Source organism: Osmia lignaria, unplaced genomic scaffold (assembly GCF_051020975.1).
Source record: "Osmia lignaria lignaria isolate PbOS001 unplaced genomic scaffold, iyOsmLign1 scaffold0002, whole genome shotgun sequence".
NCBI lineage: Eukaryota > Metazoa > Arthropoda > Insecta > Hymenoptera > Megachilidae > Osmia > Osmia lignaria.
The window spans coordinates 21,828,309-21,900,397 of NW_027478159.1; positions in this window are offsets into that span (position 1 = coordinate 21,828,309).

Below are 72,089 nucleotides of genomic sequence, written 5' to 3' on the forward strand. Positions count from 1 at the left end.
TGACGGACATATTTCGAGATATTTCTTCTTCTTGTTGTTCTTCTTCTGCACAGCTAAGCTGGAAGTGGCATTTACAGCTCGGAATAGTGCAGAGTTATCTCAAAGAAAGGGGCCGCGGTGTTTCTGTATCTCTATTATGTTGGTGCGGCTTCGGAACTTTTAAATATCTTGATATATCTCGAGAACTACGCATCTGATCAAAAAATATCATAGAACATAAAAAGTAGGAAACTTAATTCTCTACAAAAAACGTCTCTTAACATTTTGCCATAGCTCGCTTCGTTTCCGAGATATTTGCAGATATATCACAAGGGAAGGGGCCTGACGGACATATTTCGAGATATTTCTTCTTCTTGTTGTTCTTCTTCTGCACAGCTAAGCTGGAAGTGGCATTTGCAGCTCGCAATAGTGCAGAGTTATCTCAAAGAAAGGGGCCACGGTGTTTCTGTATCTCTATTATATTGGTGCGGCTTCGGAACTTTTAAATATCTTGATATATCTCGAGAACTACGCGTCCGATCAAAAAATATCGTAGAACATAAAAAGTAGGAAACTTAATTCTCTACAAAAACGGTCCCTTAACATTTTGCCATAGCTCGCTTCGTTTCCGAGATATTTGCAGATATATCTCAAGGGAAGGGGCCTGACGGACATATTTCGAGATATTTCTTCTTCTTGTTGTTCTTCTTCTGCACAGCTAAGCTGGAAGTGGCATTTACAGCTCGCACTAGTGCAGAGTTATCTCAAAGAAAGGGGCCACGGTGTTTCTGTATCCCTATTATGTTGGTGCGGCTTCGGAACTTTTAAATATCTCGATATATCTCGAGAACTACGCTTCTGATCAAAAAATATCATAGAACATAAATTGTAGGAAACATAATTCTCTACAAAAAACGTCTCTTAACATTCTGCCATAGCTCGCTTCGTTTGCGAGATATTTGCAGATTTATCTCAAGGGAAGGGGCCTGACGGACATATTTCGAGATATTTCTTCTTCTTGTTGTTCTTCTTCTGCACAGCTAAGCTGGAAGTGGCATTTGCGGCTCGCACTAGTGCAGAGTTATCTCAAAGAAAGGGGCCACGGTGTTTCTGTATCCCTATTATGTTGGTGCGGCTTCGGAACTTTTAAATATCTCGATATATCTCGAGAACTACGCTTCTGATCAAAAAATATCATAGAACATAAATTGTAGGAAACATAATTCTCTACAAAAAAGGTCTCTTAACATTTTGCCATAGCTCGCTTCGTTTCCGAGATATTTGCAGATATATCTCAAGGGAAGGGGCCTGACGGACATATTTCGAGATATTTCTTCTTCTTGTTGTTCTTCTTCTGCACAGCTAAGCTGGAAGTGGCATTTGCGGCTCGCACTAGTGCACAGTTATCTCAAAGAAAGGGGCCACGGTGTTTCTGTATCTCTATTATGTTGGTGCGGCTTCGGAACTTTTAAATATCTCGATATATCTCGAAAACTACGCTTCTGATCAAAAAATATCATAGAACATAAATTGTAGGAAACATAATTCTCTACAAAAAAGGTCTCTTAACATTTTGCCATAGCTCGCTTCGTTTCCGAGATATTTGCAGATATATCTCAAGGGAAGGGGCCTGACGGACATATTTCGAGATATTTCTTCTTCTTGTTGTTCTTCTTCTGCACAGCTAAGCTGGAAGTGGCATTTACAGCTCGGAATAGTGCAGAGTTATCTCAAAGAAAGGGGCCACGGTGTTTCTGTATCTCTATTATGTTGGTGCGGCTTCGGAACTTTTAAATATCTTGATATATCTCGAGAACTACGCATCTGATCAAAAAATATCATAGAACATAAAAAGTAGGAAACTTAATTCTCTACAAAAAAGGTCTCTTAACATTTTGCCATGGCTCGCTTGGTTTCCGAGATATTTGCAGATTTATCTCAAGGGAAGGGGCCTAACGGACATATTTCGAGATATTTCTTCTTCTTGTTGTTCTTCTTCTGCACAGCTAAATTGGAAGTGGCATTTCCAGCTCGCAATAGTGCAGAGTTATCTTAAAGAAAGGGGCCACGGTGTTTCTGTATCTCTATTATGTTGGTGCGGCTTCGGAACTTTTAAATATCTTGATATATCTCGAGAACTACGCGTCTGATCAAAAAATATCATAGAACATAAAAAGTAGGAAACTTAATTTTCTACAAAAACGGTCTCTTAACATTTTGCCATAGCTCGCTTCGTTTCCGAGATATTTGCAGATATATCTCAAGGGAAGGGGCCTGACGGACATATTTCGAGATATTTCTTCTTCTTGTTGTTCTTCTTCTGCACAGCTAAGCTGGAAGTGGCATTTGCGGCTCGCACTAGTGCACAGTTATCTCAAAGAAAGGGGCCACGGTGTTTCTGTATCTCTATTATGTTGGTGCGGCTTCGGAACTTTTAAATATCTCGATATATCTCGAAAACTACGCTTCTGATCAAAAAATATCATAGAACATAAATTGTAGGAAACATAATTCTCTACAAAAAAGGTCTCTTAACATTTTGCCATAGCTCGCTTCGTTTCCGAGATATTTGCAGATATATCTCAAGGGAAGGGGCCTGACGGACATATTTCGAGATATTTCTTCTTCTTGTTGTTCTTCTTCTGCACAGCTAAGCTGGAAGTGGCATTTACAGCTCGGAATAGTGCAGAGTTATCTCAAAGAAAGGGGCCACGGTGTTTCTGTATCTCTATTATGTTGGTGCGGCTTCGGAACTTTTAAATATCTTGATATATCTCGAGAACTACGCATCTGATTAAAAAATATCATGGAACATAAAAAGTAGGAAACTTAATTCTCTACAAAAAACGTCTCTTAACATTTTGCCATAGCTCGCTTCGTTTCCGAGATATTTGCAGATTTATCTCAAGGGAAGGGGCCTGACGGACATATTTCGAGATATTTCTTCTTCTTGTTGTTCTTCTTCTGCACAGCTAAGCTGGAAGTGGCATTTGCGGCTCGCACTAGTGCAGAGTTATCTCAAAGAAAGGGGCCACGGTGTTTCTGTATCCCTATTATGTTGGTGCGGCTTCGGAACTTTTAAATATCTCGATATATCTCGAGAACTACGCTTCTGATCAAAAAATATCATAGAACATAAATTGTAGGAAACATAATTCTCTACAAAAAAGGTCTCTTAACATTTTGCCATAGCTCGCTTCGTTTCCGAGATATTTGCAGATATATCTCAAGGGAAGGGGCCTGACGGACATATTTCGAGATATTTCTTCTTCTTGTTGTTCTTCTTCTGCACAGCTAAGCTGGAAGTGGCATTTACAGCTCGGAATAGTGCAGAGTTATCTCAAAGAAAGGGGCCACGGTGTTTCTGTATCTCTATTATGTTGGTGCGGCTTCGGAACTTTTAAATATCTTGATATATCTCGAGAACTACGCATCTGATCAAAAAATATCATAGCACATAAAAAGTAGGAAACTTAATTCTCTACAAAAAACGTCTCTTAACATTTTGCCATAGCTCGCTTCGTTTCCGAGATATTTGCAGATTTATCTCAAGGGAAGGGGCCTGACGGACATATTTCGAGATATTTCTTCTTCTTGTTGTTCTTCTTCTGCACAGCTAAGCTGGAAGTGGCATTTGCGGCTCGCACTAGTGCAGAGTTATCTCAAAGAAAGGGGCCACGGTGTTTCTGTATCCCTATTATGTTGGTGCGGCTTCGGAACTTTTAAATATCTCGATATATCTCGAGAACTACGCTTCTGATCAAAAAATATCATAGAACATAAATTGTAGGAAACATAATTCTCTACAAAAAACGTCTCTTAACATTCTGCCATAGCTCGCTTCGTTTCCGAGATATTTGCAGATTTATCTCAAGGGAAGGGGCCTGACGGACATATTTCGAGATATTTCTTCTTCTTGTTGTTCTTCTTCTGCACAGCTAAGCTGGAAGTGGCATTTGCAGCTCGCAATAGTGCAGAGTTATCTCAAAGAAAGAGGCCACGGTGTTTCTGTATCTCTATTATGTTGGTGCGGCTTCGGAACTTTTAAATATCTCGATATATCTCGAAAACTACGCTTCTGATCAAAAAATATCATAGAACATAAATTGTAGGAAACATAATTCTCTACAAAAAAGGTCTCTTAACATTTTGCCATAGCTCGCTTCGTTTCCGAGATATTTGCAGATATATCTCAAGGGAAGGGGCCTGACGGACATATTTCGAGATATTTCTTCTTCTTGTTGTTCTTCTTCTGCACAGCTAAGCTGGAAGTGGCATTTACAGCTCGGAATAGTGCAGAGTTATCTCAAAGAAAGGGGCCACGGTGTTTCTGTATCTCTATTATGTTGGTGCGGCTTCGGAACTTTTAAATATCTTGATATATCACGAGAACTACGCATCTGATCAAAAAATATCATAGAACATAAAAAGTAGGAAACTTAATTCTCTACAAAAAACGTCTCTTAACATTTTGCCATAGCTCGCTTCGTTTCCGAGATATTTGCAGATTTATCTCAAGGGAAGGGGCCTGACGGACATATTTCGAGATATTTCTTCTTCTTGTTGTTCTTCTTCTGCACAGCTAAGCTGGAAGTGGCATTTGCGGCTCGCACTAGTGCAGAGTTATCTCAAAGAAAGGGGCCACGGTGTTTCTGTATCCCTATTATGTTGGTGCGGCTTCGGAACTTTTAAATATCTTGATATATCTCGAGAACTACGCATCTGATCAAAAAATATCATAGAACATAAAAAGTAGGAAACTTAATTCTCTACAAAAAAGGTCTCTTAACATTTTGCCATAGCTCGCTTCGTTTCCGAGATATTTGCAGATTTATCTCAAGGGAAGGGGCCTAACGGACATATTTCGAGATATTTCTTCTTCTTGTTGTTCTTCTTCTGCACAGCTAAACTGGAAGTGGCATTTCCAGCTCGCAATAGTGCAGAGTTATCTCAAAGAAAGGGGCCACGGTGTTTCTGTATCTCTATTATGTTGGTGCGGCTTCGGAACTTTTAAATATCTTGATATATCTCGAGAACTACGCATCTGATCAAAAAATATCATAGAACATAAAAAGTAGGAAACTTAATTCTCTACAAAAAAGGTCTCTTAACATTTTGCCATAGCTCGCTTCGTTTCCGAGATATTTGCAGATATATCTCAAGGGAAGGGGCCTGACGGACATATTTCGAGATATTTCTTCTTCTTGTTGTTCTTCTTCTGCACAGCTAAGCTGGAAGTGGCATTTGCGGCTCGCACTAGTGCACAGTTATCTCAAAGAAAGGGGCCACGGTGTTTCTGTATCTCTATTATGTTGGTGCGGCTTCGGAACTTTTAAATATCTCGATATATCTCGAAAACTACGCTTCTGATCAAAAAATATCATAGAACATAAATTGTAGGAAACATAATTCTCTACAAAAAAGGTCTCTTAACATTTTGCCATAGCTCGCTTCGTTTCCGAGATATTTGCAGATATATCTCAAGGGAAGGGGCCTGACGGACATATTTCGAGATATTTCTTCTTCTTGTTGTTCTTCTTCTGCACAGCTAAGCTGGAAGTGGCATTTACAGCTCGGAATAGTGCAGAGTTATCTCAAAGAAAGGGGCCACGGTGTTTCTGTATCTCTATTATGTTGGTGCGGCTTCGGAACTTTTAAATATCTTGATATATCTCGAGAACTACGCATCTGATTAAAAAATATCATGGAACATAAAAAGTAGGAAACTTAATTCTCTACAAAAAACGTCTCTTAACATTTTGCCATAGCTCGCTTCGTTTCCGAGATATTTGCAGATTTATCTCAAGGGAAGGGGCCTGACGGACATATTTCGAGATATTTCTTCTTCTTGTTGTTCTTCTTCTGCACAGCTAAGCTGGAAGTGGCATTTGCGGCTCGCACTAGTGCAGAGTTATCTCAAAGAAAGGGGCCACGGTGTTTCTGTATCCCTATTATGTTGGTGCGGCTTCGGAACTTTTAAATATCTCGATATATCTCGAGAACTACGCTTCTGATCAAAAAATATCATAGAACATAAATTGTAGGAAACATAATTCTCTACAAAAAAGGTCTCTTAACATTTTGCCATAGCTCGCTTCGTTTCCGAGATATTTGCAGATATATCTCAAGGGAAGGGGCCTGACGGACATATTTCGAGATATTTCTTCTTCTTGTTGTTCTTCTTCTGCACAGCTAAGCTGGAAGTGGCATTTACAGCTCGGAATAGTGCAGAGTTATCTCAAAGAAAGGGGCCACGGTGTTTCTGTATCTCTATTATGTTGGTGCGGCTTCGGAACTTTTAAATATCTTGATATATCTCGAGAACTACGCATCTGATCAAAAAATATCATAGCACATAAAAAGTAGGAAACTTAATTCTCTACAAAAAACGTCTCTTAACATTTTGCCATAGCTCGCTTCGTTTCCGAGATATTTGCAGATTTATCTCAAGGGAAGGGGCCTGACGGACATATTTCGAGATATTTCTTCTTCTTGTTGTTCTTCTTCTGCACAGCTAAGCTGGAAGTGGCATTTGCGGCTCGCACTAGTGCAGAGTTATCTCAAAGAAAGGGGCCACGGTGTTTCTGTATCCCTATTATGTTGGTGCGGCTTCGGAACTTTTAAATATCTCGATATATCTCGAGAACTACGCTTCTGATCAAAAAATATCATAGAACATAAATTGTAGGAAACATAATTCTCTACAAAAAACGTCTCTTAACATTCTGCCATAGCTCGCTTCGTTTCCGCGATATTTGCAGATTTATCTCAAGGGAAGGGGCCTGACGGACATATTTCGAGATATTTCTTCTTCTTGTTGTTCTTCTTCTGCACAGCTAAGCTGGAAGTGGCATTTGCAGCTCGCAATAGTGCAGAGTTATCTCAAAGAAAGAGGCCACGGTGTTTCTGTATCTCTATTATGTTGGTGCGGCTTCGGAACTTTTAAATATCTCGATATATCTCGAAAACTACGCTTCTGATCAAAAAATATCATAGAACATAAATTGTAGGAAACATAATTCTCTACAAAAAAGGTCTCTTAACATTTTGCCATAGCTCGCTTCGTTTCCGAGATATTTGCAGATATATCTCAAGGGAAGGGGCCTGACGGACATATTTCGAGATATTTCTTCTTCTTGTTGTTCTTCTTCTGCACAGCTAAGCTGGAAGTGGCATTTACAGCTCGGAATAGTGCAGAGTTATCTCAAAGAAAGGGGCCACGGTGTTTCTGTATCTCTATTATGTTGGTGCGGCTTCGGAACTTTTAAATATCTTGATATATCACGAGAACTACGCATCTGATCAAAAAATATCATAGAACATAAAAAGTAGGAAACTTAATTCTCTACAAAAAACGTCTCTTAACATTTTGCCATAGCTCGCTTCGTTTCCGAGATATTTGCAGATTTATCTCAAGGGAAGGGGCCTGACGGACATATTTCGAGATATTTCTTCTTCTTGTTGTTCTTCTTCTGCACAGCTAAGCTGGAAGTGGCATTTGCGGCTCGCACTAGTGCAGAGTTATCTCAAAGAAAGGGGCCACGGTGTTTCTGTATCCCTATTATGTTGGTGCGGCTTCGGAACTTTTAAATATCTTGATATATCTCGAGAACTACGCATCTGATCAAAAAATATCATAGAACATAAAAAGTAGGAAACTTAATTCTCTACAAAAAAGGTCTCTTAACATTTTGCCATAGCTCGCTTCGTTTCCGAGATATTTGCAGATTTATCTCAAGGGAAGGGGCCTAACGGACATATTTCGAGATATTTCTTCTTCTTGTTGTTCTTCTTCTGCACAGCTAAACTGGAAGTGGCATTTCCAGCTCGCAATAGTGCAGAGTTATCTCAAAGAAAGGGGCCACGGTGTTTCTGTATCTCTATTATGTTGGTGCGGCTTCGGAACTTTTAAATATCTTGATATATCTCGAGAACTACGCATCTGATCAAAAAATATCATAGAACATAAAAAGTAGGAAACTTAATTCTCTACAAAAAAGGTCTCTTAACATTTTGCCATAGCTCGCTTCGTTTCCGAGATATTTGCAGATTTATCTCAAGGGAAGGGGACTAACGGACATATTTCGAGATATTTCTTCTTCTTGTTGTTCTTCTTCTGCACAGCTAAGCTGGAAGTGGCATTTCCAGCTCGCAATAGTGCAGAGTTATCTCAAAGAAAGGGGCCACGGTGTTTCTGTATCTCTATTATGTTGGTGCGGCTTCGGAACTTTTAAATATCTCGATATATCTCGAAAACTACGCTTCTGATCAAAAAATATCATAGAACATAAATTGTAGGAAACATAATTCTCTACAAAAAAGGTCTCTTAACATTTTGCCATAGCTCGCTTCGTTTCCGAGATATTTAAGATATATCTCAAGGGAAGGGGCCTGACGGACATATTTCGAGATATTTCTTCTTCTTGTTGTTCTTCTTCTGCACAGCTAAGCTGGAAGTGGCATTTACAGCTCGGAATAGTGCAGAGTTATCTCAAAGAGAGGGGCCACGGTGTTTCTGTATCTCTATTATGTTGGTGCGGCTTCGGAACTTTTAAATATCTCGATATATCTCGAAAACTACGCTTCTGATCAAAAAATATCATAGAACATAAATTGTAGGAAACATAATTCTCTACAAAAAACGTCTCTTAACATTCTGCCATAGCTCGCTTCGTTTCCGAGATATTTGCAGATTTATCTCAAGGGAAGGGGCCTGACGGACATATTTCGAGATATTTCTTCTTCTTGTTGTTCTTCTTCTGCACAGCTAAGCTGGAAGTGGCATTTGCGGCTCGCACTAGTGCACAGTTATCTCAAAGAAAGGGGCCACGGTGTTTCTGTATCTCTAATATGTTGGTGCGGCTTCGGAACTTTTAAATATCTCGATATATCTCGAAAACTACGCTTCTGATCAAAAAATATCATAGAACATAAATTGTAGGAAACATAATTCTCTACAAAAAAGGTCTCTTAACATTTTGCCATAGCTCGCTTCGTTTCCGAGATATTTGCAGATATATCTCAAGGGAAGGGGCCTGACGGACATATTTCGAGATATTTCTTCTTCTTGTTGTTCTTCTTCTGCACAGCTAAGCTGGAAGTGGCATTTACAGCTCGGAATAGTGCAGAGTTATCTCAAAGAAAGGGGCCACGGTGTTTCTGTATCTCTATTATGTTGGTGCGGCTTCGGAACTTTTAAATATCTTGATATATCTCGAGAACTACGCATCTGATCAAAAAATATCATAGAACATAAAAAGTAGGAAACTTAATTCTCTACAAAAAACGTCTCTTAACATTTTGCCATAGCTCGCTTCGTTTCCGAGATATTTGCAGATATATCACAAGGGAAGGGGCCTGACGGACATATTTCGAGATATTTCTTCTTCTTGTTGTTCTTCTTCTGCACAGCTAAGCTGGAAGTGGCATTTGCAGCTCGCAATAGTGCAGAGTTATCTCAAAGAAAGGGGCCACGGTGTTTCTGTATCTCTATTATGTTGGTGCGGCTTCGGAACTTTTAAATATCTTGATATATCTCGAGAACTACGCGTCTGATCAAAAAATATCATAGAACATAAAAAGTAGGAAACTTAATTCTCTACAAAAACGGTCTCTTAACATTTTGCCATAGCTCGCTTCGTTTCCGAGATATTTGCAGATATATCTCAAGGGAAGGGGCCTGACGGACATATTTCGAGATATTTCTTCTTCTTGTTGTTCTTCTTCTGCACAGCTAAGCTGGAAGTGGCATTTGCAGCTCGCAATAGTGCAGAGTTATCTCAAAGAAAGAGGCCACGGTGTTTCTGTATCTCTATTATGTTGGTGCGGCTTCGGAACTTTTAAATATCTCGATATATCTCGAAAACTACGCTTCTGATCAAAAAATATCATAGAACATAAATTGTAGGAAACATAATTCTCTACAAAAAAGGTCTCTTAACATTTTGCCATAGCTCGCTTCGTTTCCGAGATATTTGCAGATATATCTCAAGGGAAGGGGCCTGACGGACATATTTCGAGATATTTCTTCTTCTTGTTGTTCTTCTTCTGCACAGCTAAGCTGGAAGTGGCATTTACAGCTCGGAATAGTGCAGAGTTATCTCAAAGAAAGGGGCCACGGTGTTTCTGTATCTCTATTATGTTGGTGCGGCTTCGGAACTTTTAAATATCTTGATATATCACGAGAACTACGCATCTGATCAAAAAATATCATAGAACATAAAAAGTAGGAAACTTAATTCTCTACAAAAAACGTCTCTTAACATTTTGCCATAGCTCGCTTCGTTTCCGAGATATTTGCAGATTTATCTCAAGGGAAGGGGCCTGACGGACATATTTCGAGATATTTCTTCTTCTTGTTGTTCTTCTTCTGCACAGCTAAGCTGGAAGTGGCATTTGCGGCTCGCACTAGTGCAGAGTTATCTCAAAGAAAGGGGCCACGGTGTTTCTGTATCCCTATTATGTTGGTGCGGCTTCGGAACTTTTAAATATCTTGATATATCTCGAGAACTACGCATCTGATCAAAAAATATCATAGAACATAAAAAGTAGGAAACTTAATTCTCTACAAAAAAGGTCTCTTAACATTTTGCCATAGCTCGCTTCGTTTCCGAGATATTTGCAGATTTATCTCAAGGGAAGGGGCCTAACGGACATATTTCGAGATATTTCTTCTTCTTGTTGTTCTTCTTCTGCACAGCTAAACTGGAAGTGGCATTTCCAGCTCGCAATAGTGCAGAGTTATCTCAAAGAAAGGGGCCACGGTGTTTCTGTATCTCTATTATGTTGGTGCGGCTTCGGAACTTTTAAATATCTTGATATATCTCGAGAACTACGCATCTGATCAAAAAATATCATAGAACATAAAAAGTAGGAAACTTAATTCTCTACAAAAAAGGTCTCTTAACATTTTGCCATAGCTCGCTTCGTTTCCGAGATATTTGCAGATTTATCTCAAGGGAAGGGGCCTAACGGACATATTTCGAGATATTTCTTCTTCTTGTTGTTCTTCTTCTGCACAGCTAAACTGGAAGTGGCATTTCCAGCTCGCAATAGTGCAGAGTTATCTCAAAGAAAGGGGCCACGGTGTTTCTGTATCTCTATTATGTTGGTGCGGCTTCGGAACTTTTAAATATCTTGATATATCTCGAGAACTACGCATCTGATCAAAAAATATCATAGAACATAAAAAGTAGGAAACTTAATTCTCTACAAAAAAGGTCTCTTAACATTTTGCCATAGCTCGCTTCGTTTCCGAGATATTTGCAGATTTATCTCAAGGGAAGGGGACTAACGGACATATTTCGAGATATTTCTTCTTCTTGTTGTTCTTCTTCTGCACAGCTAAGCTGGAAGTGGCATTTCCAGCTCGCAATAGTGCAGAGTTATCTCAAAGAAAGGGGCCACGGTGTTTCTGTATCTCTATTATGTTGGTGCGGCTTCGGAACTTTTAAATATCTCGATATATCTCGAAAACTACGCTTCTGATCAAAAAATATCATAGAACATAAATTGTAGGAAACATAATTCTCTACAAAAAAGGTCTCTTAACATTTTGCCATAGCTCGCTTCGTTTCCGAGATATTTAAGATATATCTCAAGGGAAGGGGCCTGACGGACATATTTCGAGATATTTCTTCTTCTTGTTGTTCTTCTTCTGCACAGCTAAGCTGGAAGTGGCATTTACAGCTCGGAATAGTGCAGAGTTATCTCAAAGAGAGGGGCCACGGTGTTTCTGTATCTCTATTATGTTGGTGCGGCTTCGGAACTTTTAAATATCTCGATATATCTCGAAAACTACGCTTCTGATCAAAAAATATCATAGAACATAAATTGTAGGAAACATAATTCTCTACAAAAAAGGTCTCTTAACATTTTGCCATAGCTCGCTTCGTTTCCGAGATATTTGCAGATATATCTCAAGGGAAGGGGCCTGACGGACATATTTCGAGATATTTCTTCTTCTTGTTGTTCTTCTTCTGCACAGCTAAGCTGGAAGTGGCATTTACAGCTCGGAATAGTGCAGAGTTATCTCAAAGAAAGGGGCCACGGTGTTTCTGTATCTCTATTATGTTGGTGCGGCTTCGGAACTTTTAAATATCTTGATATATCTCGAGAACTACGCGTCTGATCAAAAAATATCATAGAACATAAAAAGTAGGAAACTTAATTTTCTACAAAAACGGTCTCTTAACATTTTGCCATAGCTCGCTTCGTTTCCGAGATATTTGCAGATATATCTCAAGGGAAGGGGCCTGACGGACATATTTCGAGATATTTCTTCTTCTTGTTGTTCTTCTTCTGCACAGCTAAGCTGGAAGTGGCATTTGCGGCTCGCACTAGTGCACAGTTATCTCAAAGAAAGGGGCCACGGTGTTTCTGTATCTCTATTATGTTGGTGCGGCTTCGGAACTTTTAAATATCTCGATATATCTCGAAAACTACGCTTCTGATCAAAAAATATCATAGAACATAAATTGTAGGAAACATAATTCTCTACAAAAAAGGTCTCTTAACATTTTGCCATAGCTCGCTTCGTTTCCGAGATATTTGCAGATATATCTCAAGGGAAGGGGCCTGACGGACATATTTCGAGATATTTCTTCTTCTTGTTGTTCTTCTTCTGCACAGCTAAGCTGGAAGTGGCATTTACAGCTCGGAATAGTGCAGAGTTATCTCAAAGAAAGGGGCCACGGTGTTTCTGTATCTCTATTATGTTGGTGCGGCTTCGGAACTTTTAAATATCTTGATATATCTCGAGAACTACGCATCTGATCAAAAAATATCATAGAACATAAAAAGTAGGAAACTTAATTCTCTACAAAAAAGGTCTCTTAACATTTTGCCATAGCTCGCTTGGTTTCCGAGATATTTGCAGATTTATCTCAAGGGAAGGGGCCTAACGGACATATTTCGAGATATTTCTTCTTCTTGTTGTTCTTCTTCTGCACAGCTAAATTGGAAGTGGCATTTCCAGCTCGCAATAGTGCAGAGTTATCTTAAAGAAAGGGGCCACGGTGTTTCTGTATCTCTATTATGTTGGTGCGGCTTCGGAACTTTTAAATATCTTGATATATCTCGAGAACTACGCGTCTGATCAAAAAATATCATAGAACATAAAAAGTAGGAAACTTAATTTTCTACAAAAACGGTCTCTTAACATTTTGCCATAGCTCGCTTCGTTTCCGAGATATTTGCAGATATATCTCAAGGGAAGGGGCCTGACGGACATATTTCGAGATATTTCTTCTTCTTGTTGTTCTTCTTCTGCACAGCTAAGCTGGAAGTGGCATTTGCGGCTCGCACTAGTGCACAGTTATCTCAAAGAAAGGGGCCACGGTGTTTCTGTATCTCTATTATGTTGGTGCGGCTTCGGAACTTTTAAATATCTCGATATATCTCGAAAACTACGCTTCTGATCAAAAAATATCATAGAACATAAATTGTAGGAAACATAATTCTCTACAAAAAAGGTCTCTTAACATTTTGCCATAGCTCGCTTCGTTTCCGAGATATTTGCAGATATATCTCAAGGGAAGGGGCCTGACGGACATATTTCGAGATATTTCTTCTTCTTGTTGTTCTTCTTCTGCACAGCTAAGCTGGAAGTGGCATTTACAGCTCGGAATAGTGCAGAGTTATCTCAAAGAAAGGGGCCACGGTGTTTCTGTATCTCTATTATGTTGGTGCGGCTTCGGAACTTTTAAATATCTTGATATATCTCGAGAACTACGCATCTGATTAAAAAATATCATGGAACATAAAAAGTAGGAAACTTAATTCTCTACAAAAAACGTCTCTTAACATTTTGCCATAGCTCGCTTCGTTTCCGAGATATTTGCAGATTTATCTCAAGGGAAGGGGCCTGACGGACATATTTCGAGATATTTCTTCTTCTTGTTGTTCTTCTTCTGCACAGCTAAGCTGGAAGTGGCATTTGCGGCTCGCACTAGTGCAGAGTTATCTCAAAGAAAGGGGCCACGGTGTTTCTGTATCCCTATTATGTTGGTGCGGCTTCGGAACTTTTAAATATCTCGATATATCTCGAGAACTACGCTTCTGATCAAAAAATATCATAGAACATAAATTGTAGGAAACATAATTCTCGACAAAAAAGGTCTCTTAACATTTTACCATAGCTCGCTTCGTTTCCGAGATATTTGCAGATATATCTCAAGGGAAGGGGCCTGACGGACATATTTCGAGATATTTCTTCTTCTTGTTGTTCTTCTTCTGCACAGCTAAGCTGGAAGTGGCATTTACAGCTCGGAATAGTGCAGAGTTATCTCAAAGAAAGGGGCCACGGTGTTTCTGTATCTCTATTATGTTGGTGCGGCTTCGGAACTTTTAAATATCTTGATATATCTCGAGAACTACGCATCTGATCAAAAAATATCATAGCACATAAAAAGTAGGAAACTTAATTCTCTACAAAAAACGTCTCTTAACATTTTGCCATAGCTCGCTTCGTTTCCGAGATATTTGCAGATTTATCTCAAGGGAAGGGGCCTGACGGACATATTTCGAGATATTTCTTCTTCTTGTTGTTCTTCTTCTGCACAGCTAAGCTGGAAGTGGCATTTGCGGCTCGCACTAGTGCAGAGTTATCTCAAAGAAAGGGGCCACGGTGTTTCTGTATCCCTATTATGTTGGTGCGGCTTCGGAACTTTTAAATATCTCGATATATCTCGAGAACTACGCTTCTGATCAAAAAATATCATAGAACATAAATTGTAGGAAACATAATTCTCTACAAAAAACGTCTCTTAACATTCTGCCATAGCTCGCTTCGTTTCCGAGATATTTGCAGATTTATCTCAAGGGAAGGGGCCTGACGGACATATTTCGAGATATTTCTTCTTCTTGTTGTTCTTCTTCTGCACAGCTAAGCTGGAAGTGGCATTTACAGCTCGCAATAGTGCAGAGTTATCTCAAAGAAAGGGGCCACGGTGTTTCTGTATCTCTATTATGTTGGTGCGGCTTCGGAACTTTTAAATATCTTGATATATCTCGAGAACTACGCATCTGATCAAAAAATATTATAGAACATGAAAAGTAGGAAACTTAATTCTCTACAAAAAAGGTCTCTTAACATTTTGCCATAGCTCTCTTCGTTTCCGAGATATTTGCAGATTTATCTCAAGGGAAGGGGCCTGTCGGACATATTTCGAGATATTGCTCCTTCTTGTTGTTCTTCTTCTGCACAGCTAAGCTGGAAGTGGCATTTGCAGCTCGCAATAGTGCAGAGTTATCTCAAAGAAAGGGGCCACGGTGTTTCTGTATCTCTATTATGTTGGTGCGGCTTCGGAACTTTTAAATATCTTGATATATCTCGAGAACTACGCATCTGATCAAAAAATATCATAGAACATAAAAAGTAGGAAACTTAATTCTCTACAAAAAAGGTCTCTTAACATTTTGCCATAGCTCGCTTCGTTTCCGAGATATTTGCAGATTTATCTCAAGGGAAGGGTCCTGATGGACATATTTCGAGATATTTCTTCTTCTTGTTGTTCTTCTTCTGCACAGCTAAACTGGAAGTGGCATTTCCAGCTCGCAATCGTGCAGAGTTATCTCAAAGAAAGGGGCCACGGTGTTTCTGTATCTCTATTATGTTGGTGCGGCTTCGGAACTTTTACATATCTTGATATATCTCGAGAACTACGCCTCTGATCGAAAAATATCATAGAACATAAAAAGTAGGAAACTTAATTCTCTACAAAAAAGGTCTCTTAACATTTTGCCATAGCTCGCTTCGTTTCCGAGATATTTGCAGATTTATTTCAAGGGAAGGGGCCTGACGGACATATTTCGAGATATTTCTTCTTCTTGTTGTTCTTCTTCTGCACAGCTAAGCTGGAAGTGGCATTTGCGGCTCGCACTAGTGCAGAGTTATCTCAAAGAAAGGAGCCACGGTGTTTCTGTATCTCTATTATGTTGGTGCGGCTTCGGAACTTTTAAATATCTCGATATATCTCGAAAACTACGCTTCTGATCAAAAAATATCATAGAACATAAATTGTAGGAAACATAATTCTCTACAAAAAAGGTCTCTTAACATTTTGCCATAGCTCGCTTCGTTCCCGAGATATTTGCAGATTTATCTCAAGGGAAGGGGCCTGACGGACATATTTCGAGATATTTCTTCTTCTTGTTGTTCTTCTTCTGCACAGCTAAGCTGGAAGTGGCATATGCAGCTCGCAATAGTGCAGAGTTATCTCAAAGAAAGGGGCCACGGTGTTTCTGTATCTCTATTATGTTGGTGCGGCTTCGGAACTTTTAAATATCTTGATATATCTCGAGAACTACGCATCTGATCAAAAAATATCATAGAACATAAAAAGTAGGAAACTTAATTCTCTACAAAAAAGGTCTCTTAACATTTTGCCATAGCTCGCTTCGTTTCCGAGATATTTGCAGATTTATCTCAAGGGAAGGGTCCTGATGGACATATTTCGAGATATTTCTTCTTCTTGTTGTTCTTCTTCTGCACAGCTAAACTGGAAGTGGCATTTCCAGCTCGCAATCGTGCAGAGTTATCTCAAAGAAAGGGGCCACGGTGTTTCTGTATCTCTATTATGTTGGTGCGGCTTCGGAACTTTTAAATATCTTGATATATCTCGAGAACTACGCCTCTGATCGAAAAATATCATAGAACATAAAAAGTAGGAAACTTAATTCTCTACAAAAAAGGTCTCTTAACATTTTGCCATAGCTCGCTTCGTTTCCGAGATATTTGCAGATTTATCTCAAGGGAAGGGGCCTGACGGACATATTTCGAGATATTTCTTCTTCTTGTTGTTCTTCTTCTGCACAGCTAAGCTGGAAGTGGCATTTGCGGCTCGCACTAGTGCAGAGTTATCTCAAAGAAAGGAGCCACGGTGTTTCTGTATCTCTATTATGTTGGTGCGGCTTCGGAACTTTTAAACATCTCGATATATCTCGAAAACTACGCTTCTGATCAAAAAATATCATAGAACATAAATTGTAGGAAACATAATTCACTACAAAAAACGTCTCTTAACATTTTGCCATAGCTCGCTTCGTTTCCGAGATATTTGCAGATTCAGCTCAAAGGAACGGGCCTGACGGACATATTTCGAGATACTTCTTCTTCTTGTTGTTCTTCTTCTGCACAGCTAAGCTGGAAGTGGCATTTGCGGCTCGCACTAGTGCAGGGTTATCTCAAAGAAAGGGGCCACGGTGTTTCTGTATCTCTATTATGTTGGTGCGGCTTCGGAACTTTTAAATATCTCGATATATCTCGAAAACTACGCTTCTGACCAAAAAATATCATAGAACCTAAATTGTAGGAAACATAATTCTCTACAAAAAAGGTCTCTTAACATTTTGCCATAGCTGGCTTCGTTTCCGAGATATTTGCAGATATATCTCAAGGGAAGGGGCCTGACGGACATATTTCGAGATATTTCTTCTTCTTGTTGTTCTTCTTCTGCACAGCTAAGCTGGAAGTGGCATTTGCAGCTCGCAATAGTGCAGAGTTATCTCAAAGAAAGGGGCCACGGTGTTTCTGTATCTCTATTATGTTGGTGCGGCTTCGGAACTTTTAAATATTTCGATATATCTCGAAAACTACGCTTCTGATCAAAAAATATCATAGAACGTAAATTGTAGGAAACATTATTCTCTACAAAAAAGGTCTCTTAACATTTTGCCATAGCTCGCTTCGTTTCCGAGATATTTGCAGATTTATCTCAAGGGAAGGGTCCTGATGGACATATTTCGAGATATTTCTTCTTCTTGTTGTGCTTCTTCTGCACAGCTAAACTGGAAGTGGCATTTCCAGCTCGCAATCGTGCAGAGTTATCTCAAAGAAAGGGGCCACGGTGTTTCTGTATCTCTATTATGTTGGCGCGGCTTCGGAACTTTTAAATATCTTGATATATCTCGAGAACTACGCCTCTGATCGAAAAATATCATAGAACATAAAAAGTAGGAAACTTAATTCTCTACAAAAAAGGTCTCTTAACATTTTGCCATAGCTCGCTTCGTTTCCGAGATATTTGCAGATTTATCTCAAGGGAAGGGGCCTGACGGACATATTTCGAGATATTTCTTCTTCTTGTTGTTCTTCTTCTGCACAGCTAAGCTGGAAGTGGCATTTGCAGCTCGCAGTAGTGCAGAGTTATCTCAAAGAAAGGGGCCACGGTGTTTCTGTATCTCTATTATGTTGGTGCGGCTTCGGAACTTCTAAATATCTTGATATATCTCGAGAACTACGCATCTGATCAAAAAATATCATAGAACATAAAAAGTAGGAAACTTAATTCTCTACAAAAAAGGTCTCTTAACAATTTGCCATAGCTCGCTTCGTTTCCGAGATATTTGCAGATTTATCTCAAGGGAAGGGGCCTGACGGACATATTTCGAGATATTTCTTCTTCTTGTTGTTCTTCTTCTGCACAGCTGAGCTGGAAGTGGCATTTGCAGGTCGCAATAGTGCAGAGTTATCTCAAAGAAAGGGGCCACGGTGTTTCTGTATCTCTATTATGTTGGTGCGGCTTCGGAACTTTTAAATATCTCGATATATCTCGAAAACTACGCTTCTGATCAAAAAATGTCATAGAACGTAAATTGTAGGAAACATTATTCTCTACAAAAAACGTCTCTTAACATTTTGCCATAGCTCGCTTCGTTTCCGAGATATTTGCAGATTCAGCTCAAAGGAACGGGCCTGACGGACATATTTCGAGATACTTCTTCTTCTTGTTGTTCTTCCTCTGCACAGCTAAGCTGGAAGTGGCATTTGCAGCTCGCAATAGTGCAGAGTTATCTCAAAGAAAGGGGCCACGGTGTTTCTGTATCTCTATTATGTTGGTGCGGCTTCGGAACTTTTAAATATCTTGATATATCTCGAGAACTACGCATCTGATCAAAAAATATCATAGAACATAAAAAGTAGGAAACTGAATTCTCTACAAAAAAGGTCTCTTAACATTTTGCCATAGCTCGCTTCGTTTCCGAGATATTTGCAGATTTATCTCAAGGGAAGGGGCCTGACGGACATATTTCGAGATATTTCTTCTTCTGCACAGCTGAGCTGGAAGTGGCATTTGCAGGTCGCAATAGTGCAGAGTTATCTCAAAGAAAGGGGCCACGGTGTTTCTGTATCTCTATTATGTTGGTGCGGCTTCGGAACTTTTAAATATCTCGATATATCTCGAAAACTACGCTTCTGATCAAAAAATGTCATAGAACGTAAATTGTAGGAAACATTATTCTCTACAAAAAAGGTCTCTTAACATTTTGCCATAGCTCGCTTCGTTTCCGAGATATTTGCAGATTTATCTCAAGGGAAGGGTCCTGATGGACATATTTCGAGATATTTCTTCTTCTTGTTGTTCTTCTTCGGCACAGCTAAACTGGAAGTGGCATTTCCAGCTCGCAATCGTGCAGAGTTATCTCAAAGAAAGGGGCCACGGTGTTTCTGTATCTCTATTATGTTGGTGCGGCTTCGGAACTTTTAAATATCTTGATATATCTCGAGAACTACGCATCTGATCAAAAAATATCATAGAAGATAAAAAGTAGGAAACTTAATTCTCTTTAAAAAAGGTCTCTTAACATTTTGCCATAGCTCGCTTCGTTTCCGAGATATTTGCAGATTTATCTCAAGGGAAGGGGCCTGACGGACATATTTCGAGATATTTCTTCTTCTTGTTGTTCTTCTTCTGCACAGCTGAGCTGGAAGTGGCATTTGCAGGTCGCAATAGTGCAGAGTTATCTCAAAGAAAGGGGCCACGGTGTTTCTGTATCTCTATTATGTTGGTGCGGCTTCGGAACTTTTAAATATCTCGATATATCTCGAAAACTACGCTTCTGATCAAAAAATATCATAGAACGTAAATTGTAGCAAACATTATTCTCTACAAAAAAGGTCTCTTAACATTTTGCCATAGCTCGCTTCGTTTCCGAGATATTTGCAGATTTATCTCAAGGGAAGGGTCCTGATGGACATATTTCGAGATATTTCTTCTTCTTGTTGTTCTTCTTCTGCACAGCTAAACTGGAAGTGGCATTTCCAGCTCGCAATCGTGCAGAGTTATCTCAAAGAAAGGGGCCACGGTGTTTCTGTATCTCTATTATGTTGGTGCGGCTTCGGAACTTTTAAATATCTCGATATATCTCGAAAACTACGCTTCTGATCAAAAAATATCATAGAACATAAATTGTAGGAAACATAATTCACTACAAAAAACGTCTCTTAACATTTTGCCATAGCTCGCTTCGTTTCCGAGATATTTGCAGATTCAGCTCAAAGGAACGGGCCTGACGGACATATTTCGAGATACTTCTTCTTCTTGTTGTTCTTCCTCTGCACAGCTAAGCTGGAAGTGGCATTTGCAGCTCGCAATAGTGCAGAGTTATCTCAAAGAAAGGGGCCACGGTGTTTCTGTATCTCTATTATGTTGGTGCGGCTTCGGAACTTTTAAATATCTCGATATATCTCGAAAACTACGCTTCTGACCAAAAAATATCATAGAACCTAAATTGTAGGAAACATAATTCTCTACAAAAAAGGTCTCTTAACATTTTGCCATAGCTCGCTTCGTTTCCGAGATATTTGCAGATATATCTCAAGGGAAGGGGCCTGACGGACATATTTCGAGATATTTCTTCTTCTTGTTGTTCTTCTTCTGCACAGCTAAGCTGGAAGTGGCATTTGCAGCTCGCAATAGTGCAGAGTTATCTCAAAGAAAGGGGCCACGGTGTTTCTGTATCTCTATTATGTTGGTGCGGCTTCGGAACTTTTAGATATCTTGATATATCTCGAGAACTACGCATCTGATCAAAAAATATCATAGAACATAAAAAGTAGGAAACTTAATTCTCTACAAAAAAGGTCTCTTAACATTTTGCCATAGCTCGCTTCGTTTCCGAGATATTTGCAGATTTATCTCAAGGGAAGGGGCCTGACGGACATATTTCGAGATATTTCTTCTACTTGTTGTTCTTCTTCTGCACAGCTAAGCTGGAAGTGGCATTTGCGGCTCGCACTAGTGCAGAGTTATCTCAAAGAAAGGGGCCACGGTGTTTCTGTATCTCTATTATGTTGGTGCGGCTTCGGAACTTTTAAATATCTCGATATATCTCGAAAACTACGCTTCTGATCAAAAAATATCATAGAACATAAATTGTAGGAAACATAATTCTCTACAAAAAAGGTCGCTTAACATTTTGCCATAGCTCGCTTCGTTTCCGAGATATTTGCAGATATATCTCAAGGGAAGGGGCCTGACGGACATATTTCGAGATATTTCTTCTTCTTGTTGTTCTTCTTCTGCACAGCTAAGCTGGAAGTGGCATTTACAGCTCGCAATAGTGCAGAGTTATCTCAAAGAAAGGGGCCACGGTGTTTCTGTATCTCTATTATGTTGGTGCGGCTTCGGAGCTTTTAAATATCTTGATATATACGAGAACTACGCATCTGATCAAAAAATATCATAGAACATGAAAAGTAGGAAACTTAATTCTCTACAAAAAAGGTCTCTTAACATTTTGCCATAGCTCGCTTCAGTTCCGAGATATTTGCAGATTTATCTCAAGGGAAGGGGCCTGACGGACATATTTCGAGATATTTCTTCTTCTTGTTGTTCTTCTTCTGCACAGCTAAGCTGGAAGTGGCATTTGCAGCTCGCACTAGTGCAGAGTTATCTCAAAGAAAGGGGCCACGGTGTTTCTGTATCTCTATTATGTTGGTGCGGCTTCGGAACTTTTAAATATCTCGATATATCTCGAAAACTACGCTTCTGATCAAAAAATATCGTAGAACATAAATTGTAGGAAACATAATTCTTTACAAAAAAGGTCTCTTAACATTTTGCGATAGCTCGCTTCGTTTCCGAGATATTTGCAGATTTATCTCAAGGGAAGGGGCCTGACGGACATATTTCGAGATATTTCTTCTTCTTGTTGTTCTTCTTCTGCACAGCTAAGCTGGAAGTGGCATTTGCGGCTCGCACTAGTGCAGAGTTATCTCAAAGAAAGGGGCCACGGTGTTTCTGTATCCCTATTATGTTGGTGCGGCTTCGGAACTTTTAAATATCTTGATATATCTCGAGAACTACGCATCTGATCAAAAAATATCATAGAACATAAAAAGTAGGAAACTTAATTCTCTACAAAAAAGGTCTCTTAACATTTTGCCATAGCTCGCTTCGTTTCCGAGATATTTGCAGATTTATCTCAAGGGAAGGGGCCTGACGGACATATTTCGAGATATTTCTTCTTCTTGTTGTTCTTCTTCTGCACAGCTAAGCTGGAAGTGGCATTTGCGGCTCGCACTAGTGCAGAGTTATCTCAAAGAAAGGGGCCACGGTGTTTCTGTATCTCTATTATGTTGGTGCCGCTTCGGAACTTTTAAATATCTAGATATATCTCGAAAACTACGCTTCTGATCAAAAAATATCATAGAACATAAATTGTAGGAAACATAATTCTCTACAAAAAAGGTCTCTTAAGATTTTGCCATAGCTCGCTTCGTTTCCGAGATATTTGCAGATATATCTCAAGGGAAGGGGCCTGACGGACATATTTCGAGATATTTCTTCTTCTTGTTGTTCTTCTTCTGCACAGCTAAGCTGGAAGTGGCATTTACAGCTCGCAATAGTGCAGAGTTATCTCAAAGAAAGGGGCCACGGTGTTTCTGTATCTCTATTATGTTGGTGCGGCTTCGGAACTTTTAAATATCTTGATATATCTCGAGAACTACGCATCTGATCAAAAAATATCATAGAACATAAAAAGTAGGAAACTTAATTCTCTACAAAAAAGGTCTCTTAACATTTTGCCATAGCTCGCTTCGTTTCCGAGATATTTGCAGATTTATCTCAAGGGAAGGGGCCTGACGGACATATTTCGAGATATTTCTTCTTCTTGTTGTTCTTCTCCTGCACAGCTAAGCTGGAAGTGGCATTTGCAGCTCGCACTAGCGCAGAGTTATCTCAAAGAAAGGGGCCACGGTGTTTCTGTATCTCTATTATGTTGGTGCGGCTTCGGAACTTTTAAATATCTCGATATATCTCGAAAACTACGCTTCTGATCAAAAAATATCATAGAACATAAAAAGTAGGAAACTTAATTCTCTACAAAAAAGGTCTCTTAACATTTTGCCATAGCTCGCTTCGTTTCCGAGATATTTGCAGATTTATCTCAAGGGAAGGGGCCTAACGGACATATTTCGAGATATTTCTTCTTCTTGTTGTTCTTCTTCTGCACAGCTAAACTGGAAGTGGCATTTCCAGCTCGCAATAGTGCAGAGTTATCTCAAAGAAAGGGGCCACGGTGTTTCTGTATCTCTATTATGTTGGTGCGGTTTCGGAACTTTTAAATATCTTGATATATCTCGAGAACTACGCATCTGATCAAAAAATATCATAGAACATAAAAAGTAGGAAACTTAATTCTCTACAAAAAAGGTCTCTCAACATTTTGCCATAGCTCGCTTCGTTTCCGAGATATTTGCAGATTTATCTCAAGGGAAGGGGCCTGACGGACGTATTTCGAGATATTTCTTCTTCTTGTTGTTCTTCTTCTGCACAGCTGAGCTGGAAGTGGCATTTGCAGGTCGCAATAGTGCAGAGTTATCTCAAAGAAAGGGGCCACGGTGTTTCTGTATCTCTATTATGTTGGTGCGGCTTCGGAACTTTTAAATATCTCGATATATCTCGAAAACTACGCTTCTGATCAAAAAATATCATAGAACGTAAATTGTAGGAAACATGATTCTCTACAAAAAAGGTCTCTTAACATTTTGCCATAGCTCGCTTCGTTTCCGAGATATTTGCAGATTCATCTCAAGGGAAGGGGTCTGACGGACATATTTCGAGATATTTCTTCTTCTTGTTGTTCTTCTTCTGCACAGCTAAGCTCGAAGCGGCATTTGCAGCTCGCAATAGTGCAGAGTTATCTCAAAGAAAGAGGCCACGGTGTTTCTGTACCTCTATTATGTTGGTGCGGCTTCGGAACTTTTAAATATCTTGATATATCTCGAGAACTACGCATCTGATCAAAAAATATCATCGAACATAAAAAGTAGGAAACTTAATTCTCTACAAAAAAGGTCTCTTAACATTTTGCCATAGCTCGCTTCGTTTCCGAGATATTTGCAGATTTATCTCAAGGGAAGTGGCCTGACGGACATATTTCGAGATATTTCTTCTTCTTGTTGTTCTTGTTCTGCACAGCTAAGCTGGAAGTGGCATTTGCAGCTCGCAATAGTGCAGAGTTATCCCAAAGAAAGGGGCCACGGTGTTTCTGTATCTCTATTATGTTGGTGCGGCTTCGGAACTTTTAAATATCTTGACATATCTCGAGAACTACGCATCTGATCAAAAAATATCATACTACATAAAAAGTAGGAAACTTAATTCTCTACAAGAAAGGTCTCTAAACATTTTGCCATAGCTCGCTTCGTTTCCGAGATATTTGCAGATTTATCTCAAGGGAAGGGGCCTGACGGACATATTTCGAGATATTTCTTCTTCTTGTTGTTCTTCTTCTGCACAGCTAAGCTGGAAGTGGCATTTGCAGCTCGCAATAGTGCAGAGTTATCTCAAAGAGAGGGGCCACGGTGTTTCTGTATCTCTATTATGTTGGTGCGGCTTCGGAACTTTTAAATATCTTGATATATCTCGAGAACTACGCATCTCATCAAAAAATATCATAGAAAATAAAAAGTAGGAAACTTAATTCTCTACAAAAAAGGTCTCTTAACATTTCGCCATAGCTCGCTTCGTTTCCGAGATATTTGCAGATATATCTCAAGGGAAGGGGCCTGACGGACATATTTCGAGATATTTCTTCTTCTTGTTGTTCTTCTTCTGCACAGCTAAGCTGGAAGTGGCATTTGCGGCTCGCACTAGTGCACAGTTATCTCAAAGAAAGGGGCCACGGTGTTTCTGTATCTCTATTATGTTGGTGCGTCTTCGGAACTTTTAAATATCTCGATATATCTCGAAAACTACGCTTCTGATCAAAAAATATCATACAACATAAATTGTAGGAAACATAATTCTCTACAAAAAAGGTCTCTTAACATTTTGCCATAGCTCGCTTCGTTTCCGAGATATTTGCAGATTCAGCTCAAAGGAACTGGCCTGACGGACATATTTCGAGATATTTCTCCTTCTTGTTGTTCCGCCTCTGCACAGCTAAGCTGGAAGTGGCATTTGCAGCTCGCAATAGTGCAGAGTTATCTTAAAGAAAGGGGCCACGGTGTTTCTGTATCTCTATTATGTTGGTGCGGCTTCGGAACTTTTAAATATCCTGATATATCTCGAGAACTACGCATCTGATCAAAAAATGTCATAGAACATAAAAAGTAGGAAACTTAATTCTCTACAAAAAAGCTCTCTTAACATTTTGCCATAGCTCGCTTCGTTTCCGAGATATTTGCATATTTATCTCAAGGGAAGGGGCCTGACGGACATATTTCGAGATATTTCTTCTTCTTGTTGTTCTTCTTCTGCACAGCTAAGCTGGAAGTGGCATTTGCGGCTCGCACTAGTGCAGAGTTATCTCAAAGAAAGGGGCCACGGTGTTTCTGTATCTCTATTATGTTGGTGCGGCTTCGGAACTTTTAAATATCTCGATATATCTCGAAAACTACGCTTCTGATCAAAAAATATCATAGAACGTAAATTGTAGGAAACATTATTCTCTACAAAAAAGGTCTCTTAACATTTTGCCATAGCTCGCTTCGTTTCCGAGATATTTGCAGATTCATCTCAAGGGAAGGGGTCTGACGGACATATTTCGAGATATTTCTTCTTCTTGTTGTTCTTCTTCTGCACAGCTAAGCTCGAAGCGGCATTTGCAGCTCGCAATAGTGCAGAGTTATCTCAAAGAAAGAGGCCACGGTGTTTCTGTACCTCTATTATGTTGGTGCAGCTTCGGAACTTTTAAATATCTTGATATATCTCGAGAACTACGCATCTGATCAAAAAATATCATCGAACATAAAAAGTAGGAAACTTAATTCTCTACAAAAAAGGTCTCTTAACATTTTTCCATAGCTCGCTTCGTTTCCGAGATATTTGCAGATTTATCTCAAGGGAAGTGGCCTGACGGACATATTTCGAGATATTTCTTCTTCTTGTTGTTCTTGTTCTGCACAGCTAAGCTGGAAGTGGCATTTGCAGCTCGCAACAGTGCAGAGTTATCCCAAAGAAAGGGGCCACGGTGTTTCTGTATCTCTATTATGTTGGTGCGGCTTCGGAACTTTTAAATATCTTGATATATCTCGAGAACTACGCATCTGATCAAAAAATATCATACTACATAAAAAGTAGGAAACTTAATTCTCTACAAGAAAGGTCTCTAAACATTTTGCCATAGCTCGCTTCGTTTCCGAGATATTTGCAGATTTATCTCAAGGGAAGGGGCCTGACGGACATATTTCGAGATATTTCTTCTTCTTGTTGTTCTTCTTCTGCACAGCTAAGCTGGAAGTGGCATTTGCAGCTCGCAATAGTGCAGAGTTATCTCAAAGAGAGGGGCCACGGTGTTTCTGTATCTCTATTATGTTGGTGCGGCTTCGGAACTTTTAAATATCTTGATATATCTCGAGAACTACGCATCTGATCAAAAAATATCATAGAAAATAAAAAGTAGGAAACTTAATTCTCTACAAAAAAGGTCTCTTAACATTTCGCCATAGCTCGCTTCGTTTCCGAGATATTTGCAGATATATCTCAAGGGAAGGGGCCTGACGGACATATTTCGAGATATTTCTTCTTCTTGTTGTTCTTCTTCTGCACAGCTAAGCTGGAAGTGGCATTTGCGGCTCGCACTAGTGCACAGTTATCTCAAAGAAAGGGGCCACGGTGTTTCTGTATCTCTATTATGTTGGTGCGTCTTCGGAACTTTTAAATATCTCGATATATCTCGAAAACTACGCTTCTGATCAAAAAATATCATACAACATAAATTGTAGGAAACATAATTCTCTACAAAAAAGGTCTCTTAACATTTTGCCATAGCTCGCTTCGTTTCCGAGATATTTGCAGATTCAGCTCAAAGGAACTGGCCTGACGGACATATTTCGAGATATTTCTTCTTCTTGTTGTTCTTCTTCTGCACAGCTAAGCTCGAAGCGGCATTTGCAGCTCGCAATAGTGCAGAGTTATCTCAAAGAAAGAGGCCACGGTGTTTCTGTACCTCTATTATGTTGGTGCAGCTTCGGAACTTTTAAATATCTTGATATATCTCGAGAACTACGCATCTGATCAAAAAATATCATCGAACATAAAAAGTAGGAAACTTAATTCTCTACAAAAAAGGTCTCTTAACATTTTTCCATAGCTCGCTTCGTTTCCGAGATATTTGCAGATTTATCTCAAGGGAAGTGGCCTGACGGACATATTTCGAGATATTTCTTCTTCTTGTTGTTCTTGTTCTGCACAGCTAAGCTGGAAGTGGCATTTGCAGCTCGCAATAGTGCAGAGTTATCCCAAAGAAAGGGGCCACGGTGTTTCTGTATCTCTATTATGTTGGTGCGGCTTCGGAACTTTTAAATATCTTGATATATCTCGAGAACTACGCATCTGATCAAAAAATATCATACTACATAAAAAGTAGGAAACTTAATTCTCTACAAGAAAGGTCTCTAAACATTTTGCCATAGCTCGCTTCGTTTCCGAGATATTTGCAGATTTATCTCAAGGGAAGGGGCCTGACGGACATATTTCGAGATATTTCTTCTTCTTGTTGTTCTTCTTCTGCACAGCTAAGCTGGAAGTGGCATTTGCAGCTCGCAATAGTGCAGAGTTATCTCAAAGAGAGGGGCCACGGTGTTTCTGTATCTCTATTATGTTGGTGCGGCTTCGGAACTTTTAAATATCTTGATATATCTCGAGAACTACGCATCTGATCAAAAAATATCATAGAAAATAAAAAGTAGGAAACTTAATTCTCTACAAAAAAGGTCTCTTAACATTTCGCCATAGCTCGCTTCGTTTCCGAGATATTTGCAGATATATCTCAAGGGAAGGGGCCTGACGGACATATTTCGAGATATTTCTTCTTCTTGTTGTTCTTCTTCTGCACAGCTAAGCTGGAAGTGGCATTTGCGGCTCGCACTAGTGCACAGTTATCTCAAAGAAAGGGGCCACGGTGTTTCTGTATCTCTATTATGTTGGTGCGTCTTCGGAACTTTTAAATATCTCGATATATCTCGAAAACTACGCTTCTGATCAAAAAATATCATAGAACATAAATTGTAGGAAACATAATTCTCTACAAAAAAGGTCTCTTAACATTTTGCCATAGCTCGCTTCGTTTCCGAGATATTTGCAGATTCAGCTCAAAGGAACTGGCCTGACGGACATATTTCGAGATATTTCTCCTTCTTGTTGTTCTTCCTCTGCACAGCTAAGCTGGAAGTGGCATTTGCAGCTCGCAATAGTGCAGAGTTATCTCAAAGAAAGGGGCCACGGTGTTTCTGTATCTCTATTATGTTGGTGCGGCTTCGGAACTTTTAAATATCTTGATATACCTCGAGAACTACGCATCTGATCAAAAAATATCATAGAACATAAAAAGTAGGAAACTTAATTCTCTACAAAAAAGGTCTCTTAACATTTTGCCAAGGCTCGCTTCGTTTCCGAGATATTTGCAGATTTATCTCAAGGGAAGGGGCCTGACGGACATACTTCGAGATACTTCTTCTTCTTGTTGTTCTTCTTCTGCACAGCTAAGCTGGAAGTGGCATTTGCGGCTCGCACTAGTGCAGAGTTATCTCAAAGAAAGGGGCCACGGTGTTTCTGTATCTCTATTATGTTGGTGCGGCTTCGGAACTTTTAAATATCTCGATATATCTCGAAAACTACGCTTCTGATCAAAAAATATCATACAACATAAATTGTAGGAAACATAATTCTCTACAAAAAAGGTCTCTTAACATTTTGCCATAGCTCGCTTCGTTTCCGAGATATTTGCAGATTCAGCTCAAAGGAACTGGCCTGACGGACATATTTCGAGATATTTCTTCTTCTTGTTGTTCCTCCTCTGCACAGCTAAGCTGGAAGTGGCATTTGCAGCTCGCAATAGTGCAGAGTTATCTTAAAGAAAGGGGCCACGGTGTTTCTGTATCTCTATTATGTTGGTGCGGCTTCGGAACTTTTAAATATCTTGATATATCTCGAGAACTACGCATCTGATCAAAAAATGTCATACAACATAAAAAGTAGGAAACTTAATTCTCTACAAAAAAGGTCTCTTAACATTTTGCCATAGCTCGCTTCGTTTCCGGGATATTTGCATATTTATCTCAAGGGAAGGGGCCTGACGGACATATTTCGAGATATTTCTTCTTCTTGTTGTTCTTCTTCTGCACAGCTAAGCTGGAAGTGGCATTTGCGGCTCGCACTAGTGCAGAGTTATCTCAAAGAAAGGGGCCACGGTGTTTCTGTATCTCTATTATGTTGGTGCGGCTTCGGAACTTTTAAATATCTCGATATATCTCGAAAACTACGCTTCTGATCAAAAAATATCATAGAACATAAAAAGTAGGAAACTTAATTCTCTACAAAAAAGGTCTCTTAACATTTTGCCATAGCTCGCTTCGTTTCCGAGATATTTGCAGATTTATCTCAAGGGAAGGGGCCTAACGGACATATTTCGAGATATTTCTTCTTCTTGTTGTTCTTCTTCTGCACAGCTAAACTGGAAGTGGCATTTCCAGCTCGCAATAGTGCAGAGTTATCTCAAGGAAAGGGGCCACGGTGTTTCTGTATCTCTATTATGTTGGTGCGGTTTCGGAACTTTTAAATATCTTGATATATCTCGAGAACTACGCATCTGATCAAAAAATATCATAGAACATAAAAAGTAGGAAACTTAATTCTCTACAAAAAAGGTCTCTTAACATTTTGCCATAGCTCGCTTCGTTTCCGAGATATTTGCAGATTTATCTCAAGGGAAGGGGCCTGACGGACGTATTTCGAGATATTTCTTCTTCTTGTTGTTCTTCTTCTGCACAGCTGAGCTGGAAGTGGCATTTGCAGGTCGCAATAGTGCAGAGTTATCTCAAAGAAAGGGGCCACGGTGTTTCTGTATCTCTATTATGTTGGTGCGGCTTCGGAACTTTTAAATATCTTGATATATACGAGAACTACGCATCTGATCAAAAAATATCATAGAACATGAAAAGTAGGAAACTTAATTCTCTACAAAAAAGGTCTCTTAACATTTTGCCATAGCTCGCTTCGTTTCCGAGATATTTGCAGATTTATCTCAAGGGAAGGGGCCTGACGGACATATTTCGAGATATTTCTTCTTCTTGTTGTTCTTCTTCTGCACAGCTAAGCTGGAAGTGGCATTTGCAGCTCGCACTAGTGCAGAGTTATCTCAAAGAAAGGGGCCACGGTGTTTCTGTATCTCTATTATGTTGGTGCGGCTTCGGAACTTTTAAATATCTCGATATATCTCGAAAACTACGCTTCTGATCAAAAAATATCGTAGAACATAAATTGTAGGAAACATAATTCTCTACAAAAAAGGTCTCTTAACATTTTGCGATAGCTCGCTTCGTTTCCGAGATATTTGCAGATTTATCTCAAGGGAAGGGGCCTGACGGACATATTTCGAGATATTTCTTCTTCTTGTTGTTCTTCTTCTGCACAGCTAAGCTGGAAGTGGCATTTGCGGCTCGCACTAGTGCAGAGTTATCTCAAAGAAAGGGGCCACGGTGTTTCTGTATCCCTATTATGTTGGTGCGGCTTCGGAACTTTTAAATATCTTGATATATCTCGAGAACTACGCATCTGATCAAAAAATATCATAGAACATAAAAAGTAGGAAACTTAATTCTCTACAAAAAAGGTCTCTTAACATTTTGCCATAGCTCGCTTCGTTTCCGAGATATTTGCAGATTTATCTCAAGGGAAGGGGCCTGACGGACATATTTCGAGATATTTCTTCTTCTTGTTGTTCTTCTTCTGCACAGCTAAGCTGGAAGTGGCATTTGCGGCTCGCACTAGTGCAGAGTTATCTCAAAGAAAGGGGCCACGGTGTTTCTGTATCTCTATTATGTTGGTGCCGCTTCGGAACTTTTAAATATCTAGATATATCTCGAAAACTACGCTTCTGATCAAAAAATATCATACAACATAAATTGTAGGAAACATAATTCTCTACAAAAAAGGTCTCTTAACATTTTGCCATAGCTCGCTTCGTTTCCGAGATATTTGCAGATATATCTCAAGGGAAGGGGCCTGACGGACATATTTCGAGATATTTCTTCTTCTTGTTGTTCTTCTTCTGCACAGCTAAGCTGGAAGTGGCATTTACAGCTCGCAATAGTGCAGAGTTATCTCAAAGAAAGGGGCCACGGTGTTTCTGTATCTCTATTATGTTGGTGCGGCTTCGGAACTTTTAAATATCTTGATATATCTCGAGAACTACGCATCTGATCAAAAAATATCATAGAACATGAAAAGTAGGAAACTTAATTCTCTACAAAAAAGGTCTCTTAACATTTTGCCATAGCTCTCTTCGTTTCCGAGATATTTGCAGATTTATCTCAAGGGAAGGGGCCTGACGGACATATTTCGAGATATTTCTACTTCTTGTTGTTCTTCTTCTGCACAGCTAAGCTGGAAGTGGCATTTGCAGCTCGCAATAGTGCAGAGTTATCTCAAAGAAAGGGGCCACGGTGTTTCTGTATCTCTATTATGTTGGTGCGGCTTCGGAACTTTTAAATATCTTGATATATACGAGAACTACGCATCTGATCAAAAAATATCATAGAACATGAAAAGTAGGAAACTTAATTCTCTACAAAAAAGGTCTCTTAACATTTTGCCATAGCTCGCTTCGTTTCCGAGATATTTGCAGATTTATCTCAAGGGAAGGGGCCTGACGGACATATTTCGAGATATTTCTTCTTCTTGTTGTTCTTCTTCTGCACAGCTAAGCTGGAAGTGGCATTTGCAGCTCGCACTAGTGCAGAGTTATCTCAAAGAAAGGGGCCACGGTGTTTCTGTATCTCTATTATGTTGGTGCGGCTTCGGAACTTTTAAATATCTCGATATATCTCGAAAACTACGCTTCTGATCAAAAAATATCGTAGAACATAAATTGTAGGAAACATAATTCTCTACAAAAAAGGTCTCTTAACATTTTGCGATAGCTCGCTTCGTTTCCGAGATATTTGCAGATTTATCTCAAGGGAAGGGGCCTGACGGACATATTTCGAGATATTTCTTCTTCTTGTTGTTCTTCTTCTGCACAGCTAAGCTGGAAGTGGCATTTGCGGCTCGCACTAGTGCAGAGTTATCTCAAAGAAAGGGGCCACGGTGTTTCTGTATCCCTATTATGTTGGTGCGGCTTCGGAACTTTTAAATATCTTGATATATCTCGAGAACTACGCATCTGATCAAAAAATATCATAGAACATAAAAAGTAGGAAACTTAATTCTCTACAAAAAAGGTCTCTTAACATTTTGCCATAGCTCGCTTCGTTTCCGAGATATTTGCAGATTTATCTCAAGGGAAGGGGCCTGACGGACATATTTCGAGATATTTCTTCTTCTTGTTGTTCTTCTTCTGCACAGCTAAGCTGGAAGTGGCATTTGCGGCTCGCACTAGTGCAGAGTTATCTCAAAGAAAGGGGCCACGGTGTTTCTGTATCTCTATTATGTTGGTGCCGCTTCGGAACTTTTAAATATCTAGATATATCTCGAAAACTACGCTTCTGATCAAAAAATATCATACAACATAAATTGTAGGAAACATAATTCTCTACAAAAAAGGTCTCTTAACATTTTGCCATAGCTCGCTTCGTTTCCGAGATATTTGCAGATATATCTCAAGGGAAGGGGCCTGACGGACATATTTCGAGATATTTCTTCTTCTTGTTGTTCTTCTTCTGCACAGCTAAGCTGGAAGTGGCATTTACAGCTCGCAATAGTGCAGAGTTATCTCAAAGAAAGGGGCCACGGTGTTTCTGTATCTCTATTATGTTGGTGCGGCTTCGGAACTTTTAAATATCTTGATATATCTCGAGAACTACGCATCTGATCAAAAAATATCATAGAACATGAAAAGTAGGAAACTTAATTCTCTACAAAAAAGGTCTCTTAACATTTTGCCATAGCTCTCTTCGTTTCCGAGATATTTGCAGATTTATCTCAAGGGAAGGGGCCTGACGGACATATTTCGAGATATTTCTACTTCTTGTTGTTCTTCTTCTGCACATCTAAGCTGGAAGTGGCATTTGCAGCTCGCAATAGTGCAGAGTTATCTCAAAGAAAGGGGCCACGGTGTTTCTGTATCTCTATTATGTTGGTGCGGCTTCGGAACTTTTAAATATCTTGATATATCTCGAGAACTACGCTTCTGATCAAAAAATATCATACAACATAAATTGTAGGAAACATAATTCTCTACAAAAAAGGTCTCTTAACATTTTGCCATAGCTCGCTTCGTTTCCGAGATATTTGCAGATTCAGCTCAAAGGAACTGGCCTGACGGACATATTTCGAGCTATTTCTTCTTCTTGTTGTTCCTCCTCTGCACAGCTAAGCTGGAAGTGGCATTTGCAGCTCGCAATAGTGCAGAGTTATCTCAAAGAAAGGGGCCACGGTGTTTCTGTATCTCTATTATGTTGGTGCGGCTTCGGAACTTTTAAATATCTTGATATATCTCGAGAACTACGCATCTGATCAAAAAATATCATAGAACATAAAAAGTAGGAAACTTAATTCTCTACAAAAAAGGTCTCTTAACATTTTGCCATAGCTCGCTTCGTTTCCGAGATATTTGCAGATTTATCTCAAGGGAAGGGGCCTGACGGACATATTTCGAGATATTTCTTCTTCTTGTTGTTCTTCTTCTGCACAGCTAAGCTGGAAGTGGCATTTGCAGCTCGCACTAGTGCAGAGTTATCTCAAAGAAAGGGGCCACGGTGTTTCTGTATCTCTATTATGTTGGTGCGGCTTCGGAACTTTTAAATATCTCGATATATCTCGAAAACTACGCTTCTGATCAAAAAATATCATAGAACATAAAAAGTAGGAAACTTAATTCTCTACAAAAAAGGTCTCTTAACATTTTGCCATAGCTCGTTTCGTTTCCGAGATATTTGCAGATTTATCTCAAGGGAAGGGGCCTGACGGACATATTTCGAGATATTTCTTCTTCTTGTTGTTCTTCTTCTGCACAGCTAAGCTGGAAGTGGCATTTGCGGCTCGCACTAGTGCAGAGTTATCTCAAAGAAAGGGGCCACGGTGTTTCTGTATCTCTATTATGTTGGTGCGGCTTCGGAACTTTTAAATATCTCGATATATCTCGAAAACTACGCTTCTGATCAAAAAATATCATACAACATAAATTGTAGGAAACATAATTCTCTACAAAAAAGGTCTCTTAACATTTTGCCATAGCTCGCTTCGTTTCCGAGATATTTGCAGATTCAGCTCAAAGGAACTGGCCTGACGGACATATTTCGAGATATTTCTTCTTCTTGTTGTTCCTCCTCTGCACAGCTAAGCTGGAAGTGGCATTTGCAGCTCGCAATAGTGCAGAGTTATCTTAAAGAAAGGGGCCACGGTGTTTCTGTATCTCTATTATGTTGGTGCGGCTTCGGAACTTTTAAATATCTTGATATATCTCGAGAACTACGCATCTGATCAAAAAATGTCATACAACATAAAAAGTAGGAAACTTAATTCTCTACAAAAAAGGTCTCTTAACATTTTGCCATAGCTCGCTTCGTTTCCGGGATATTTGCATATTTATCTCAAGGGAAGGGGCCTGACGGACATATTTCGAGATATTTCTTCTTCTTGTTGTTCTTCTTCTGCACAGCTAAGCTGGAAGTGGCATTTGCGGCTCGCACTAGTGCAGAGTTATCTCAAAGAAAGGGGCCACGGTGTTTCTGTATCTCTATTATGTTGGTGCGGCTTCGGAACTTTTAAATATCTCGATATATCTCGAAAACTACGCTTCTGATCAAAAAATATCATAGAACATAAAAAGTAGGAAACTTAATTCTCTACAAAAAAGGTCTCGTAACATTTTGCCATGGCTCGCTTCGTTTCCGAGATATTTGCAGATTTATCTCAAGGGAAGGGGCCTAACGGACATATTTCGAGATATTTCTTCTTCTTGTTGTTCTTCTTCTGCACAGCTAAATTGGAAGTGGCATTTCCAGCTCGCAATAGTGCAGAGTTATCTCAAAGAAAGGGGCCACGGTGTTTCTGTATCTCTATTATGTTGGTGCGGTTTCGGAACTTTTAAATATCTTGATATATCTCGAGAACTACGCATCTGATCAAAAAATATCATAGAACATAAAAAGTAGGAAACTTAATTCTCTACAAAAAAGGTCTCTTAACATTTTGCCATAGCTCGCTTCGTTTCCGAGATATTTGCAGATTTATCTCAAGGGAAGGGGCCTGACGGACGTATTTCGAGATATTTCTTCTTCTTGTTGTTCTTCTTCTGCACAGCTGAGCTGGAAGTGGCATTTGCAGGTCGCAATAGTGCAGAGTTATCTCAAAGAAAGGGGCCACGGTGTTTCTGTATCTCTATTATGTTGGTGCGGCTTCGGAACTTTTAAATATCTCGATATATCTCGAAAACTACGCTTCTGATCAAAAAATATCATAGAACGTAAATTGTAGGAAACATTATTCTCTACAAAAAAGGTCTCTTAACATTTTGCCATAAATCGCTTCGTTTCCGAGATATTTGCAGATTCATCTCAAGGGAAGGGGTCTGACGGACATATTTCGAGATATTTCTTCTTCTTGTTGTTCTTCTTCTGCACAGCTAAGCTGGAAGTGGCATTTGCGGCTCGCACTAGTGCAGAGTTATCTCAAAGAAAGGGGCCACGGTGTTTCTGTATCTCTATTATGTTGGTGCGGCTTCGGAACTTTTAAATATCTCGATATATCTCGAAAACTACGCTTCTGATCAAAAAATATCATACAACATAAATTGTAGGAAACATAATTCTCTACAAAAAAGGTCTCTTAACATTTTGCCATAGCTCGCTTCGTTTCCGAGATATTTGCAGATTCAGCTCAAAGGAACTGGCCTGACGGACATATTTCGAGATATTTCTTCTTCTTGTTGTTCCTCCTCTGCACAGCTAAGCTGGAAGTGGCATTTGCAGCTCGCAATAGTGCAGAGTTATCTCAAAGAAAGGGGCCACGGTGTTTCTGTATCTCTATTATGTTGGTGCGGCTTCGGAACTTTTAAATATCTTGATATATACGAGAACTACGCATCTGATCAAAAAATATCATAGAACATGAAAAGTAGGAAACTTAATTCTCTACAAAAAAGGTCTCTTAACATTTTGCCATAGCTCGCTTCGTTTCCGAGATATTTGCAGATTTATCTCAAGGGAAGGGGCCTGACGGACATATTTCGAGATATTTCTTCTTCTTGTTGTTCTTCTTCTGCACAGCTAAGCTGGAAGTGGCATTTGCAGCTCGCACTAGTGCAGAGTTATCTCAAAGAAAGGGGCCACGGTGTTTCTGTATCTCTATTATGTTGGTGCGGCTTCGGAACTTTTAAATATCTCGATATATCTCGAAAACTACGCTTCTGATCAAAAAATATCATAGAACATAAAAAGTAGGAAACTTAATTCTCTACAAAAAAGGTCTCTTAACATTTTGCCATAGCTCGCTTCGTTTCCGAGATATTTGCAGATTTATCTCAAGGGAAGGGGCCTGACGGACATATTTCGAGATATTTCTTCTTCTTGTTGTTCTTCTTCTGCACAGCTAAGCTGGAAGTGGCATTTACGGCTCGCACTAGTGCAGAGTTATCTCAAAGAAAGGGGCCACGGTGTTTCTGTATCTCTATTATGTTGGTGCCGCTTCGGAACTTTTAAATATCTAGATATATCTCGAAAACTACGCTTCTGATCAAAAAATATCATACAACATAAATTGTAGGAAACATAATTCTCTACAAAAAAGGTCTCTTAACATTTTGCCATAGCTCGCTTCGTTTCCGAGATATTTGCAGATATATCTCAAGGGAAGGGGCCTGACGGACATATTTCGAGATATTTCTTCTTCTTGTTGTTCTTCTTCTGCACAGCTAAGCTGGAAGTGGCATTTACAGCTCGCAATAGTGCAGAGTTATCTCAAAGAAAGGGGCCACGGTGTTTCTGTATCTCTATTATGTTGGTGCGGCTTCGGAACTTTTAAATATCTTGATATATCTCGAGAACTACGCATCTGATCAAAAAATATCATAGAACATGAAAAGTAGGAAACTTAATTCTCTACAAAAAAGGTCTCTTAACATTTTGCCATAGCTCTCTTCGTTTCCGAGATATTTGCAGATTTATCTCAAGGGAAGGGGCCTGACGGACATATTTCGAGATATTTCTACTTCTTGTTGTTCTTCTTCTGCACAGCTAAGCTGGAAGTGGCATTTGCAGCTCGCAATAGTGCAGAGTTATCTCAAAGAAAGGGGCCACGGTGTTTCTGTATCTCTATTATGTTGGTGCGGCTTCGGAACTTTTAAATATCTTGATATATCTCGAGAACTACGCTTCTGATCAAAAAATATCATACAACATAAATTGTAGGAAACATAATTCTCTACAAAAAAGGTCTCTTAACATTTTGCCATAGCTCGCTTCGTTTCCGAGATATTTGCAGATTCAGCTCAAAGGAACTGGCCTGACGGACATATTTCGAGATATTTCTTCTTCTTGTTGTTCCTCCTCTGCACAGCTAAGCTGGAAGTGGCATTTGCAGCTCGCAATAGTGCAGAGTTATCTCAAAGAAAGGGGCCACGGTGTTTCTGTATCTCTATTATGTTGGTGCGGCTTCGGAACTTTTAAATATCTTGATATATCTCGAGAACTACGCATCTGATCAAAAAATATCATAGAACATAAAAAGTAGGAAACTTAATTCTCTACAAAAAAGGTCTCTTAACATTTTGCCATAGCTCGCTTCGTTTCCGAGATATTTGCAGATTTATCTCAAGGGAAGGGGCCTGACGGACATATTTCGAGATATTTCTTCTTCTTGTTGTTCTTCTTCTGCACAGCTAAGCTGGAAGTGGCATTTGCAGCTCGCACTAGTGCAGAGTTATCTCAAAGAAAGGGGCCACGGTGTTTCTGTATCTCTATTATGTTGGTGCGGCTTCGGAACTTTTAAATATCTCGATATATCTCGAAAACTACGCTTCTGATCAAAAAATATCATAGAACATAAAAAGTAGGAAACTTAATTCTCTACAAAAAAGGTCTCTTAACATTTTGCCATAGCTCGTTTCGTTTCCGAGATATTTGCAGATTTATCTCAAGGGAAGGGGCCTGACGGACATATTTCGAGATATTTCTTCTTCTTGTTGTTCTTCTTCTGCACAGCTAAGCTGGAAGTGGCATTTGCGGCTCGCACTAGTGCAGAGTTATCTCAAAGAAAGGGGCCACGGTGTTTCTGTATCTCTATTATGTTGGTGCGGCTTCGGAACTTTTAAATATCTCGATATATCTCGAAAACTACGCTTCTGATCAAAAAATATCATACAACATAAATTGTAGGAAACATAATTCTCTACAAAAAAGGTCTCTTAACATTTTGCCATAGCTCGCTTCGTTTCCGAGATATTTGCAGATTCAGCTCAAAGGAACTGGCCTGACGGACATATTTCGAGATATTTCTTCTTCTTGTTGTTCCTCCTCTGCACAGCTAAGCTGGAAGTGGCATTTGCAGCTCGCAATAGTGCAGAGTTATCTTAAAGAAAGGGGCCACGGTGTTTCTGTATCTCTATTATGTTGGTGCGGCTTCGGAACTTTTAAATATCTTGATATATCTCGAGAACTACGCATCTGATCAAAAAATGTCATACAACATAAAAAGTAGGAAACTTAATTCTCTACAAAAAAGGTCTCTTAACATTTTGCCATAGCTCGCTTCGTTTCCGGGATATTTGCATATTTATCTCAAGGGAAGGGGCCTGACGGACATATTTCGAGATATTTCTTCTTCTTGTTGTTCTTCTTCTGCACAGCTAAGCTGGAAGTGGCATTTGCGGCTCGCACTAGTGCAGAGTTATCTCAAAGAAAGGGGCCACGGTGTTTCTGTATCTCTATTATGTTGGTGCGGCTTCGGAACTTTTAAATATCTCGATATATCTCGAAAACTACGCTTCTGATCAAAAAATATCATAGAACATAAAAAGTAGGAAACTTAATTCTCTACAAAAAAGGTCTCGTAACATTTTGCCATGGCTCGCTTCGTTTCCGAGATATTTGCAGATTTATCTCAAGGGAAGGGGCCTAACGGACATATTTCGAGATATTTCTTCTTCTTGTTGTTCTTCTTCTGCACAGCTAAATTGGAAGTGGCATTTCCAGCTCGCAATAGTGCAGAGTTATCTCAAAGAAAGGGGCCACGGTGTTTCTGTATCTCTATTATGTTGGTGCGGTTTCGGAACTTTTAAATATCTTGATATATCTCGAGAACTACGCATCTGATCAAAAAATATCATAGAACATAAAAAGTAGGAAACTTAATTCTCTACAAAAAAGGTCTCTTAACATTTTGCCATAGCTCGCTTCGTTTCCGAGATATTTGCAGATTTATCTCAAGGGAAGGGGCCTGACGGACGTATTTCGAGATATTTCTTCTTCTTGTTGTTCTTCTTCTGCACAGCTGAGCTGGAAGTGGCATTTGCAGGTCGCAATAGTGCAGAGTTATCTCAAAGAAAGGGGCCACGGTGTTTCTGTATCTCTATTATGTTGGTGCGGCTTCGGAACTTTTAAATATCTCGATATATCTCGAAAACTACGCTTCTGATCAAAAAATATCATAGAACGTAAATTGTAGGAAACATTATTCTCTACAAAAAAGGTCTCTTAACATTTTGCCATAAATCGCTTCGTTTCCGAGATATTTGCAGATTCATCTCAAGGGAAGGGGTTTGACGGACATATTTCGAGATATTTCTTCTTCTTGTTGTTCTTCTTCTGCACAGCTAAGCTCGAAGCGGCATTTGCAGCTCGCAATAGTGCAGAGTTATCTCAAAGAAAGAGGCCACGGTGTTTCTGTACCTCTATTATGTTGGTGCAGCTTCGGAACTTTTAAATATCTCGATATATCTCGAGAACTACGCATCTGATCAAAAAATATCATCGAACATAAAAAGTAGGAAACTTAATTCTCTACAAAAAAGGTCTCTTAACATTTTGCCATAGCTCGCTTCGTTTCCGAGATATTTGCAGATTTATCTCAAGGGAAGTGGCCTGACGGACATATTTCGAGATATTTCTTCTTCTTGTTGTTCTTCCTCTGCACAGCTAAGCTGGAAGTGGCATTTGCAGCTCGCAATAGTGCAGAGTTATCTCAAAGAAAGGGGCCACGGTGTTTCTGTATCTCTATTATGTTGGTGCGGCTTCGGAACTTTTAAATATCTTGATATATACGAGAACTACGCATCTGATCAAAAAATATCATAGAACATGAAAAGTAGGAAACTTAATTCTCTACAAAAAAGGTCTCTTAACATTTTGCCATAGCTCGCTTCGTTTCCGAGATATTTGCAGATTTATCTCAAGGGAAGGGGCCTGACGGACATATTTCGAGATATTTCTTCTTCTTGTTGTTCTTCTTCTGCACAGCTAAGCTGGAAGTGGCATTTGCAGCTCGCACTAGTGCAGAGTTATCTCAAAGAAAGGGGCCACGGTGTTTCTGTATCTCTATTATGTTGGTGCGGCTTCGGAACTTTTAAATATCTCGATATATCTCGAAAACTACGCTTCTGATCAAAAAATATCATAGAACATAAAAAGTAGGAAACTTAATTCTCTACAAAAAAGGTCTCTTAACATTTTGCCATAGCTCGCTTCGTTTCCGAGATATTTGCAGATTTATCTCAAGGGAAGGGGCCTGACGGACATATTTCGAGATATTTCTTCTTCTTGTTGTTCTTCTTCTGCACAGCTAAGCTGGAAGTGGCATTTGCGGCTCGCACTAGTGCAGAGTTATCTCAAAGAAAGGGGCCACGGTGTTTCTGTATCCCTATTATGTTGGTGCGGCTTCGGAACTTTTAAATATCTTGATATATCTCGAGAACTACGCATCTGATCAAAAAATATCATAGAACATAAAAAGTAGGAAACTTAATTCTCTACAAAAAAGGTCTCTTAACATTTTGCCATAGCTCGCTTCGTTTCCGAGATATTTGCAGATTTATCTCAAGGGAAGGGGCCTGACGGACATATTTCGAGATATTTCTTCTTCTTGTTGTTCTTCTTCTGCACAGCTAAGCTGGAAGTGGCATTTACGGCTCGCACTAGTGCAGAGTTATCTCAAAGAAAGGGGCCACGGTGTTTCTGTATCTCTATTATGTTGGTGCCGCTTCGGAACTTTTAAATATCTAGATATATCTCGAAAACTACGCTTCTGATCAAAAAATATCATACAACATAAATTGTAGGAAACATAATTCTCTACAAAAAAGGTCTCTTAACATTTTGCCATAGCTCGCTTCGTTTCCGAGATATTTGCAGATATATCTCAAGGGAAGGGGCCTGACGGACATATTTCGAGATATTTCTTCTTCTTGTTGTTCTTCTTCTGCACAGCTAAGCTGGAAGTGGCATTTACAGCTCGCAATAGTGCAGAGTTATCTCAAAGAAAGGGGCCACGGTGTTTCTGTATCTCTATTATGTTGGTGCGGCTTCGGAACTTTTAAATATCTTGATATATCTCGAGAACTACGCATCTGATCAAAAAATATCATAGAACATGAAAAGTAGGAAACTTAATTCTCTACAAAAAAGGTCTCTTAACATTTTGCCATAGCTCTCTTCGTTTCCGAGATATTTGCAGATTTATCTCAAGGGAAGGGGCCTGACGGACATATTTCGAGATATTTCTACTTCTTGTTGTTCTTCTTCTGCACAGCTAAGCTGGAAGTGGCATTTGCAGCTCGCAATAGTGCAGAGTTATCTCAAAGAAAGGGGCCACGGTGTTTCTGTATCTCTATTATGTTGGTGCGGCTTCGGAACTTTTAAATATCTTGATATATCTCGAGAACTACGCTTCTGATCAAAAAATATCATACAACCTAAATTGTAGGAAACATAATTCTCTACAAAAAAGGTCTCTTAACATTTTGCCATAGCTCGCTTCGTTTCCGAGATATTTGCAGATTCAGCTCAAAGGAACTGGCCTGACGGACATATTTCGAGATATTTCTTCTTCTTGTTGTTCCTCCTCTGCACAGCTAAGCTGGAAGTGGCATTTGCAGCTCGCAATAGTGCAGAGTTATCTCAAACAAAGGGGCCACGGTGTTTCTGTATCTCTATTATGTTGGTGCGGCTTCGGAACTTTTAAATATCTTGACATATCTCGAGAACTACGCATCTGATCAAAAAATGTCATACAAGATAAAAAGTAGGAAACTTAATTCTCTACAAAAAAGGTCTCTTAACATTTTGCCATAGCTCGCTTCGTTTCCGGGATATTTGCATATTTATCTCAAGGGAAGGGGCCTGACGGACATATTTCGAGATATTTCTTCTTCTTGTTGTTCTTCTTCTGCACAGCTAAGCTGGAAGTGGCATTTGCGGCTCGCACTAGTGCAGAGTTATCTCAAAGAAAGGGGCCACGGTGTTTCTGTATCTCTATTATGTTGGTGCGGCTTCGGAACTTTTAAATATCTCGATATATCTCGAAAACTACGCTTCTGATCAAAAAATATCATAGAACATAAAAAGTAGGAAACTTAATTCTCTACAAAAAAGGTCTCTTAACATTTTGCCATAGCTCGCTTCGTTTCCGAGATATTTGCAGATTTATCTCAAGGGAAGGGGCCTGACGGACGTATTTCGAGATATTTCTTCTTCTTGTTGTTCTTCTTCTGCACAGCTGAGCTGGAAGTGGCATTTGCAGGTCGCAATAGTGCAGAGTTATCTCAAAGAAAGGGGCCACGGTGTTTCTGTATCTCTATTATGTTGGTGCGGCTTCGGAACTTTTAAATATCTCGATATATCTCGAAAACTACGCTTCTGATCAAAAAATATCATAGAACGTAAATTGTAGGAAACATTATTCTCTACAAAAAAGGTCTCTTAACATTTTGCCATAGCTCGCTTCGTTTCCGAGATATTTGCAGATTCATCTCAAGGGAAGGGGTCTGACGGACATATTTCGAGATATTTCTTCTTCTTGTTGTTCTTCTTCTGCACAGCTAAGCTCGAAGCGGCATTTGCAGCTCGCAATAGTGCAGAGTTATCTCAAAGAAAGAGGCCACGGTGTTTCTGTACCTCTATTATGTTGGTGCAGCTTCGGAACTTTTAAATATCTCGATATATCTCGAGAACTACGCATCTGATCAAAAAATATCATCGAACATAAAAAGTAGGAAACTTAATTCTCTACAAAAAAGGTCTCTTAACATTTTGCCATAGCTCGCTTCGTTTCCGAGATATTTGCAGATTTATCTCAAGGGAAGTGGCCTGACGGACATATTTCGAGATATTTCTTCTTCTTGTTGTTCTTCCTCTGCACAGCTAAGCTGGAAGTGGCATTTGCAGCTCGCAATAGTGCAGAGTTATCTCAAAGAAAGGGGCCACGGTGTTTCTGTATCTCTATTATGTTGGTGCGGCTTCGGAACTTTTAAATATCTTGATAAATACGAGAACTACGCATCTGATCAAAAAATATCATAGAACATGAAAAGTAGGAAACTTAATTCTCTACAAAAAAGGTCTCTTAACCTTTTGCCATAGCTCGCTTCGTTTCCGAGATATTTGCAGATTTATCTCAAGGGAAGGGGCCTGACGGACATATTTCGAGATATTTCTTCTTCTTGTTGTTCTTCTTCTGCACAGCTAAGCTGGAAGTGGCATTTGCAGCTCGCACTAGTGCAGAGTTATCTCAAAGAAAGGGGCCACGGTGTTTCTGTATCTCTATTATGTTGGTGCGGCTTCGGAACTTTTAAATATCTCGATATATCTCGAAAACTACGCTTCTGATCAAAAAATATCGTAGAACATAAATTGTAGGAAACATAATTCTCTACAAAAAAGGTCTCTTAACATTTTGCGATAGCTCGCTTCGTTTCCGAGATATTTGCAGATTTATCTCAAGGGAAGGGGCCTGACGGACATATTTCGAGATATTTCTTCTTCTTGTTGTTCTTCTTCTGCACAGCTAAGCTGGAAGTGGCATTTGCGGCTCGCACTAGTGCAGAGTTATCTCAAAGAAAGGGGCCACGGTGTTTCTGTATCCCTATTATGTTGGTGCGGCTTCGGAACTTTTAAATATCTTGATATATCTCGAGAACTACGCATCTGATCAAAAAATATCATAGAACATAAAAAGTAGGAAACTTAATTCTCTACAAAAAAGGTCTCTTAACATTTTGCCATAGCTCGCTTCGTTTCCGAGATATTTGCAGATATATCTCAAGGGAAGGGGCCTGACGGACATATTTCGAGATATTTCTTCTTCTTGTTGTTCTTCTTCTGCACAGCTAAGCTGGAAGTGGCATTTACAGCTCGCAATAGTGCAGAGTTATCTCAAAGAAAGGGGCCACGGTGTTTCTGTATCCCTATTATGTTGGTGCGGCTTCGGAACTTTTAAATATCTCGATATTTCTCGAAAACTACGCTTCTGATCAAAAAATATCATAGAACATAAATTGTAGGAAACATAATTCTCTACAAAAAACGTCTCTTAACATTTTGCCATAGCTCGCTTCGTTTCCGAGATATTTGCAGATTCAGCTCAAAGGAACTGGCCTGACGGACATATTTCGAGATATTTCTTCTTCTTGTTGTTCTTCCTCTGCACAGCTAAGCTGGAAGTGGCATTTGCAGCTCGCAATAGTGCAGAGTTATCTCAAAGAAAGGGGCCACGGTGTTTCTGTATCTCTATTATGTTGGTGCGGCTTCGGAACTTTTAAATATCTTGATATATCTCGAGAACTACGCATCTGATCAAAAAATATCATAGAACATAAAAAGTAGGAAACTTAATTCTCTACAAAAAAGGTCTCTTAACATTTTGCCATAGCTCGCTTCGTTTCCGAGATATTTGCAGATTTATCTCAAGGGAAGGGGCCTGACGGACATATTTCGAGATATTTCTTCTTCTTGTTGTTCTTCTTCTGCACAGCTAAGCTGGAAGTGGCATTTGCGGCTCGCACTAGTGCAGAGTTATCTCAAAGAAAGGGGCCACGGTGTTTCTGTATCTCTATTATGTTTGTGCGGCTTCGGAACTTTTAAATATCTCGATATATCTCGAAAACTACGCTTCTGATCAAAAAATATCATAGAACATAAAAAGTAGGAAACTTAATTCTCTACAAAAAAGGTCTCTTAACATTTTGCCATAGCTCGCTTCGTTTCCGAGATATTTGCAGATTTATCTCAAGGGAAGGGGCCTGACGGACATATTTCGAGATATTTCTTCTTCTTGTTGTTCTTCTTCTGCACAGCTAAGCTGGAAGTGGCATTTGCGGCTCGCACTAGTGCAGAGTTATCTCAAAGAAAGGGGCCACGGTGTTTCTGTATCTCTATTATGTTGGTGCCGCTTCGGAACTTTTAAATATCTAGATATATCTCGAAAACTACGCTTCTGATCAAAAAATATCATACAACATAAATTGTAGGAAACATAATTCTCTACAAAAAAGGTCTCTTAACATTTTGCCATAGCTCGCTTCGTTTCCGAGATATTTGCAGATATATCTCAAGGGAAGGGGCCTGACGGACATATTTCGAGATATTTCTTCTTCTTGTTGTTCTTCTTCTGCACAGCTAAGCTGGAAGTGGCATTTACAGCTCGCAATAGTGCAGAGTTATCTCAAAGAAAGGGGCCACGGTGTTTCTGTATCTCTATTATGTTGGTGCGGCTTCGGAACTTTTAAATATCTTGATATATCTCGAGAACTACGCATCTGATCAAAAAATATCATAGAACATGAAAAGTAGGAAACTTAATTCTCTACAAAAAAGGTCTCTTAACATTTTGCCATAGCTCTCTTCGTTTCCGAGATATTTGCAGATTTATCTCAAGGGAAGGGGCCTGACGGACATATTTCGAGATATTTCTACTTCTTGTTGTTCTTCTTCTGCACAGCTAAGCTGGAAGTGGCATTTGCAGCTCGCAATAGTGCAGAGTTATCTCAAAGAAAGGGGCCACGGTGTTTCTGTATCTCTATTATGTTGGTGCGGCTTCGGAACTTTTAAATATCTTGATATATCTCGAGAACTACGCGTCTGATCAAAAAATATCATAGAACATAAAAAGTAGGAAACTTAATTCTCTACAAAAAAGGTCTCTTAACATTTTGCCATAGCTCGTTTCGTTTCCGAGATATTTGCAGATTTATCTCAAGGGAAGGGGCCTGACGGACATATTTCGAGATATTTCTTCTTCTTGTTGTTCTCCTTCTGCACAGCTAAGCTGGAAGTGGCATTTGCGGCTCGCACTAGTGCAGAGTTATCTCAAGGAAAGGGGCCACGGTGTTTCTGTATCCCTATTATGTTGGTGCGGCTTCGGAACTTTTAAATATCTCGATATATCTCGAAAACTACGCTTCTGATCAAAAAATATCATAGAACATAAATTGTAGGAAACATAATTCTCTACAAAAAACGTCTCTTAACATTTTGCCATAGCTCGCTTCGTTTCCGAGATATTTGCAGATTCAGCTCAAAGGAACTGGCCTGACGGACATATTTCGAGATATTTCTTCTTCTTGTTGTTCTTCCTCTGCACAGCTAAGCTGGAAGTGGCATTTGCAGCTCGCAATAGTGCAGAGTTATCTCAAAGAAAGGGGCCACGGTGTTTCTGTATCTCTATTATGTTGGTGCGGCTTCGGAACTTTTAAATATCTTGATATATCTCGAGAACTACGCATCTGATCAAAAAATATCATAGAACATAAAAAGTAGGAAACTTAATTCTCTACAAAAAAGGTCTCTTAACATTTTGCCATAGCTCGCTTCGTTTCCGAGATATTTGCAGATTTATCTCAAGGGAAGGGGCCTGACGGACATATTTCGAGATATTTCTTCTACTTGTTGTTCTTCTTCTGCACAGCTAAGCTGGAAGTGGCATTTGCGGCTCGCACTAGTGCAGAGTTATTTCAAAGAAAGGGGCCACGGTGTTTCTGTATCTCTATTATGTTGGTGCGGCTTCGGAACTTTTAAATATCTCGATATATCTCGAAAACTACGCTTCTGATCAAAAAATATCATAGAACATAAAAAGTAGGAAACATAATTCTCTACAAAAACGTCTCTTAACATTTTGCCATAGCTCGCTTCGTTTCCGAGATATTTGCAGATTTATCTCAAGGGAAGTGGCCTGACGGACATATTTCGAGATATTTCTTCTTCTTGTTGTTCTTCTTCTGCACAGCTAAGCTGGAAGTGGCATTTGCGGCTCGCACTAGTGCAGAGTTATCTCAAAGAAAGGGGCCACGGTGTTTCTGTATCCCTATTATGTTGGTGCGGCTTCGGAACTTTTAAATATCTCGATATATCTCGAAAACTACGCTTCTGATCAAAAAATATCATAGAACATAAATTGTAGGAAACATAATTCTCTACAAAAAACGTCTCTTAACATTTTGCCATAGCTCGCTTCGTTTACGAGATATTTGCAGATTTATCTCAAGGGAAGGGGCCTGACGGACATATTTCTAGATATTTCTTCTTCTTGTTGTTCTTCTTCTGCACAGCTAAGCTGGAAGTGGCATTTACAGCTCGCAATAGTGCAGACTTATCTCAAAGAAAGGGGCCACGGTGTTTCTGTATCTCTATTATGTTGGTGCGGCTTCGGAACTTTTAAATATCTTGATATATCTCGAGAACTACGCATCTGATCAAAAAATATCATAGAACATAAAAAGTAGGAAACTTAATTCTCTACAAAAAAGGTCTCTTAACATTTTGCCATAGCTCGCTTCGTTTCCGAGATATTTGCAGATATATCTCAAGGGAAGGGGCCTGCCGGACATATTTCGAGATATTTCTTCTTCTTGTTGTTCTTCTTCTGCACAGCTAAGCTGGAAGTGGCATTTACAGCTCGCAATAGTGCAGAGTTATCTCAAAGAAAGGGGCCACGGTGTTTCTGTATCTCTATTATGTTGGTGCTGCTTCGGAACTTTTAAATATCTTGATATATCTCGAGAACTACGCATCTGATCAAAAAATATTATAGAACATGAAAAGTAGGAAACTTAATTCTCTACAAAAAAGGTCTCTTAACATTTTGCCATAGCTCTCTTCGTTTCCGAGATATTTGCAGATTTATCTCAAGGGAAGGGGCCTGACGGACATATTTCGAGATATTTCTTCTTCTTGTTGTTCTTCTTCTGCACAGCTAAGCTGGAAGTGGCATTTGCAGCTCGCAATAGTGCAGAGTTATCTCAAAGAAAGGGGCCACGGTGTTTCTGTATCTCTATTATGTTGGTGCCGCTTCGGAACTTTTAAATATCTAGATATATCTCGAAAACTACGCTTCTGATCAAAAAATATCATAGAACATGAAAAGTAGGAAACTTAATTCTCTACAAAAAAGGTCTCTTAACATTTTGCAATAGCTCTCTTCGTTTCCGAGATATTTGCAGATTTATCTCAAGGGAAGGGGCCTGACGGACATATTTCGAGATATTTCTACTTCTTGTTGTTCTTCTTCTGCACAGCTAAGCTGGAAGTGGCATTTGCAGCTCGCAATAGTGCAGAGTTATCTCAAAGAAAGGGGCCACGGTGTTTCTGTATCTCTATTATGTTGGTGCCGCTTCGGAACTTTTAAATATCTAGATATATCTCGAAAACTACGCTGCTGATCAAAAAATATCATAGAACATGAAAAGTAGGAAACTTAATTCTCTACAAAAAAGGTCTCTTAACATTTTGCAATAGCTCTCTTCGTTTCCGAGATATTTGCAGATTTATCTCAAGGGAAGGGGCCTGACGGACATATTTCGAGATATTTCTACTTCTTGTTGTTCTTCTTCTGCACAGCTAAGCTGGAAGTGGCATTCGCAGCTCGCAATAGTGCAGAGTTATCTCAAAGAAAGGGGCCACGGTGTTTCTGTATCTCTATTATGTTGGTGCGGCTTCGGAACTTTTAAATATCTTGATATATCTCGAGAACTACGCGTCTGATCAAAAAATATCATAGAACATAAAAAGTAGGAAACATAATTCTCTACAAAAACGTCTGTTAACATTTTGCCATAGCTCGCTTCGTTTCCGAGATATTTGCAGATTTATCTCAAGGGAAGTGGCCTGACGGACATATTTCGAGATATTTCTTCTTCTTGTTGTTCTTCTTCTGCACAGCTAAGCTGGAAGTGGCATTTGCGGCTCGCACTAGTGCAGAGTTATCTCAAAGAAAGGGGCCACGGTGTTTCTGTATCCCTATTATGTTGGTGCGGCTTCGGAACTTTTAAATATCTCGATATATCTCGAAAACTACGCTTCTGATCAAAAAATATCATAGAACATAAATTGTAGGAAACATAATTCTCTACAAAAAACGTCTCTTAACATTTTGCCATAGCTCGCTTCGTTTACGAGATATTTGCAGATTTATCTCAAGGGAAGGGGCCTGACGGACATATTTCGAGATATTTCTTCTTCTTGTTGTTCTTCTTCTGCACAGCTAAGCTGGAAGTGGCATTTACAGCTCGCAATAGTGCAGAGTTATCTCAAAGAAAGGGGCCACGGTGTTTCTGTATCTCTATTATGTTGGTGCGGCTTCGGAACTTTTAAATATCTTGATATATCTCGAGAACTACGCATCTGATCAAAAAATATCATAGAACATAAAAAGTAGGAAACTTAATTCTCTACAAAAAAGGTCTCTTAACATTTTGCCATAGCTCGCTTCGTTTCCGAGATATTTGCAGATATATCTCAAGGGAAGGGGCCTGCCGGACATATTTCGAGATATTTCTTCTTCTTGTTGTTCTTCTTCTGCACAGCTAAGCTGGAAGTGGCATTTACAGCTCGCAATAGTGCAGAGTTATCTCAAAGAAAGGGGCCACGGTGTTTCTGTATCTCTATTATGTTGGTGCTGCTTCGGAACTTTTAAATATCTTGATATATCTCGAGAACTACGCATCTGATCAAAAAATATTATAGAACATGAAAAGTAGGAAACTTAATTCTCTACAAAAAAGGTCTCTTAACATTTTGCCATAGCTCGCTTCGTTTCCGAGATATTTGCAGATATATCTCAAGGGAAGGGGCCTGCCGGACATATTTCGAGATATTTCTTCTTCTTGTTGTTCTTCTTCTGCACAGCTAAGCTGGAAGTGGCATTTACAGCTCGCAATAGTGCAGAGTTATCTCAAAGAAAGGGGCCACGGTGTTTCTGTATCTCTATTATGTTGGTGCTGCTTCGGAACTTTTAAATATCTTGATATATCTCGAGAACTACGCAGCTGATCAAAAAATATTATAGAACATGAAAAGTAGGAAACTTAATTCTCTACAAAAAAGGTCTCTTAACATTTTGCCATAGCTCTCTTCGTTTCCGAGATATTTGCAGATTTATCTCAAGGGAAGGGGCCTGACGGACATATTTCGAGATATTTCTTCTTCTTGTTGTTCTTCTTCTGCACAGCTAAGCTGGAAGTGGCATTTGCAGCTCGCAATAGTGCAGAGTTATCTCAAAGAAAGGGGCCACGGTGTTTCTGTATCTCTATTATGTTGGTGCCGCTTCGGAACTTTTAAATATCTAGATATATCTCGAAAACTACGCTTCTGATCAAAAAATATCATAGAACATGAAAAGTAGGAAACTTAATTCTCTACAAAAAAGGTCTCTTAACATTTTGCAATAGCTCTCTTCGTTTCCGAGATATTTGCAGATTTATCTCAAGGGAAGGGGCCTGACGGACATATTTCGAGATATTTCTACTTCTTGTTGTTCTTCTTCTGCACAGCTAAGCTGGAAGTGGCATTTGCAGCTCGCAATAGTGCAGAGTTATCTCAAAGAAAGGGGCCACGGTGTTTCTGTATCTCTATTATGTTGGTGCGGCTTCGGAACTTTTAAATATCTTGATATATCTCGAGAACTACGCGTCTGATCAAAAAATATCATAGAACATAAAAAGTAGGAAACATAATTCTCTACAAAAACGTCTCTTAACATTTTGCCATAGCTCGCTTCGTTTCCGAGATATTTGCAGATTTATCTCAAGGGAAGTGGCCTGACGGACATATTTCGAGATATTTCTTCTTCTTGTTGTTCTTCTTCTGCACAGCTAAGCTGGAAGTGGCATTTGCGGCTCGCACTAGTGCAGAGTTATCTCAAAGAAAGGGGCCACGGTGTTTCTGTATCCCTATTATGTTGGTGCGGCTTCGGAACTTTTAAATATCTCGATATATCTCGAAAACTACGCTTCTGATCAAAAAATATCATAGAACATAAATTGTAGGAAACATAATTCTCTACAAAAAACGTCTCTTAACATTTTGCCATAGCTCGCTTCGTTTACGAGATATTTGCAGATTTATCTCAAGGGAAGGGGCCTGACGGACATATTTCGAGATATTTCTTCTTCTTGTTGTTCTTCTTCTGCACAGCTAAGCTGGAAGTGGCATTTACAGCTCGCAATAGTGCAGAGTTATCTCAAAGAAAGGGGCCACGGTGTTTCTGTATCTCTATTATGTTGGTGCTGCTTCGGAACTTTTAAATATCTTGATATATCTCGAGAACTACGCATCTGATCAAAAAATATTATAGAACATGAAAAGTAGGAAACTTAATTCTCTACAAAAAAGGTCTCTTAACATTTTGCCATAGCTCTCTTCGTTTCCGAGATATTTGCAGATTTATCTCAAGGGAAGGGGCCTGACGGACATATTTCGAGATATTTCTTCTTCTTGTTGTTCTTCTTCTGCACAGCTAAGCTGGAAGTGGCATTTGCAGCTCGCAATAGTGCAGAGTTATCTCAAAGAAAGGGGCCACGGTGTTTCTGTATCTCTATTATGTTGGTGCGGCTTCGGAACTTTTAAATATCTTGATATATCTCGAGAACTACGCATCTGATCAAAAAATATCATAGAACATAAAAAGTAGGAAACTTAATTCTCTACAAAAAAGGTCTCTTAACATTTTGCCATAGCTCGCTTCGTTTCCGAGATATTTGCAGATTTATCTCAAGGGAAGGGTCCTGATGGACATATTTCGAGATATTTCTTCTTCTTGTTGTTCTTCTTCTGCACAGCTAAACTGGAAGTGGCATTTCCAGCTCGCAATCGTGCAGAGTTATCTCAAAGAAAGGGGCCACGGTGTTTCTGTATCTCTATTATGTTGGTGCGGCTTCGGAACTTTTAAATATCTTGATATATCTCGAGAACTACGCCTCTGATCGAAAAATATCATAGAACATAAAAAGTAGGAAACTTAATTCTCTACAAAAAAGGTCTCTTAACATTTTGCCATAGCTCGCTTCGTTTCCGAGATATTTGCAGATTTATTTCAAGGGAAGGGGCCTGACGGACATATTTCGAGATATTTCTTCTTCTTGTTGTTCTTCTTCTGCACAGCTAAGCTGGAAGTGGCATTTGCGGCTCGCACTAGTGCAGAGTTATCTCAAAGAAAGGAGCCACGGTGTTTCTGTATCTCTATTATGTTGGTGCGGCTTCGGAACTTTTAAATATCTCGATATATCTCGAAAACTACGCTTCTGATCAAAAAATATCATAGAACATAAATTGTAGGAAACATAATTCTCTACAAAAAAGGTCTCTTAACATTTTGCCATAGCTCGCTTCGTTCCCGAGATATTTGCAGATTTATCTCAAGGGAAGGGGCCTGACGGACATATTTCGAGATATTTCTTCTTCTTGTTGTTCTTCTTCTGCACAGCTAAGCTGGAAGTTGCATTTGCGGCTCGCACTAGTGCAGAGTTATCTCAAAGAAAGGGGCCACGGTGTTTCTGTATCTCTATTATGTTGGTGCGGCTTCGGAACTTTTAAATATCTCGATATATCTCGAAAACTACGCTTCTGACCAAAAAATATCATAGAACCTAAATTGTAGGAAACATAATTCTCTACAAAAAAGGTCTCTTAACATTTTGCCATAGCTCGCTTCGTTTCCGAGATATTTGCAGATATATCTCAAGGGAAGGGGCCTGACGGACATATTTCGAGATATTTCTTCTTCTTGTTGTTCTTCTTCTGCACAGCTAAGCTGGAAGTGGCATTTACAGCTCGCAATAGTGCAGAGTTATCTCAAAGAAAGGGGCCACGGTGTTTCTGTATCCCTATTATGTTGGTGCGGCTTCGGAACTTTTAAATATCTCGATATATCTCGAAAACTACGCTTCTGATCAAAAAATATCATAGAACATAAATTGTAGGAAACATAATTCTCTACAAAAAACGTCTCTTAACATTTTGCCATAGCTCGCTTCGTTTACGAGATATTTGCAGATTTATCTCAAGGGAAGGGGCCTGACGGACATATTTCGAGATATTTCTTCTTCTTGTTGTTCTTCTTCTGCACAGCTAAGCTGGAAGTGGCATTTACAGCTCGCAATAGTGCAGAGTTATCTCAAAGAAAGGGGCCACGGTGTTTCTGTATCTCTATTATGTTGGTGCGGCTTCGGAACTTTTAAATATCTTGATATATCTCGAGAACTACGCATCTGATCAAAAAATATCATAGAACATAAAAAGTAGGAAACTTAATTCTCTACAAAAAAGGTCTCTTAACATTTTGCCATAGCTCGCTTCGTTTCCGAGATATTTGCAGATATATCTCAAGGGAAGGGGCCTGCCGGACATATTTCGAGATATTTCTTCTTCTTGTTGTTCTTCTTCTGCACAGCTAAGCTGGAAGTGGCATTTACAGCTCGCAATAGTGCAGAGTTATCTCAAAGAAAGGGGCCACGGTGTTTCTGTATCTCTATTATGTTGGTGCTGCTTCGGAACTTTTAAATATCTTGATATATCTCGAGAACTACGCATCTGATCAAAAAATATTATAGAACATGAAAAGTAGGAAACTTAATTCTCTACAAAAAAGGTCTCTTAACATTTTGCCATAGCTCGCTTCGTTTCCGAGATATTTGCAGATATATCTCAAGGGAAGGGGCCTGCCGGACATATTTCGAGATATTTCTTCTTCTTGTTGTTCTTCTTCTGCACAGCTAAGCTGGAAGTGGCATTTACAGCTCGCAATAGTGCAGAGTTATCTCAAAGAAACGGGCCACGGTGTTTCTGTATCTCTATTATGTTGGTGCGGCTTCGGAACTTTTAAATATCTTGATATATCTCGAGAACTACGCCTCTGATCGAAAAATATCATAGAACATAAAAAGTAGGAAACTTAATTCTCTACAAAAAAGGTCTCTTAACATTTTGCCATAGCTCGCTTCGTTTCCGAGATATTTGCAGATTTATCTCAAGGGAAGGGGCCTGACGGACATATTTCGAGATATTTCTTCTTCTTGTTGTTCTTCTTCTGCACAGCTAAGCTGGAAGTGGCATTTGCGGCTCGCACTAGTGCAGAGTTATCTCAAAGAAAGGAGCCACGGTGTTTCTGTATCTCTATTATGTTGGTGCGGCTTCGGAACTTTTAAACATCTCGATATATCTCGAAAACTACGCTTCTGATCAAAAAATATCATAGAACATAAATTGTAGGAAACATAATTCACTACAAAAAACGTCTCTTAACATTTTGCCATAGCTCGCTTCGTTTCCGAGATATTTGCAGATTCAGCTCAAAGGAACGGGCCTGACGGACATATTTCGAGATACTTCTTCTTCTTGTTGTTCTTCTTCTGCACAGCTAAGCTGGAAGTGGCATTTGCGGCTCGCACTAGTGCAGAGTTATCTCAAAGAAAGGGGCCACGGTGTTTCTGTATCTCTATTATGTTGGTGCGGCTTCGGAACTTTTAAATATCTCGATATATCTCGAAAACTACGCTTCTGACCAAAAAATATCATAGAACCTAAATTGTAGGAAACATAATTCTCTACAAAAAAGGTCTCTTAACATTTTGCCATAGCTGGCTTCGTTTCCGAGATATTTGCAGATATATCTCAAGGGAAGGGGCCTGACGGACATATTTCGAGATATTTCTTCTTCTTGTTGTTCTTCTTCTGCACAGCTAAGCTGGAAGTGGCATTTGCAGCTCGCAATAGTGCAGAGTTATCTCAAAGAAAGGGGCCACGGTGTTTCTGTATCTCTATTATGTTGGTGCGGCTTCGGAACTTTTAAATATTTCGATATATCTCGAAAACTACGCTTCTGATCAAAAAATATCATAGAACGTAAATTGTAGGAAACATTATTCTCTACAAAAAAGGTCTCTTAACATTTTGCCATAGCTCGCTTCGTTTCCGAGATATTTGCAGATTTATCTCAAGGGAAGGGTCCTGATGGACATATTTCGAGATATTTCTTCTTCTTGTTGTTCTTCTTCTGCACAGCTAAACTGGAAGTGGCATTTCCAGCTCGCAATCGTGCAGAGTTATCTCAAAGAAAGGGGCCACGGTGTTTCTGTATCTCTATTATGTTGGTGCGGCTTCGGAACTTTTAAATATCTTGATATATCTCGAGAACTACGCCTCTGATCGAAAAATATCATAGAACATAAAAAGTAGGAAACTTAATTCTCTACAAAAAAGGTCTCTTAACATTTTGCCATAGCTCGCTTCGTTTCCGAGATATTTGCAGATTTATCTCAAGGGAAGGGGCCTGACGGACATATTTCGAGATATTTCTTCTTCTTGTTGTTCTTCTTCTGCACAGCTAAGCTGGAAGTGGCATTTGCAGCTCGCAGTAGTGCAGAGTTATCTCAAAGAAAGGGGCCACGGTGTTTCTGTATCTCTATTATGTTGGTGCGGCTTCGGAACTTCTAAATATCTTGATATATCTCGAGAACTACGCATCTGATCAAAAAATATCATAGAACATAAAAAGTAGGAAACTTAATTCTCTACAAAAAAGGTCTCTTAACAATTTGCCATAGCTCGCTTCGTTTCCGAGATATTTGCAGATTTATCTCAAGGGAAGGGGCCTGACGGACATATTTCGAGATATTTCTTCTTCTTGTTGTTCTTCTTCTGCACAGCTGAGCTGGAAGTGGCATTTGCAGGTCGCAATAGTGCAGAGTTATCTCAAAGAAAGGGGCCACGGTGTTTCTGTATCTCTATTATGTTGGTGCGGCTTCGGAACTTTTAAATATCTCGATATATCTCGAAAACTACGCTTCTGATCAAAAAATGTCATAGAACGTAAATTGTAGGAAACATTATTCTCTACAAAAAACGTCTCTTAACATTTTGCCATAGCTCGCTTCGTTTCCGAGATATTTGCAGATTCAGCTCAAAGGAACGGGCCTGACGGACATATTTCGAGATACTTCTTCTTCTTGTTGTTCTTCCTCTGCACAGCTAAGCTGGAAGTGGCATTTGCAGCTCGCAATAGTGCAGAGTTATCTCAAAGAAAGGGGCCACGGTGTTTCTGTATCTCTATTATGTTGGTGCGGCTTCGGAACTTTTAAATATCTTGATATATCTCGAGAACTACGCATCTGATCAAAAAATATCATAGAACATAAAAAGTAGGAAACTGAATTCTCTACAAAAAAGGTCTCTTAACATTTTGCCATAGCTCGCTTCGTTTCCGAGATATTTGCAGATTTATCTCAAGGGAAGGGGCCTGACGGACATATTTCGAGATATTTCTTCTTCTGCACAGCTGAGCTGGAAGTGGCATTTGCAGGTCGCAATAGTGCAGAGTTATCTCAAAGAAAGGGGCCACGGTGTTTCTGTATCTCTATTATGTTGGTGCGGCTTCGGAACTTTTAAATATCTCGATATATCTCGAAAACTACGCTTCTGATCAAAAAATGTCATAGAACGTAAATTGTAGGAAACATTATTCTCTACAAAAAAGGTCTCTTAACATTTTGCCATAGCTCGCTTCGTTTCCGAGATATTTGCAGATTTATCTCAAGGGAAGGGTCCTGATGGACATATTTCGAGATATTTCTTCTTCTTGTTGTTCTTCTTCTGCACAGCTAAACTGGAAGGGGCATTTCCAGCTCGCAATCGTGCAGAGTTATCTCAAAGAAAGGGGCCACGGTGTTTCTGTATCTCTATTATGTTGGTGCGGCTTCGGAACTTTTAAATATTTCGATATATCTCGAAAACTACGCTTCTGATCAAAAAATATCATAGAACGTAAATTGTAGGAAACATTATTCTCTACAAAAAAGGTCTCTTAACATTTTGCCATAGCTCGCTTCGTTTCCGAGATATTTGCAGATTTATCTCAAGGGAAGGGTCCTGATGGACATATTTCGAGATATTTCTTCTTCTTGTTGTTCTTCTTCTGCACAGCTAAACTGGAAGTGGCATTTCCAGCTCGCAATCGTGCAGAGTTATCTCAAAGAAAGGGGCCACGGTGTTTCTGTATCTCTATTATGTTGGTGCGGCTTCGGAACTTTTAAATATCTTGATATATCTCGAGAACTACGCCTCTGATCGAAAAATATCATAGAACATAAAAAGTAGGAAACTTAATTCTCTACAAAAAAGGTCTCTTAACATTTTGCCATAGCTCGCTTCGTTTCCGAGATATTTGCAGATTTATCTCAAGGGAAGGGGCCTGACGGACATATTTCGAGATATTTCTTCTTCTTGTTGTTCTTCTTCTGCACAGCTAAGCTGGAAGTGGCATTTGCAGCTCGCAGTAGTGCAGAGTTATCTCAAAGAAAGGGGCCACGGTGTTTCTGTATCTCTATTATGTTGGTGCGGCTTCGGAACTTTTAAATATCTCGATATATCTCGAAAACTACGCTTCTGATCAAAAAATGTCATAGAACGTAAATTGTAGGAAACATTATTCTCTACAAAAAACGTCTCTTAACATTTTGCCATAGCTCGCTTCGTTTCCGAGATATTTGCAGATTCAGCTCAAAGGAACGGGCCTGACGGACATATTTCGAGATACTTCTTCTTCTTGTTGTTCTTCCTCTGCACAGCTAAGCTGGAAGTGGCATTTGCAGCTCGCAATAGTGCAGAGTTATCTCAAAGAAAGGGGCCACGGTGTTTCTGTATCTCTATTATGTTGGTGCGGCTTCGGAACTTTTAAATATCTTGATATATCTCGAGAACTACGCATCTGATCAAAAAATATCATAGAACATAAAAAGTAGGAAACTGAATTCTCTACAAAAAAGGTCTCTTAACATTTTGCCATAGCTCGCTTCGTTTCCGAGATATTTGCAGATTTATCTCAAGGGAAGGGGCCTGACGGACATATTTCGAGATATTTCTTCTTCTGCACAGCTGAGCTGGAAGTGGCATTTGCAGGTCGCAATAGTGCAGAGTTATCTCAAAGAAAGGGGCCACGGTGTTTCTGTATCTCTATTATGTTGGTGCGGCTTCGGAACTTTTAAATATCTCGATATATCTCGAAAACTACGCTTCTGATCAAAAAATGTCATAGAACGTAAATTGTAGGAAACATTATTCTCTACAAAAAAGGTCTCTTAACATTTTGCCATAGCTCGCTTCGTTTCCGAGATATTTGCAGATTTATCTCAAGGGAAGGGTCCTGATGGACATATTTCGAGATATTTCTTCTTCTTGTTGTTCTTCTTCTGCACAGCTAAACTGGAAGGGGCATTTCCAGCTCGCAATCGTGCAGAGTTATCTCAAAGAAAGGGGCCACGGTGTTTCTGTATCTCTATTATGTTGGTGCGGCTTCGGAACTTTTAAATATTTCGATATATCTCGAAAACTACGCTTCTGATCAAAAAATATCATAGAACGTAAATTGTAGGAAACATTATTCTCTACAAAAAAGGTCTCTTAACATTTTGCCATAGCTCGCTTCGTTTCCGAGATATTTGCAGATTTATCTCAAGGGAAGGGTCCTGATGGACATATTTCGAGATATTTCTTCTTCTTGTTGTTCTTCTTCTGCACAGCTAAACTGGAAGTGGCATTTCCAGCTCGCAATCGTGCAGAGTTATCTCAAAGAAAGGGGCCACGGTGTTTCTGTATCTCTATTATGTTGGTGCGGCTTCGGAACTTTTAAATATCTTGATATATCTCGAGAACTACGCCTCTGATCGAAAAATATCATAGAACATAAAAAGTAGGAAACTTAATTCTCTACAAAAAAGGTCTCTTAACATTTTGCCATAGCTCGCTTCGTTTCCGAGATATTTGCAGATTTATCTCAAGGGAAGGGGCCTGACGGACATATTTCGAGATATTTCTTCTTCTTGTTGTTCTTCTTCTGCACAGCTAAGCTGGAAGTGGCATTTGCAGCTCGCAGTAGTGCAGAGTTATCTCAAAGAAAGGGGCCACGGTGTTTCTGTATCTCTATTATGTTGGTGCGGCTTCGGAACTTCTAAATATCTTGATATATCTCGAGAACTACGCATCTGATCAAAAAATATCATAGAACATAAAAAGTAGGAAACTTAATTCTCTACAAAAAAGGTCTCTTAACAATTTGCCATAGCTCGCTTCGTTTCCGAGATATTTGCAGATTTATCTCAAGGGAAGGGGCCTGACGGACATATTTCGAGATATTTCTTCTTCTTGTTGTTCTTCTTCTGCACAGCTAAGCTGGAAGTGGCATTTGCAGCTCGCAATAGTGCAGAGTTATCTCAAAGAAAGGGGCCACGGTGTTTCTGTATCTCTATTATGTTGGTGCGGCTTCGGAACTTTTAAATATCTTGATATATCTCGAGAACTACGCATCTGATCAAAAAATATCATAGAACATAAAAAGTAGGAAACTGAATTCTCTACAAAAAAGGTCTCTTAACATTTTGCCATAGCTCGCTTCGTTTCCGAGATATTTGCAGATTTATCTCAAGGGAAGGGGCCTGACGGACATATTTCGAGATATTTCTTCTTCTGCACAGCTGAGCTGGAAGTGGCATTTGCAGGTCGCAATAGTGCAGAGTTATCTCAAAGAAAGGGGCCACGGTGTTTCTGTATCTCTATTATGTTGGTGCGGCTTCGGAACTTTTAAATATCTCGATATATCTCGAAAACTACGCTTCTGATCAAAAAATGTCATAGAACGTAAATTGTAGGAAACATTATTCTCTACAAAAAAGGTCTCGTAACATTTTGCCATAGCTCGCTTCGTTTCCGAGATATTTGCAGATTTATCTCAAGGGAAGGGTCCTGATGGACATATTTCGAGATATTTCTTCTTCTTGTTGTTCTTCTTCTGCACAGCTAAACTGGAAGGGGCATTTCCAGCTCGCAATCGTGCAGAGTTATCTCAAAGAAAGGGGCCACGGTGTTTCTGTATCTCTATTATGTTGGTGCGGCTTCGGAACTTTTAAATATCTTGATATATCTCGAGAACTACGCCTCTGATCGAAAAATATCATAGAACATAAAAAGTAGGAAACTTAATTTTCTACAAAAAAGGTCTCTTAACATTTTGCCATAGCTCGCTTCGTTTCCGAGATATTTGCAGATTTATCTCAAGGGAAGGGGCCTGACGGACATATTTCGAGATATTTCTTCTTCTTGTTGTTCTTCTTCTGCACAGCTAAGCTGGCAGTGGCATTTGCAGCGCGCAATAGTGCAGAGTTATCTCAAAGAAAGGGGCCACGGTGTTTCTGTATCTCTATTATGTTGGTGCGGCTTCGGAACTTTTAAATATCTTGATATATCTCGAGAACTACGCATCTGATCAAAAAATATCATAGAAGATAAAAAGTAGGAAACTTAATTCTCTACAAAAAAGGTCTCCTAACATTTTGCCATAGCTCGCTTCGTTTCCGAGATATTTGCAGATTTATCTCAAGGGAAGGGGCCTGACGGACATATTTCGAGATATTTCTTCTTCTTGTTGTTCTTCTTCTGCACAGCTGAGCTGGAAGTGGCATTTGCAGGTCGCAATAGTGCAGAGTTATCTCAAAGAAAGGGGCCACGGTGTTTCTGTATCTCTATTATGTTGGTGCGGCTTCGGAACTTTTAAATATCTCGATATATCTCGAAAACTACGCTTCTGATCAAAAAATGTCATAGAACGTAAATTGTAGGAAACATTATTCTCTACAAAAAAGGTCTCTTAACATTTTGCCATAGCTCGCTTCGTTTCCGAGATATTTGCAGATTTATCTCAAGGGAAGGGTCCTGATGGACATATTTCGAGATATTTCTTCTTCTTGTTGTTCTTCTTCTGCACAGCTAAACTGGAAGTGGTATTTCCAGCTCGCAATCGTGCAGAGTTATCTCAAAGAAAGGGGCCACGGTGTTTCTGTATCTCTATTATGTTGGTGCGGCTTCGGAACTTTTAAATATCTTGATATATCTCGAGAACTACGCATCTGATCAAAAAATATCATAGAACATAAAAAGTAGGAAACTTAATTCTCTACAAAAACGGTCTCTTAACATTTTGCCATAGCTCGCTTCGTTTCCGAGATATTTGCAGATTTATCTCAAGGGAAGGGGCCTGACGGACATATTTCGAGATATTTCTTCTTCTTGTTGTTCTTCTTCTGCACAGCTGAGCTGGAAGTGGCATTTGCAGGTCGCAATAGTGCAGAGTTATCTCAAAGAAAGGGGCCACGGTGTTTCTGTATCTCTATTATGTTGGTGCGGCTTCGGAACTTTTAAATATCTCGATATATCTCGAAAACTACGCTTCTGATCAAAAAATATCATAGAACGTAAATTGTAGCAAACATTATTCTCTACAAAAAAGGTCTCTTAACATTTTGCCATAGCTCGCTTCGTTTCCGAGATATTTGCAGATTTATCTCAAGGGAAGGGTCCTGATGGACATATTTCGAGATATTTCTTCTTCTTGTTGTTCTTCTTCTGCACAGCTAAACTGGAAGTGGCATTTCCAGCTCGCAATCGTGCAGAGTTATCTCAAAGAAAGGGGCCACGGTGTTTCTGTATCTCTATTATGTTGGTGCGGCTTCGGAACTTTCAAATATCTCGATATATCTCGAAAACTACGCTTCTGATCAAAAAATATCATAGAACATAAATTGTAGGAAACATAATTCACTACAAAAAACGTCTCTTAACATTTTGCCATAGCTCGCTTCGTTTCCGAGATATTTGCAGATTCAGCTCAAAGGAACGGGCCTGACGGACATATTTCGAGATACTTCTTCTTCTTCTTGTTCTTCCTCTGCACAGCTAAGCTGGAAGTGGCATTTGCAGCTCGCAATAGTGCAGAGTTATCTCAAAGAAAGGGGCCACGGTGTTTCTGTATCTCTATTATGTTGGTGCGGCTTCGGAACTTTTAAATATCTCGATATATCTCGAAAACTACGCTTCTGACCAAAAAATATCATAGAACCTAAATTGTAGGAAACATAATTCTCTACAAAAAAGGTCTCTTAACATTTTGCCATAGCTCGCTTCGTTTCCGAGATATTTGCAGATTTATCTCAAGGGAAGGGGCCTGACGGACATATTTCGAGATATTTCTTCTTCTTGTTGTTCTTCTTCTGCACAGCTAAGCTGGAAGTGGCATTTGCGGCTTGCACTAGTGCAGAGTTATCTCAAAGAAAGGGGCCACGGTGTTTCTGTATCTCTATTATGTTGGTGCGGCTTCGGAACTTTTAAATATCTCGATATATCTCGAAAACTACGCTTCTGATCAAAAAATATCATAGAACATAAATTGTAGGAAACATAATTCTCTACAAAAAAGGTCTCTTAACATTTTGCCATAGCTCGCTTCGTTTCCGAGATATTTGCAGATTTATCTCAAGGGAAGGGGCCTGACGGACATATTTCGAGATATTTCTTCTTCTTGTTGTTCTTCTTCTGCACAGCTGAGCTGGAAGTGGCATTTGCAGGTCGCAATAGTGCAGAGTTATCTCAAAGAAAGGGGCCACGGTGTTTCTGTATCTCTATTATGTTGGTGCGGCTTCGGAACTTTTAAATATCTCGATATATCTCGAAAACTACGCTTCTGATCAAAAAATGTCATAGAACGTAGATTGTAGGAAACATAATTCTCTACAAAAAACGTCTCTTAACATTTTGCCATAGCTCGCTTCGTTTCCGAGATATTTGCAGATTCAGCTCAAAGGAACTGGCCTGACGGACATATTTCGAGATATTTCTTCTTCTTGTTGTTCTTCCTCTGCACAGCTAAGCTGGAAGTGGCATTTGCAGCTCGCAATAGTGCAGAGTTATCTCAAAGAAAGGGGCCACGGTGTTTCTGTATCTCTATTATGTTGGTGCGGCTTCGGAACTTTTAAATATCTTGATATATCTCGAGAACTACGCATCTAATCAAAAAATATCATAGAACATAAAAAGTAGGAAACTTAATTCTCTACAAAAAAGGTCTCTTAACATTTTGCCATAGCTCTCTTTGTTTCCGAGATATTTGCAGATTTATCTCAAGGGAAGGGGCCTGACGGACATATTTCGAGATATTTCTTCTTCTTGTTGTTCTTCTTCTGCACAGCTAAGCTGGAAGTGGCATTTGCAGCTCGCAATAGTGCAGAGTTATCTCAAAGAAAGGGGCCACGGTGTTTCTGTATCTCTATTATGTTGGTGCGGCTTCGGAACTTTTAGATATCTTGATATATCTCGAGAACTACGCATCTGATCAAAAAATATCATAGAACATAAAAAGTAGGAAACTTAATTCTCTACAAAAAAGGTCTCTTAACATTTTGCCATAGCTCGCTTCGTTTCCGAGATATTTGCAGATTTATCTCAAGGGAAGGGGCCTGATGGACATATTTCGAGATATTTCTTCTTCTTGTTGTTCTTCTTCTGCACAGCTAAGCTGGAAGTGGCATTTGCAGCTCGCAATAGTGCAGAGTTATCTCAAAGAAAGGGGCCACGGTGTTTCTGTATCTCTATTATGTTGGTGCGGCTTCGGAACTTTTAGATATCTTGATATATCTCGAGAACTACGCATCTGATCAAAAAATATCATAGAACATAAAAAGTAGGAAACTTAATTCTCTACAAAAAAGGTCTCTTAACATTTTGCCATAGCTCGCTTCGTTTCCGAGATATTTGCAGATTTATCTCAAGGGAAGGGGCCTGACGGACATATTTCGAGATATTTCTACTTCTTGTTGTTCTTCTTCTGCACAGCTAAGCTGGAAGTGGCATTTGCAGCTCGCAATAGTGCAGAGTTATCTCAAAGAAAGGGGCCACGGTGTTTCTGTATCCCTATTATGTTGGTGCGGCTTCGGAACTTTTAAATATCTCGATATATCTCGAAAACTACGCTTCTGATCAAAAAATATCATAGAACATAAATTGTAGGAAACATAATTCTCTACAAAAAACGTCTCTTAACATTTTGCCATAGCTCGCTTCGTTTCCGAGATATTTGCAGATTCAGCTCAAAGGAACTGGCCTGACGGACATATTTCGAGATATTTCTTCTTCTTGTTGTTCTTCCTCTGCACAGCTAAGCTGGAAGTGGCATTTGCAGCTCGCAATAGTGCAGAGTTATCTCAAAGAAAGGGGCCACGGTGTTTCTGTATCTCTATTATGTTGGTGCGGCTTCGGAACTTTTAAATATCTTGATATATCTCGAGAACTACGCATCTGATCAAAAAATATCATAGAACATAAAAAGTAGGAAACTTAATTCTCTACAAAAAAGGTCTCTTAACATTTTGCCATAGCTCGCTTCGTTTCCGAGATATTTGCAGATTTATCTCAAGGGAAGGGGCCTGACGGACATATTTCGAGATATTTCTTCTACTTGTTGTTCTTCTTCTGCACAGCTAAGCTGGAAGTGGCATTTGCGGCTCGCACTAGTGCAGAGTTATCTCAAAGAAAGGGGCCACGGTGTTTCTGTATCTCTATTATGTTGGTGCGGCTTCGGAACTTTTAAATATCTCGATATATCTCGAAAACTACGCTTCTGATCAAAAAATATCGTAGAACATAAATTGTAGGCAACATAATTCTTTACAAAAAAGGTCTCTTAACATTTTGCGATAGCTCGCTTCGTTTCCGAGATATTTGCAGATTTATCTCAAGGGAAGGGGCCTGACGGACATATTTCGAGATATTTCTTCTTCTTGTTGTTCTTCTTCTGCACAGCTAAGCTGGAAGTGGCATTTGCAGCGCGCAATAGTGCAGAGTTATCTCAAAGAAAGGGGCCACGGTGTTTCTGTATCTCTATTATGTTGGTGCGGCTTCGGAACTTTTAAATATCTCGATATATCTCGAAAACTACGCTTCTGATCAAAAAATATCATAGAACATAAATTGTAGGAAACATAATTCTCTACAAAAAACGTCTCTTAACATTTTGCCATAGCTCGCTTCGTTTCCGAGATATTTGCAGATTCAGCTCAAAGGAACTGGCCTGACGGACATATTTCGAGATATTTCTTCTTCTTGTTGTTCTTCCTCTGCACAGCTAAGCTGGAAGTGGCATTTGCAGCTCGCAATAGTGCAGAGTTATCTCAAAGAAAGGGGCCACGGTGTTTCTGTATCTCTATTATGTTGGTGCGGCTTCGGAACTTTTAAATATCTTGATATATCTCGAGAACTACGCATCTGATCAAAAAATATCATAGAACATAAAAAGTAGGAAACTTAATTCTCTACAAAAAAGGTCTCTTAACATTTTGCCATAGCTCGCTTCGTTTCCGAGATATTTGCAGATTTATCTCAAGGGAAGGGGCCTGACGGACATATTTCGAGATATTTCTTCTACTTGTTGTTCTTCTTCTGCACAGCTAAGCTGGAAGTGGCATTTGCGGCTCGCACTAGTGCAGAGTTATCTCAAAGAAAGGGGCCACGGTGTTTCTGTATCTCTATTATGTTGGTGCGGCTTCGGAACTTTTAAATATCTCGATATATCTCGAAAACTACGCTTCTGATCAAAAAATATCGTAGAACATAAATTGTAGGCAACATAATTCTTTACAAAAAAGGTCTCTTAACATTTTGCGATAGCTCGCTTCGTTTCCGAGATATTTGCAGATTTATCTCAAGGGAAGGGGCCTGACGGACATATTTCGAGATATTTCTTCTTCTTGTTGTTCTTCTTCTGCACAGCTAAGCTGGAAGTGGCATTTGCAGCGCGCAATAGTGCAGAGTTATCTCAAAGAAAGGGGCCACGGTGTTTCTGTATCTCTATTATGTTGGTGCGGCTTCGGAACTTTTAAATATCTCGATATATCTCGAAAACTACGCTTCTGATCAAAAAATATCATAGAACATAAATTGTAGGAAACATAATTCTCTACAAAAAAGGTCTCTCAACATTTTGCCATAGCTCTCTTCGTTTCCGAGATATTTGCAGATTTATCTCAAGGGAAGGGGCCTGACGGACATATTTCGAGATATTTCTTCTTCTTGTTGTTCTTCTTCTGCACAGCTAAGCTGGAAGTGGCATTTGCGGCTCGCACTGGTGCACAGTTATCTCAAAGAAAGGGGCCACGGTGTTTCTGTATCTCTATTATGTTGGTGCGTCTTCGGAACTTTTAAATATCTCGATATATCTCGAAAACTACGCTTCTGATCAAAAAATATCATAGAACATAAATTGTAGGAAACATAATTCTCTACAAAAAACGTCTCTTAACATTTTGCCATAGCTCGCTTCGTTTCCGAGATATTTGCAGATTCAGCTCAAAGGAACTGGCCTGACGGACATATTTCGAGATATTTCTTCTTCTTGTTGTTCTTCCTCTGCACAGCTAAGCTGGAAGTGGCATTTGCAGCTCGCAATAGTGCAGAGTTATCTCAAAGAAAGGGGCCACGGTGTTTCTGTATCTCTATTATGTTGGTGCGGCTTCGGAACTTTTAAATATCTTGATATATCTCGAGAACTACGCATCTCATCAAAAAATATCATAGAACATAAAAAGTAGGAAACTTAATTCTCTACAAAAAAGGTCTCTTAACATTTTGCCATAGCTCGCTTCGTTTCCGAGATATTTGCATATTTATCTCAAGGGAAGGGGCCTGACGGACATATTTCGAGATATTTCTTCTTCTTGTTGTTCTTCTTCTGCACAGCTAAGCTCGAAGTGGCATTTGCAGCTCGCAATAGTGCAGAGTTATCTCAAAGAAAGAGGCCACGGTGTTTCTGTACCTCTATTATGTTGGTGCAGCTTCGGAACTTTTAAATATCTTGATATATCTCGAGAACTACGCATCTGATCAAAAAATATCATCGAACATAAAAAGTAGGAAACTTAATTCTCTACAAAAAAGGTCTCTTAACATTTTGCCATAGCTCGCTTCGTTTCCGAGATATTTGCAGATTTATCTCAAGGGAAGTGGCCTGACGGACATATTTCGAGATATTTCTTCTTCTTGTTGTTCTTCTTCTGCACAGCTAAGCTGGAAGTAGCATTTGCAGCTCGCAATAGTGCAGAGTTATCTCAAAGAAAGGGGCCACGGTGTTTCTGTATCTCTATTATGTTGGTGCGGCTTCGGAACTTTTAAATATCTCGATATATCTCGAAAACTACGCTTCTGATCAAAAAATATCATAGAACATAAATTGTAGGAAACATAATTCTCTACAAAAAAGGTCTCTCAACATTTTGCCATAGCTCTCTTCGTTTCCGAGATATTTGCAGATTTATCTCAAGGGAAGGGGCCTGACGGACATATTTCGAGATATTTCTTCTTCTTGTTGTTCTTCTTCTGCACAGCTAAGCTGGAAGTGGCATTTGCGGCTCGCACTGGTGCACAGTTATCTCAAAGAAAGGGGCCACGGTGTTTCTGTATCTCTATTATGTTGGTGCGTCTTCGGAACTTTTAAATATCTCGATATATCTCGAAAACTACGCTTCTGATCAAAAAATATCATAGAACATAAATTGTAGGAAACATAATTCTCTACAAAAAACGTCTCTTAACATTTTGCCATAGCTCGCTTCGTTTCCGAGATATTTGCAGATTCAGCTCAAAGGAACTGGCCTGACGGACATATTTCGAGATATTTCTTCTTCTTGTTGTTCTTCCTCTGCACAGCTAAGCTGGAAGTGGCATTTGCAGCTCGCAATAGTGCAGAGTTATCTCAAAGAAAGGGGCCACGGTGTTTCTGTATCTCTATTATGTTGGTGCGGCTTCGGAACTTTTAAATATCTTGATATATCTCGAGAACTACGCATCTCATCAAAAAATATCATAGAACATAAAAAGTAGGAAACTTAATTCTCTACAAAAAAGGTCTCTTAACATTTTGCCATAGCTCGCTTCGTTTCCGAGATATTTGCATATTTATCTCAAGGGAAGGGGCCTGACGGACATATTTCGAGATATTTCTTCTTCTTGTTGTTCTTCTTCTGCACAGCTAAGCTCGAAGTGGCATTTGCAGCTCGCAATAGTGCAGAGTTATCTCAAAGAAAGAGGCCACGGTGTTTCTGTACCTCTATTATGTTGGTGCAGCTTCGGAACTTTTAAATATCTTGATATATCTCGAGAACTACGCATCTGATCAAAAAATATCATCGAACATAAAAAGTAGGAAACTTAATTCTCTACAAAAAAGGTCTCTTAACATTTTGCCATAGCTCGCTTCGTTTCCGAGATATTTGCAGATTTATCTCAAGGGAAGTGGCCTGACGGACATATTTCGAGATATTTCTTCTTCTTGTTGTTCTTCTTCTGCACAGCTAAGCTGGAAGTAGCATTTGCAGCTCGCAATAGTGCAGAGTTATCTCAAAGAAAGGGGCCACGGTGTTTCTGTATCTCTATTATGTTGGTGCGGCTTCGGAACTTTTAAATATCTCGATATATCTCGAAAACTACGCTTCTGATCAAAAAATATCATAGAACATAAATTGTAGGAAACATAATTCTCTACAAAAAAGGTCTCTCAACATTTTGCCATAGCTCTCTTCGTTTCCGAGATATTTGCAGATTTATCTCAAGGGAAGGGGCCTGACGGACATATTTCGAGATATTTCTTCTTCTTGTTGTTCTTCTTCTGCACAGCTAAGCTGGAAGTGGCATTTGCGGCTCGCACTGGTGCACAGTTATCTCAAAGAAAGGGGCCACGGTGTTTCTGTATCTCTATTATGTTGGTGCGTCTTCGGAACTTTTAAATATCTCGATATATCTCGAAAACTACGCTTCTGATCAAAAAATATCATAGAACATAAATTGTAGGAAACATAATTCTCTACAAAAAACGTCTCTTAACATTTTGCCATAGCTCGCTTCGTTTCCGAGATATTTGCAGATTCAGCTCAAAGGAACTGGCCTGACGGACATATTTCGAGATATTTCTTCTTCTTGTTGTTCTTCCTCTGCACAGCTAAGCTGGAAGTGGCATTTGCAGCTCGCAATAGTGCAGAGTTATCTCAAAGAAAGGGGCCACGGTGTTTCTGTATCTCTATTATGTTGGTGCGGCTTCGGAACTTTTAAATATCTTGATATATCTCGAGAACCACGCACCTCATGAAAAAATATCATAGAACATAAAAAGTAGGAAACTTAATTCTCTACAAAAAAGGTCTCTTAACATTTTGCCATAGCTCGCTTCGTTTCCGAGATATTTGCATATTTATCTCAAGGGAAGGGGCCTGACGGACATATTTCGAGATATTTCTTCTTCTTGTTGTTCTTCTTCTGCACAGCTAAGCTCGAAGTGGCATTTGCAGCTCGCAATAGTGCAGAGTTATCTCAAAGAAAGAGGCCACGGTGTTTCTGTACCTCTATTATGTTGGTGCAGCTTCGGAACTTTTAAATATCTTGATATATCTCGAGAACTACGCATCTGATCAAAAAATATCATCGAACATAAAAAGTAGCAAACTTAATTCTCTACAAAAAAGGTCTCTTAACATTTTGCCATAGCTCGCTTCGTTTCCGAGATATTTGCAGATTTATCTCAAGGGAAGTGGCCTGACGGACATATTTCGAGATATTTCTTCTTCTTGTTGTTCTTCTTCTGCACAGCTAAGCTGGAAGTAGCATTTGCAGCTCGCAATAGTGCAGAGTTATCTCAAAGAAAGGGGCCACGGTGTTTCTGTATCTCTATTATGTTGGTGCGGCTTCGGAACTTTTAAATATCTCGATATATCTCGAAAACTACGCTTCTGATCAAAAAATATCATAGAACATAAATTGTAGGAAACATAATTCTCTACAAGAAAGGTCTCTTAACATTTTGCGATAGCTCGCTTCGTTTCCGAGATATTTGCAGATTTATCTCAAGGGAAGGGGCCTGACGGACATATTTCGAGATATTTCTTCTTCTTGTTGTTCTTCTTCTGCACAGCTAAGCTGGAAGTGGCATTTGCGGCTCGCACTAGTGCAGAGTTATCTCAAAGAAAGGGGCCACGGTGTTTCTGTATCCCTATTATGTTGGTGCGGCTTCGGTACTTTTAAATATCTTGATATATCTCGAGAACTACGCATCTGATCAAAAAATATCATAGAACATAAAAAGTAGGAAACTTAATTCTCTACGAAAAAGGTCTCTTAACATTTTGCCATAGCTCGCTTCGTTTCCGAGATATTTGCAGATTTATCTCAAGGGAAGGGGCCTGACGGACATATTTCGAGATATTTCTTCTTCTTGTTGTTCTTCTTCTGCACAGCTAAGCTGGAAGTGGCATTTGCGGCTCGCACTGGTGCACAGTTATCTCAAAGAAAGGGGCCACGGTGTTTCTGTATCTCTATTATGTTGGTGCGTCTTCGGAACTTTTAAATATCTCGATATATCTCGAAAACTACGCTTCTGATCAAAAAATATCATAGAACATAAATTGTAGGAAACATAATTCTCTACAAAAAACGTCTCTTAACATTTTGCCATAGCTCGCTTCGTTTCCGAGATATTTGCAGATTCAGCTCAAAGGAACTGGCCTGAGGGACATATTTCGAGATATTTCTTCTTCTTGTTGTTCTTCCTCTGCACAGCTAAGCTGGAAGTGGCATTTGCAGCTCGCAATAGTGCAGAGTTATCTCAAAGAAAGGGGCCACGGTGTTTCTGTATCTCTATTATGTTGGTGCGGCTTCGGAACTTTTAAATATCTTGATATATCTCGAGAACTACGCATCTCATCAAAAAATATCATAGAACATAAAAAGTAGGAAACTTAATTCTCTACAAAAAAGGTCTCTTAACATTTTGCCATAGCTCGCTTCGTTTCCGAGATATTTGCATATTTATCTCAAGGGAAGGGGCCTGACGGACATATTTCGAGATATTTCTTCTTCTTGTTGTTCTTCTTCTGCACAGCTAAGCTCGAAGTGGCATTTGCAGCTCGCAATAGTGCAGAGTTATCTCAAAGAAAGAGGCCACGGTGTTTCTGTACCTCTATTATGTTGGTGCAGCTTCGGAACTTTTAAATATCTTGATATATCTCGAGAACTACGCATCTGATCAAAAAATATCATCGAACATAAATTGTAGGAAACATAATTCTCTACAAAAAAGGTCTCTTAACATTTTGCCATAGCTCGCTTCGTTTCCGAGATATTTGCAGATTTATCTCAAGGGAAGGGGCCTGACGGACATATTTCGAGATATTTCTTCTTCTTGTTGTTCTTCTTCTGCACAGCTAAGCTGGAAGTGGCATTTGCAGCGCGCAATAGTGCAGAGTTATCTCAAAGAAAGGGGCCACGGTGTTTCTGTATCTCTATTATGTTGGTGCGGCTTCGGAACTTTTAAATATCTTGATATATCTCGAGAACTACGCATCTGATCACAAAATGTCATACTACATAAAAAGTAGGAAACTTAATTCTCTACAAGAAAGGTCTCTAAACATTTTGCCATAGCTCGCTTCGTTTCCGAGATATTTGCAGATTTATCTCAAGGGAAGGGGCTTGACGGACATATTTCGAGATATTTCTTCTTCTTGTTGTTCTTCTTCCGCACAGCTAAGCTGGAAGTGGCATTTGCAGCTCGCAATAGTGCAGAGTTATCTCAAAGAGAGGGGACACGGTGTTTCTGTATCTCTATTATGTTGGTGCGGCTTCGGAACTTTTAAGTATCTTGATATATCTCGAGAACTACGCATCTGATCAAAAAATATCATACTACATAAAAAGTAGGAAACTTAATTCTCTACAAGAAAGGTCTCTAAACATTTTGCCATAGCTCGCTTCGTTTCCGAGATATTTCCAGATTCAGCTCAAAGGAACTGGCCTGACGGACATATTTCGAGATATTTCTTCTTCT